The following is a 58,546-nucleotide window of genomic DNA, read 5'->3' as shown; positions in this document are numbered from 1 at the left end:
AATAGATTTGGGGCAATATATGGGAATAACCCAATAAAATTTTGGTCTGTAATAGAACAGGCACTCAGCTAAAATATTACACCATCTGCAAATTACTCCAAGAATACTGCTCAGATTTGACCCTACCATAACCTTGCTGTGTCAAAAGTGCAAGATAGTCATGGGAGACCACCTGCATTGTTTCTGGTCCTGTATCAAAATTAAATCCTACTGGTCTGACATACTTAAAGAGCTTGAGAAGATTTGTGATATGGCCTTAGAATTTGATCCTTCGTTCTTAAATCTGGGCTTTCAGATAGAAAGATGATTGACGCTAAGGGCTGTATAATATCCTAACATTTGCAGCACGGAAACCCATTCTTTGCTCTTGGAATGATGATAAGTCTCCTTCTGTTTTGAATTGGCATAAAATTATCATGGAATGTATTCTAACGGAATTTCTAATCTGCCCACTCCAAACTAAATTGGATACATTTCGAAAAGTATGGGGCCCCTTTCTCAAATACATCAGTTCTGCAATGTTTGACTTGCACCTACAAGGTTTTCCATAAGTTACAAAGCATTGTCTCTATTATCCCGTAGTCAAGGGCATGCACCAGTATGGCATATTTTCATGGCTTTATCCTCTCCTCCCCCTGTGAAATGTCCTTTCAAATCTGTTTGAGTGGAAGTGCTGATAATAATGTGGTATTTTAACCAACTGTCTTTTTCTGTACTTATATGTGGAGAAATTATTATTCTGTTGCTGTTCCAGTTTTGAGGATATGTTGCATTATTTGTAGAGATGGAAGAAACTCTGATAAAAATATACTTTTGTTTTATTTACTTGTGTTAAAAGTGGGCTTACATTAACATTACAATGAAAATTGCCACATTCCGGTGCCTGTTCCATAAAACCATAAGACATAGGAGCAGAATTAGGCCATTTAGCCCATCAAGTTTGCTCCACCATTTGTTCATGGCTGATATCTTTCTCATTCCCATTCTCCTACCTTTTCCCCTCAACCCCTGAGCCCTTTATTAATCAAAAACCCATCTACCTCTGCCTTAAAGACACTCAATGACCTGGTCTCCCCAGCCTTCTGTGGCAAACAGTTCCACAGATTCACCACTCTCTCGCTGAAGAAATTCCTTCTCATCTCTGTTTTAAAGTATTGTCCTTTTAGCCTGAGGTTGTGCCCTCTGGTTCCAGTTTTTCTATTAGTGGAAACATCCTCTCCAGGTCCACTCTACCCAGGCCGTGCAATATCCTGTAAGTTTCAATAAGATTCCTCCTCATCCTTCTAAACTCCAACGAGTACAGACCCAGAGTCCTCAACCGTTCCTCATACGACAAACTCTTCATTCCAGGGATTGTTCTTGTGAACCTCCTCTGGAGACTTTCCAAGCCAGCACATCCTTCCTTAGATATGGGGCCCAAAACTGCTCACAACATTCTAAATGGGGTCTGACCAGAGACTTATACAGCCTCGGGAATACATCTCTGCTCTTCTAGCCCTCTCGACATGAATGCTGACATTGCATTTGCTTTCCTAACTGCCTGCTGAATCTGCACGTTAACCTTAAGAGAATCTTGAACAATGACTCCCAAGTCCCTCTGTGTTTCTGGTTTCCTTAGCATTTTCCCATTTAGAAAATAGTCTATGCCTCCATTCCTCCTTCCAAAGTGCATAACCTCACACTTTTCTACATTGTATTCCATCAGCCATTTCTTTGCCCACTCTCCTAACCTGTCCAAGTCCTTCTGCAGCCTCCCTGCTTCCTCAGTACTACCAGTACCTCTAAATATCCTTCGGGTACACTGAAGAAGAATTTAGCATAGCTAATGCCCTTAATCAGCACATCTTTCAGACTATGGGAGGAAACCAGAGCACCTGGAAGAAATCCATTCAGACACTGGGAGAATGTGTAAACCCCACACAGACAATGAACCAGGCCGGGCCCTGTGAGGCAGTAGTGCTAATCACTGTGACACATACTGCTCCAAAATCACTGGTGACTTTTAAAATCTCCGGTGATTTTGGTGGGACCATGAGATCCTGCTGGTGGGAGGGGCCAAAAAATCCTGCTGATGGTGGCATCAGTGTTCCCTATCTACAAAATGTGCTGCAGCAATTCACCAAGGATCCTTCATCAGAACCGTGAAATCTGCAATTTGTACTATCTAGAACAATGATGGGCAACCTGTGGCCCAAAGACCACTTGCAGTCCTTTGGGGTTCTGAGTGTGATCCACAAGACAGTTTGTTGACTATTGTCCACATGCACAGTTGCCATGTTCTGCTGATTTCCACCCGGCTATCTTTCTTTTTACCGCTGTGATTGAAATGATATGCCCATAAAACATGGGCGAGTGAAATGTGGTGCATGTTGATTGTTCACAACATTGACTGCAAGAGAGCCATGTGCTCCCTCTACTTGAAAAATGTAAGTATTTCTTTAGATTTTATCATTTGAAGTTAACGTTAACGTATAAGCGATTAAGCATTTGTGTAGCTTGTTATGAAATATTCTCCATGTAGTAAGTGTATTGAACCTTATTCAGGGGGTCATGGTTAGCAAACAAGCTTGATTTTAATCTTGCAGCCCAGAGAGATGAAGGAGGCACACATATATGGCCCACTCACTCGCCTAGTTTGTCTATCATTTACCTAGAATGCCCAGGACAGCAGATGGGGTGGGAACACCACCACGTGCAAGATCTCCCCTAAGCCACACATCATCCAGATTTGGAACTATATCACTTCAGTCACTGGGTCAAAATCCTGGAACTATCTCCCTAACAGAACTGTAAGTGCACCCTCACCACATGGACTGCAGTAGTACAAGGAGGTGACTCACCATCACCTACTCAAGGACAATGATGGTGGGCAGTAAAAATGTTGGCCTAGCCACAAACACTCACATTATGTGAAAGAATATTTTTAAAATGTCAATGGAATTAGCAGGCTCCATTACTCCTAGTGTTTAGGCAACAATTACAGTTTTAATTATATATGACCAAAAGATGGAATAGAACACGGGTCTCCTCATTTATTTCTCTTCCATCTGTCCTTCTCTATTCCATCAGCTCTGAGGAAGGGTCATCTAGACTCAAACGTTGGTTCGACTCTCCACAGATGCCATCAGACTTGCTGAGATTTTCCAGCATTTTCTATTTTTGTTTCAGATCCGCAGCATTTTGCGTTTACCCTTATTTAGACAGCAGGCCAAGCAATTTTCCTTTCTCTGAACACACTGGCTTGTGAAGTCTTTCTGTAGTTAGCATATTTTTTTAATCGCCCAAGTAATTGTATTTCTGAAATGAGATAGATCGTCTTGTCAGTACAGGCAAATAAAAGATGACACCAGGACAGTGTTACAGAAAGGTCCTATATTGCCTTAGTAAAGGCGGGGGGAGTTGCTTGTAGCTGATTGGTCTCTGCGTGTGCGCTAACGGATACTTTCTGCATTGCAACAGAGACCCACACCCTGAGCAGACAGACGATCACTCTGTTGTAACGGAATCAGGATGGCTGCTCAAAATCCTCGCGTTTTCATGGATATTTCTGCGGGCAGCGACTCCCTGGGTCGGATTGTGATGGAGGTGAGTCGGGTTCCTTGGACATTGGACTCAGTTTCAATGCTCATTCCTGTCTCGCACCAAACGTGCTACCAAAGGGAGTGGACAACTTTTAATATAATTAATCTGAAACCTTCTCCCGCGAGCAATATATATCTGATCCGGTTGATAGCGAGTGGAGGGGGGGACTTTTAGTGAAATCCTAGCAGCGATGGGAACATGTTTCAAAGATTAAAACTGGAAACACTCAGCAGGTCAGACAACGCCATGTGGAGAGAGAAGCTGAGTCAGCCTTTCCGGCCCATTGTCTTTCAAATTCATTTCAAGATGATAAATCAATTTTTTTTTAATAGGGAGGTGGGAAAAGAACTAACGATCGTGTATATTTTCTTAGGAAAAACATTGCAAGTTGCTTCCCAGGTGTCTTAATTTCTCCAGCCCGAATTTAACTGGGGGGGGGAGTGGGCCTGAAACACCGGCGGCACGCAGACTGTGACAGCGGACAAACAGCATTGGTGCTGCCTTTTTTATTCCCAACAGTCCTTTCTGCCTGAAATCCGCTTCGAGCTTTCTGGAATCTCAAGCACGTTGCAGAGAAAAAAACTGGTGGCTTTCAGCGGCCATCTTTATTGATTTAATGTCCATTTTAAGAAAAAAAGATGAGCTTACTCTACACATTCTAATATCTCAAACTGCAAGTTTATGACACATTGGACATCCAGATTGTGGATGAAACACCTTTGGGGAATGGGGGGGGAAGATACAGATACTGCTGCTGTGCGAACAGAAGGCTAACACAATGTTACCTTCAATAATACTACTTGTTTGCATTGGATAGTGGCACTCTTCCTGAAATTGGCGTTCTGTGTATTATCAGTGGAGGCCTTGTGGTGCTGTGAGTACCCATCCTGCCTCTAAATAAGAAGATTTCAACTTTCATCTTGCCCCAGGACTTGATGGCCACGGAAAGTGTGTTCATTATGTGATCAAACAAGTTGAATATCCTGTAAATCCTTCCAATGTGTTCCCATGGCTAGTGGTAAGAGCTATAGAGGTTCCTGGTTGGCCATGTGGAGAGAATAGCGGAACCTCTATCACTGATTTGCTCCAGATTACTAAATGTGTGCAAAAGTGCTTGTTGCCACAATAGCTCAGACTGTGAGTGAACTGGAACATGCACCGCAGATTGCTGGTATTGTCATGGAATGATGTGGAGATGCTGGTGTTGGAGTGGGGTAAACCTGGTGTTGTCAGACTTCTTACTGTGTTGGCATGGAAGCCAGAGAGTGTTGGGATTTCCCTACAAAACATTTTAAAATCTCTATTAGGTTAGATATTTTATTGATCAGAAATACAATAAAATAATTAATGGGATTCCACAATCAACAATTTTGTATCTTCTGTTTTACACTGCTGCTCTGTTTGAAGCTTGTTTTTTTGTGATTACCTTGAGATATGATTGTGATATTTTTCTTATTGTCTGTGATGGATATACTGAAGTTGTACACTGCTTTTCTCTTTCAGCTCAGGGCTGATATCGTCCCAAAAACTGCAGGTAAGTCCCAGAAATTGTGCTGAGATGAGGAACTTTTCTGTTGTTTTAAAGGTGTTTTCTTACTCTGAATGACTTTGTTGCAGAAAATTTCCGTGCATTGTGCACTGGTGAGAAGGGATTTGGTTACAAGGGTTCGATATTCCACAGAATCATTCCCCAATTCATGTGCCAGGTAAAGGAGCAATATTATTTTGTATCTCGTTGGAATCTCTTTTTACCTGTTTGAGTAAATGACTGAAGATCTGTTCAACTTTCATTTGTTCAGGGTGGTGATTTCACAAGGCATAATGGCACTGGTGGGAAGTCCATCTATGGTGAAAAGTTTAAGGATGAGAATTTCGCGCTGAAGCACATAGGACCTGGTAAGTTGGGATGGGAAAGGAGTATTTCAAGGGAGTTGAGTTTGACAGAGAACATGGTGCTCAGATGGATCAAGTGGAGCATACAAGGGCAGGGAGATTGGCTGTGGTGTGATTGCTTGACTTGTTGGATAGTATTTGAAGTGGTGCAGTTTAGAGCTGTCAAGTAAAGTAATATGCTACCGGTCCTCCTTGTTTTACAAGAGAAGTACTGTTTGAAATGATTTTTATGGAGGATTATCAAAACTTCGAACTGTTTGAGTTTGTATCAAGTTCTTTGGGGGTTGGTTGCAGAAGATAGCGAGGATACAAAGGAATATGGTTGAGGTGGGGAGTTGAGGATGAGGGACATATTCTTCTACTAACTGTATGAAGTTCATACTGATGATACCATGCTAAGTGAGGAGGGGGATTGGTTGTGGAGGGTCTGAATTCTGATTTCTTAAGAGTCAAGCTGGAGAGGGTTGGAAATGTACTTGGTTGAAGAGCCAGGATTAATCAATACTCATGATAAAGGAACCAAATTGCGCATTCCATTTTAAATTTATTAGTGTCATATGTAGGCTTACATTAACACTGCAAAGAAGTTCCTGTGAAAATCCCCTAGTCTCCACACTCCAGCACCTGTTTGGGTACGGCGAGGGAGAATTTAGCATGGCCAATGCACCTAATGTTTTTCAGACTGTGGGAGGAAACTGGAGCAAATTGAGGAAACCCATGCAGCCATGGGGAGAATGGGCACACTCCACACAGACAGTGACACAAGCCGTGAATCAAACCCGGGTCCCTTCTGCTGAGAGACAGCTGTGCTAACCATTGTGTCCCTGTACCTTGAAGGGGAAAAGTGGGGTCTATATCTAGTGTTTTTAAACCTGAATCAGGCAGTTTATATCAGTTTGAAAGCAGAGCTATCTTGTGTGAACTGGGAAACTAGATTAAAAATAAGACCATCGAGATGGCTGTGTTTTAAAGGAGGTATTTAGTAACCATCAGCAAAGATTTACCCCAGTGAGACAGACTCCAGAAGAGCATGTGCCATAGTACCAAATTGAAATGAACGCTGTTCAAATGGGAAAGATTAGAGGTTGGTGTGATGATTGGGTCCAATAGAAAAGAATAACTAAAAATACATGAGAAAGTCAATAGGTGACAAGAGTTTCTGTAGCTACTTAAACAGAAAAAAATATATAGAGCAAGCTGTGGTGGGTCATCCAGACTCAACATTAGCTCTATATTCTCTCAACAGATGTTGTCAAATTGCTGAGTTTTTCCATTTTCTAGGTTTTGTTTCCAATTCCAGCATCAGCAGTAATTTGTTTTTCTAAATAAAACCGGTATTGGTTCTGAAGTGAGTCTGGGGAACTGATGATGGGGAAACTCAGGAAATGGCTGAAGCATTTCTGCTTGCCTTCATTGTGGAAGGCTTTTACAGCATTCTTGTCCAGTGTGATATAACAGTCCCATTGAAGTAAATTGCTATTTAAATGGCTGCTGGAGGGGTGTAGGAGAGAGAGATGCTGTGGCATGGCAGTAAAATCCTGGCCTTGAAATACTTAAACTATGAGATGGGTGGGAGAAAGGAACTTAATATCACTATCATCAAGGAAAAGGTGCTGGGGAATTACTGGAACTAAAGGCTGACAAGTCCCCAGTGGCCTTCCTCCTGAGATTTTTTAAAGTGGTTGCACTGGTTATAATAAATTAATTTGATATTGCAAGGGTCCCAGTGGATTGGAAAATAGCTAATGTAACACGAAGGCAGGTCATTAAAGACCACCAGAGTTTGCTGATCATTCACGTTGCAGAGCATAACAGTAAAACACTACAGTACTTCGCCAAGCATATTTCCTCTAGTCTGGGAATTTGGAAGAACACATCTATAGTATTCTCTCCAATAGTAACATAAGCTGATTGTTTATATTTCGTGGGTTACATAGCAGTAATCAATAGTTTAGATATTTGACATTTGTTATATAATGGTAGGGTTATGTGCTAGGCTGCTCAAATCATAGAGATACTTGAACACACTACAACAATTAATTAAATCTGAGCTAAACATCCCATTAAGCAACAGTCTTCACTGATTTGAATCTATAAAAATTCTAGTAATAAGACAGTAATGTTGCTTTTGGCAGATCTTACGCCAGTCTTTGTCTGTCTCTCATCCAAAATGTGTCTCAACTTTGTGGGCACAAACATTTTCATCTGAGGGTGGCAGCAGCTGCCCCACTGATCTGGTTCTTGCATATATTGCTTCAGGATCACATAATTACACTTCTACAGTCTTCAACCTCTCTTTAAATGTAGTTTTTCTCTTTCACCTTTACTCTATACTATATTCGTCTGGAAGTTCACTTTTAGAATTTACAGGTCTTTCATCTAGTGGTGCCCACGATATAACATGAAAATAAAGTTACCACTGCTCCATCGATTTGCAATGCATGTCAACTTTTTATTAACAGACCCCAGATGAGATTCCCAAAGTTGTTGGTCTGGGTGAGACATCTCCATTTGTCCTCAAATTGTTACGATCCTGGATGAGGAGAAATAATCTGGCTCCCTGTCTTTAAACTACCCCTTCTGTTGGTCACAAGATTTAATCTAAAAGCCTTTCCGTATATAACTTTATCAGACCCAACAGTTATGTTTTAAGAGGCCAATGTAACCATGCTTTCTTGAGTTAAAGATAGTGAGTTTATTAATTACTAGAAGCAAGAAAATTGTAAAACACGTACATTCAAATGGATTAGGAGGATTGAATTCAAAGTAAGTAAATATTTTACAAAGACATACCAAACAAGCCTTGAGTCATGATGAGGAGTAGTAGATGCTTGAAAATTGCCATTTGAGGTTCCTGTAGAGTTATCAGGTGAATAGTTGATTTTGTGATTCCAGTGTTGTTGGCGGAGAAGTTACCCAGTTCGCTTCTCAGCGGCAGTCTTGACTGACTTCCACTGTCAGAGAGAGAGGTACCTGTAAAATGGCTATTTGCAGCAGCACTGAATGAATGTGCTTACTGGCTTTTACTTGAGTCAAACCTCCAGCACTTGTTCTCACAATACTGACAAACAACCGGGGCAGCTTTTCAGCTGGCTTTTAACATGTTCCTTTGTATATTCCAATTGGGTAAGACAAATCCACAAAATCTGAGAGAGCATTACACTAACAAATCTGTTTGAAATTGCCATAATGTCCTTTTGTCTCCACTGGAGATAGTAATTTGTTTCTGGGTGCTTTTTGAAGCATCTTGTCTGGTAACAGGATTCCATTGTCTCTAAATTACCCTGCAGCAATTCGTGTAGTTGCTTGTTTGTCCATTTAAAACAAAAATACTCAAGTTTTATTTTAAGTTTGAAATTTCTGGATGCAGTTTGGTCTTCCTAATATAAATTTCCATTCACATTTCCCACTGGTATACTAGCTCTGCTCTGCTCTGCTGTACTCATATTTACTTTAAACTATTTGCCTTTGCACCTAACTACCCTTTGGTGTCTGAACCCTACTGTCTTCTGTTTAATTTACAGCCACTGTCCCTCACACAGCATGTTCCACTGTATAACCCAGTGATATTGGGAAAATACTAAAATATAATATTTTGTCCCATCCTGAATGATTTTAATCTTGATTGATATTCTAGTCTGGAGAGAAAATACAACTACACTGTATAAGGCAGTAAAGAGATTAGATTGAACTGCTCCTTAGATTTCTTGTACAGCCAATAAAAGTTGTTGCCCTGTGCAGAGTCTCCTGTCTTTCCTATCACCAGGTGCCCTGCCCACTAATCTTTACTTGACTCTATTTGGCTCCTTTAGTGTCTTCAGCTGAAATTGAAAATTGTGGAAAGAGAAATTGTAGCTGTTAACTGAGAGAAGGTACAAAAAGTAGAACAAATTGGGAAACTTTATTCTGAAATGAAATTATTGATTGCACATGCTGGGATCCTTCATGTTTGAATTGTTCCAGTTAACAGCTATTATATCCTGTTCACTGTCAGGAACAATATGTTCAGCCATTAACCCCCTAGCACTTGCAATTTCCTATTGAAATCCATCCTTCTTGTGAATCTATCCTCTTTCAGAATACTTGTATAAACCTACTACCCTTACTAGACCTTGGTGCTTCACCATTGCCTGGTTTGTCTTGCCCTGTTCTTCCAGGCCCAGAAATGCATTTTAACATTTAACTCAAAGACAATATAAGCGAAACTTCTACAGGAAAGAAAACTGAGCATCTTTCATGGTACACTTATTTCCTGTTATCTTGCTGTTATAGGTATCCTGTCTATGGCTAATGCTGGGCCAAACACAAATGGATCCCAGTTCTTTCTCTGCACCGTGAAAACTGAATGGCAAGTGCAAGTGTAATTTTAATATTATCTTAACTGTATATTTTCACTGCGGGCTTCATTGGTCACTAATTCCTGTTGTTGAATTTTGCAGGTTGGATGGAAAACATGTTGTGTTTGGTTCTGTGGTAGAGGGGATGGATATTGTGAAGAAGATGGAAAGCCTGGGCAGCCAAAGTGGAAAAACCTCCAAGAAAATTACCATCACTGATTGTGGGCAGCTGAACTAATTGTATTTGCAAATAAAATTGTACAATTTAAATAAAATGTGATCATTTACACTTCTGCTTGTGTTGCTTTTTCTAAAAAAAATAGTTTTGTTTTGTAAGGGTTTGAAAGCAGAAGAATATTGGGTGGAATTCTCCTGTTTTCAGGCTGATTGCCTACGCTGGCAGGAAAAGTGTCCTGCTGATGTTTGCATCACCACCTGAAGTATACTAGTGAGGTTTTGAGCAACCCCCCCCCCCCTCCCGCTCTACAGATGCTAAGGAACCCTGAGTTCACCTTTAGGGTCCACCCTCCTCCACACAAAAAATGAAATGGTCCTCCACTCCAGAGGAGCACCACCAACTTCTAACCAAAAAGGAGTCTCCTTTTTTTCCGCACACCAAGTGAGGATGACCTGATACAGCACCCTTTCCCTTGGACCCCCCACCCCCCAAGCCATATGTCTTGGCAGTGAATGCAATATACTGTCCCCTGACACTGACAGCCTTGGGCTTGTCTGGTGACTGTTTGCCACTATGCTGTTACCAGGGGTATCATGGTTCGACTAGCCTTGGCAGATCTGAAGATCGTAAGAAGTCTGACAACACCAGGTTTAAGTCCAACTGATTTATTTGATAGTAAACTCACAAGCTTTTGTGGTTTCCCTCTTCAGGTGAATGGAGAGTTCTGGCCTCAGAGCATATTAAGCACAGACAGTTTACAGATTACTGATTAGAATGTGAATCTTTACACTTGTTATTCAAGTCTTAAAGTGGCTAACAATGTGAGTGGAAGGAGCACTGAGCACAGGTTAAAGGGATGTGTATTGTCAGCAAACACTCTTGACACTCCAGACATTTTGTAGTGAGACAATACATATCTCTATAACCTGTGCTCAGTGCTCCTTCCACTCGCATTGTTAGCCAGTTTAAGACTTGAATAGCAGGTTAGGTGTAAAGATTCGCATTCTAATCTGTAAACTGTCTGTGCTTTGTATTGTCTGAGGCCAGAACTCTCCCTTCGCCTGACAAAGAGGGAAACCTTGAAAGATGTTGAGTTTACTATCAAATAAATTGGTTGGACTTAAACCTGGTGTTGTCAGACTTCTTACTGTGTTTACCCCAGTGCAATGTCGGCATCTCTACATCAGATCTGAAGTTCACCCTTGGCATAATGATTTCAGGTAGCCTTTGTGATCAACATCTGTATTCCTGCCTGTCAGCTGAAAATTCTGAAGTGACCATGTCATTTTAATGTCTGTCACCTGGCAGGCTATTAAATCACTGCAGCATTCTGTTCTGCTGCAGAGATTTTCCTTTCTTCCTGTTGGAAGCTGTAGGTGTGAGTATACCCTTTTTGAAGTCCTCTGACAAAGAGGAGATGTCAATTTCAGGCAGGGGTGGAATAGGTTTGCAATCTGCACAGCTGTGCACTGAACCTTAGTGTATGCACAGCTTCAACTTGAAATTTCTAAGGTTCCTAACAAGCGTAAATCTTTGAAACCCTTTCCATTCCTCTGGTAAACTTTGATCTGAAATCAATTAATTTCTATTGTGCTCCAGCCACCTACGTTTGTTTTTGTTTACCTTCATGCTCCAATGCACCTCAAATACCCCCATTGCTCCTGCAATGTTGACAAAAGACTGTTTTTTCTTCCAACTGGGAGTGGGATTCCCTTTCTCTGAGGGGTTGATGCACTCTCGGACCATGAAGGTCCAGCACAACATGTCCCTGCTTGTGGTTTGCAACAGTAAAGTCTGCCCATTGATATTCCCACTGACAGACTGGAAGAATGGCCTGCTAATGATATTCAAATCAGTGGGTTTACGTTTACATACTGCCTGTTATGGGATGGATAGGATAGAGGTGGAAAGACTCTTCCCGCTCAAAAAAGACAGTAGGACTAGGGGGCACAGCCTAAAGATAAAAGGGGGGCGGTTTAGAACGGAGTTGAGGAGGAACTTCTTCACTCAAAGGGTGGTAAATCTCTGGAATTCTCTGCCCGTTGAAGTGGTGGAGGCTGCCTCGCTAAATATTTTTAAGACGCGGGTTGATGGGTTTTTGATAAGAGAGGGGATTAAGGGTTATGGGGAGAGGGCGGGAAAGTGGAACTGAGCAGCGACAGATCAGCCATGATCTTATTGAATGACGGGGCAGGCTCGAAGGGCTAGATGGCCTACTCCTGCTCCTATTTCTTATGTTCTTATGTTCTTATGAATGCAATCAGGGCAGAGTGGGTGAATCCAGGGGTTCAAAGCCTTGGGGTTCTGTAGGTAAGATCCAATGATTTGAAACTCAAGGTTGCTGTTGGAAATATCCAGCAGTTGTGTAGTAGGCCAGGCTGAAATATAATTTGAAAAATGCTGTGAAGCTGCATGTCTAATCAGGCTGGGTTCCCCACAATCCAGCCTGATTGGACAAGCTGTAAATGGGCTTCAAATTTCTAGTTCAGGGTGAGAGCTTCCAACAGTGCGAAATACGTGGACAACTGAGTGGTTAGGAGAGCAGCCTTTGGGCATGTGGGGGAGAGCAGCTGTTGAGCAAGTAGTTGTGGAGATGGACAGATACCATGAAACATGCCTTGGACCAGAGATTAATATGGCAATGGGGTGGGAGAAATGGGATCACAGGGAAAGGAGTGTGTTTGTGTCTTTGCATATATGTAAAAGGATTCAAAGAGCTTAGGGATACGATGACTGAAAGCACTGCCACTAAGGATGGAGTGAGAGTGGATGAGTAAGAAGCCAAGGTTGAAAGAATTTTCAAGGGCTTGTAGCTCTAAGGAGATTTCAGAAAAAGGGAGCACTGAGCCATATAAAGCTTGGATCTGGTGACGTGTAAGAAAGGTTTACTAAATGGTCTCAAGGTTAAGGATCCCTTTGGAATTGGTGATCAGGGTATGATAGAATCTAGCATTCAGTTTGACTGTGAAAAGATTGGGACTGAAATATCAGTACTAAATTTAAAGAAGGGTAACTATAAAGGCAAGAAGATGGAATTGGTCAAAGTGGACTGATCATATAGATTAGTGGATAAGAGTAGACGAGCAATGGCAGACATTTTGAGAACTGATACATGACTCCCAGCAAAACTACATCCCCGAGAGGAAAAACTCTTTAAGAAGGTGAAGAATGTGAATAACTAAGGAAGTTAAGGAGGGTTTTATGTTGAAAATAGAAACTTAAGAGATGGCAAAGGCTTGTGGTAGGCCAGAAGAGTGGGATAGATTCAGAATGCTGCAAAGATGGACTAAAATATAATAGGGGAAGTAGAAAATAAAATGTGAAAGCAAGCTAGCAAGAAAGATAAAAACAGACAATAAAAGCTATATTAAGTACATTAAAAAGAGTGATTAAAAGAAAACGTTGGCCCCCTTAGAGAATAAAACTGGGGAAGTAATCATGGGGAACAAGGAAATGGAAGAGGAGTTAAGAGGAGGCGGCATGGTGGCATAGTGGTTAGCATGCTGCCTCACAGTGCCAGGGACTTGGGTTTGATTCAGCCTTGGGTCACTGTCTATGTAGAGTCTGCATGTTTGCTCTGTATCTGTGTGGGTTTCCTCTGGGTACTCCAGTTTCCTCCTACAGTCCAAAGATGTGTGGGTTAGGTGGATTGGCCATGCTAAATTGCCCCTCAGTGTCAGAGGGACTTGGGAATAGGGCCTGAGTGGGATTGTGTTTGGTGAGACTCGATGGGCTGAATGGCCTTCTTCTGCAGTGTCAGATTCTATGTGATGTAAATATATATTCTGCATCATTCTTTACAGTAGGGAATACAACAAGCATCCCAGAAGTAGTAAAAAATACGGGGAAGGAACTAAATACAGTCACCATCACTAGAGAATTTGTTTTAGACAAACTAATGGGGATTAAAGGTTGACAAATCCTGGGATCTGATGGTTTGCATTCCAGGATCTTAAAGCAGGCAGTTACAGAGATTGAGAATGCATTGGTAGGCATTTTCCAAAAACCCTTGGATTCTGGAACTGTGCCAAAGGATTGGAAAATTGCCAAAGTGGTACAAAGTTCAAAGGGTACTCTGTCTGCTATGGACAAGCCCTCTGTATACACAGGATCTGCTTAGATGAGGAGGATCGCAACAGAGCTCTACAGACGCTGAAAGACGCCCTCGTAAGGATATGGTGCTCGACTCATCGATTGACAATTCTGATGTGCCACAGCGAATAACCACATTGACCTCCTCAGAATTCAACATGGGACACTGCGGACAGAGTACCCTTCGTCAGCCAGTACTTCCCCGGAGCGGAGAAACTACAACAGCTTCTCCGGAGCCTTCAACATGTTATCGATGAAGATGAACATCTCATCAAGGCCATCTCCATGCCCCTACTACTTGTCTTCAAATAACTGTGCAACATCAAACAAACCATTATCCACAGCAAACTACCCAGCCTTCAGGAGAACAGTGACCACAACTCCACACAACCCTGCCACAGCAACCTCTGCAAGACATGATGGATCATCGACAAGGATACCATAATCTCACATGAGAACATAAGAACATAAGAAATAGGAGCAGGAGTAGGCCATCTAGCCCTTCGAGCCTGCCCCGCCATTCAATAAGATCATGGCTGATCTGTTGTGGCTCAGTTCCACTTTCCCGCCCTCTCCCCATAACCCTTAATCCCCTCTCTTATCAAGAACCCATCAACCCACTTCTTAAAAATATTTAGCGAGGCAGCCTCCACCACTTCAACGGGCAGAGAATTCCAGAGATTCACCACCCTTTGAGTGAAGAAGTTCCTCCTCAACTCCGTTCTAAACTGCCTCCCCTTTATCTTGAGGCTGTGCCCCCTAGCCCTACTGTCTTTTTTGAGCGGGAAGAGTCTCTCCACCTCTATCCTATCCATCCCATTCATCATCTTATACGTCTCAATGAGATCTCCCCTCATTCTTCTAAACTCTAACGAGTACAAGCCTAGTTTATTCAGCCTCTCCTCATAGCTCAATCCCCTCAACTCCGGTATCAGCCTAGTAAACCTCACCATCCACCAGGTACATGGTACATATGGTTGCAACTCAGCCAATGTTGTCTACCTGATACATTGCAGGAAAGGATGTCCCAAGGCATGGTACATTGGGGAGACCATGCAAATGCTATGGACACCAAAGGCAGGCAGGATTGTTCTCTTCCTGTCGGGAACACTTCAGCAATCAAGGGAATTCAGCCTCTGATCTTTGGGTAAGCGTTCTTCAAGGTGGCCTTCAAGACACACAATGCAGAATCGCTGAGCAGAAACTGATAGCCAAGTTCCGCACACATAAGGACAGCCTCAACCGGGATTTTGGGTTCATGTCACGCTATCTGTAACCCCCATGACTTGCCAGGGCTTGCAAAATCTTACGAACTGTCCTGGCTTGAGACAATTCACAACTCTTTAACCTGTATTTAACTGTCCCTCCACTTGCATTGTCTGCACCTGTAAAGATTTAATTACCTTTTAAGACTTGCATTTCAACCATTATCTTGTAAATTGAGTCTGTGTCTATATATGCCATTTGTGAACCCAATCCTGCACATCCTGTGCTCTGAAAGCTTGTGCTACCAAATAAACCTGTTGGACTTTAACCTGGTGTTGTGAGATTTTTTTCCTCTGCCTATCCCAGTCCAACACCAGCATCTTCACATCAAGTCTTTGACATGTTCCTGTCTGGAAAAAGGATGGGATATTCCAATGTCTCTCAGGACTTGACGTCTCCCACACTGAAGCAATTCAGCGACTGAATTTACATTCCCAGAATTTATATCCTCAGCCATCTTGGCTAGTGTGTCCATCATCATTATCATGATTGTATTGAATCTAGGAAGGAGGTGGATGTGGTGATCGTGACTCTGCTCAATGATAGAGGGGCAAAAATTGGAGGCAAAATTGATAAGGTTCAGATCCAGACGAGAGCATCAAGCAGCACCAAAATAGTTAATGTATGCTTTTTCCTCGAACAGAGGTCTGAACAATCCCCATCCAGCACCACTCTGCTCCGTCTGGCTGAACTGGTCCTCTCACACAACAATTTCTCCTTTAACTCGTCTCACATCCTCCAAATAAAAGCTGTGGCTATGGGCACCCACATGGGTCCAAGTTACGTCTGTCTTTTTATGGGTTATGTGGGACATTTCCTGCTCTAGACCTACTCCGCCCCCTCCCACAACTCCTTTATTGGTACAACGACATACATCACAAGCCCCACTCTGGCCTCAGGAATGGCAATCTCTTCAAATTTGCTTCAGAGGAAGACAATGGGCAGAGATTCACTGAGATCTGTTTTTCCTGGGCTCATTTCTTGACCACCTGAGCATTCCATTTCTGTTCACCTATTCCAATGCCACTCTGAGCAGTCAGACTCCAGAGGGTGCAGCCATCAGTGTCTCCCAGTTGCCAGTGTCAATGTCCACCATCTTCTTTGCAGGTGCCCTTGAAGTGGACATATATATATCCAGAAGGTAGTGACCTGGTGGCCAGTTCACCTTACAGCAGTCCATTGGGTATACAGCTGTCATCCACCCGAAGAACATGGCCAAATTAACACAGACGTTATTGAATAGTAATGAGTGTATGATTGTCCCCCTGTGATAAGATGAAAAAGTACATTTGTTCACATATGTTCTGGCAATGATAATCTCCAACCATCTATCCCTGACATCAATGGCATTACCATCCCTGAATCCTGCACTATTCACTGAGTGTTGCTATTGATCAGACACTGAACTGTGCTAATCATATATGTGGATATAAGAGCCAGTAAGAGGCTGGGAAATCTGTGGAGAGTAACTCACCCCCTGACTCCTGAATGTCTGTCCACTATCTAAAAGGCACAAGTCAGGAGTGTAAAATTCTCCACCTGCCTCGATGAGTGCAGCCTTAACACTTAAGAAGCTTAACACCATTCAGGATAAATCAGCCTATTTGACTGGCACCTTAAGCATTCAACCTCTCCACCGTTGGCACATGGACCAGGATTTTACAGGTCTGCTATAGTGGGCCTCCTCGCAGCAGATGTAGCAACCAACATCATATTATGTGTAGGAACATACCAGTTGCAAGTTCCCCTCTAAGCCACACACTATCCGGACTTGTAACTCTATCATCATTTCTTCACTGTCATTGGGTCAAAATCCTGGAACTCCCTCCCAAACAGTACTGTAGGTGTTCCTACACCACACTGTCTTTAGCAGTACTACAAGGTGGTTCCCCATCATCTTCTCAAGGGCAATGAATGATGGGCAATATAAATGCTTGCCAGGGATGCTCACATTCTATGACATATTTTTTAAAATGTCAATGGAATTAGCAGGCTCCATTACTGTGAATGTTTAAGCAATGATCAACAGTTCCGAGCAGATCATATATGATCAACAATGGTCGTAATGATTAATTTCTCTTCCACTGTATTTCCTTGTTCAACGGGCAAGGTAAGCAAATTTCCTTTTTCTCGACAGACTGGTTTGTGAAGTCACCTTTATGTAGTTGGCACATTTTAAAGAAAATCGCTCCAGTACTTGTATTTCTGAAATGAAATAGATCGTCCTATTACTAGGGGCAAATGAAAAGGACACTAGTTAAATTAACTAGTCCAGGATAGTGTCACAGAAAGCTCCTACATTGTCTTAGCCAAAGGCGGGGGGAGTGGCTTGTAGCTGATTGGTCTCTGCGTGTGCGCTAACGGATACTTTCTGCATTGCAACAGAGACCCACGCCCTGAGCAGACAGAAGATCACTCTGTTGTAACGGAATCAGGATGGCTGCTCGAAATCCTCGAGTTTTCATGGATATTTCTGCGGGCAGCGACTCCCTGGGTCGGATTGTGATGGAGGTGAGTCGGGTTCCTTGGACATTGGACTCAGTTTCAATGCTCATTCCTGTCTCGCACAAAACGTGCTACCAAAGGGAGTGGACAACTTCCCAATTAATCTGAAATGTTCTCCGGCGAGGAATATATATCTGATCCGGTTGGTAGTAAGTGGATGGGGGAACTTTTAGTGAAATCCTAGCAGCGATGGGAACATTTTTCAAAAATTAAAACTGGAAATATTCAGCAGGTCAGACAACGCCATGTGGAGAGAGCAGCTGAGTCAGCCTTTCCGGCCCATTGTCTTTCAAATTGTTAGATTTTTGTTTAAACAGGGAGACACGAAAGGAACCAGCGTTCATATAGCTTATTTTAGGGAAAACATTGCAAATTATTTCACAGATGTCTTAAATTCTCAAACAGGGCCCCAAGATTTAACTGGGGGAAGTGGGCCTGAAACATGCACTGAATGCAGACTGTAATTACCGCGCGGCAATTTCCGGCCGCGCTCGCCTCGAAATGGTAAAATCCCGCCTGAAGTCAATGGATCTTTCCATGGTACGCCTCTTGCCAACTACCAATCCCATGGGCAAACAGCAATGGTGCTGCTGCTCTTTTTATTCCTGTTGATATATGGCCAAACTGAAGTGGTGGCAAAAGAAAGCAAAATAAAAGTATTGGATTTTATCAGTGATGGTGCCAGAATTGGAGATGAATTGCTGTTTAGATGGTGAAAATGGCAGTGTGCAGGTACAACGTCTGTCGTAGGTAAAATGTTAGAATCAGTCATCAAGGAGGAAATAGCGAGGCATCTTGAGGGGAATTGCTTGATAGAGCAGACGCAGCACGGTTTCGTTAAAGGGAAGTCGTGTCTGACAAATTTACTGGAGTTCTATGAGGATGTGTCTAGGGCGGTGGACAGAGGAGAGCCGGTGGATGTGGTCTTTCTGGATTTTCAGAAGGCGTTTGACAAGGTACCTCACAAGAGGTTATTGCAGAAGGTCAGGGGACATGGAGTTGGGGGTAGGGTGTTAGCGTGGATAGAGGATTGGTTGTCAAATAGGAGGCAGAGAGTGGGGGTCAATGGGTGCTATTCGGATTGGCGGAGGGTGACTAGTGGAGTGCCCCAGGGGTTGGTGCTGGGGCCTCAGCTATTTACCATTTATATAGATGATCTGGAGGAGGGAACCGAGTGTATGGTGTCGAAATTTGCTGATGACACCAAGATTGGTGGAACAGCAAATTGTGTGGAGGGTGTGGAGAGTCTACAGAAGGATCTAAATAGGCTGGGCGAATGGGCCAGGAACTGGCAAATGGAATTTAACATTGGCAAGTGCGAGGTGGTCCACTTTGGTAGGAATAATGGTAGGGAGGATTGTTACTTACGTGGCGAAAAACTGCAGCAGGCGACGGTGCAGAGGGACCTCGGGGTCCTTGTGCATGAGTCGCAAAAACCCAGCTTGCAGGTGCAGCAGGTGGTCAGGAAGGCGAATGGGATGCTGGCCTTCATAGCGAGGGGGATTGAATATAAAAGTAGGGAGGTCTTGCTGCAGCTGTATAGGGCATTGGTGAGGTCGCAGCTGGAGTACTGTGTGCAGTTTTGGGCGCTGCACCTGCGCAAGGATATTTTGGCCTTGGAGGGAGTGCAGAGGAGGTTTACTAGGCTGATGCCGGAGTTGAGGGGGTTGAGCTATGAGGAGAGGCTGAATAAACTAGGCTTGTAGTCGTTAGAGTTTAGAAGAATGAGGGGAGATCTCATTGAGACGTATAAGATGATGAATGGGATGGATAGGATAGAGGTGGAGAGACTCTTCCCACTCAGAAAGGATAGTAGGACTAGGGGGCACAGCCTCAAGATAAAGGGGGGGCGGTTTAGAACGGAGCTGAGGAGGAACTTCTTCACTCAAAGGGTGGTGAATCTCTGGAATTCTCTGCCCGTTGAAGTGGTGGAGGCTACCTCGCTAAATATTTTGAAGACGCGGGTTGATGGGTTTTTGATAAGAGAGGGGATTAAGGGTTATGGGGAGAGGGCGGGAATGTGGAACTGAGCCACGACAGATCAGCCATGATCTTATTGAATGGCGGGGCAGGCTCGAAGGGCTAGATGGCCTACTCCTGCTCCTATTTCTTATGTTCTTAAGTAATACTGTATTTCGGGTTAACTTAGTTAAATGCCTGGGACAGTTTACGTTTCCATTCATTTGGAGGCAGTGATGCTTTGGAAAACATAAGAAATAGGAGCAGGAGTAGGCCATCTAGCCCCTCGAGCCTGCCCCGCCATTCAATAAGATCATTGCTGATCTGTCGTGTCTCAGCTCCACATTCCCGCCCTCTCCCCATAACCCTTAATCCCCTTGCCTATCAAAAACCTATCAACCCGCGTCTTAAAAATATTTAGCGAGGCAGCCTCCTCCACTTCAATGGGCAGAGAATTCCAGAGATTCACCACCCTTTGAGTGAAGAAGTTCCTCCTCAACTCCGTTCTGAACCGCCCCCCCCTTTATCTTGAGGCTGTGCCCTCTAGTCCTACTGTCCTTTCTGAGCGGCAAGAGCCTCTCCACCTCTATCCTATCCATCCCATTCAACATCTTATACGTCTCAATGAGATCTCCCCTCATTCTTCTAAACTCTAACGACTACAAGCCTAGTTTATTCAGCCTCTCCTCATAGTTCAACCCCCTCAACTCCGGTTTCAGCCTAGTAAACCTCCTCTGCACTCCCTCCAAGGCCAAAATATCCTTGCGTAAGTGCGGCAACCAAAACTGCACACAGTACTCCAGCTGCGGCCTCACCAGTGCCCTGTACAGCTGCAGCAAGACCTCCCTACTTTTATATTCAATCCCCCTTGCTATGAAGGTCAGCATCCCATTTGCCTTCCTGACCACCTGCTGCACCTGCAGACTGGGTTTTTGCGACTCATGCACAAGGACCCTGAGGTCCCTCTGCACCGTCGCATGCTGCAGTTTCGCCATGTAAGTAATAGTCCTTCCTACCATTATTCCTACCAAAGTGGACAACCTCACATTTGCCAACATTAAATTCCATTTGCCAGTTCCTGGCCCATTCACCCAGCCTATCTAGATCCTTCTGTAGACTCTCCACACCCTCCGCACAATTTGCCGTTCCACCAATCTTGGTGTCGTCAGCAAATTTTGACACCATACACTCGGTTCCCTCCTCCAGATCATCTATATAAATGGTAAATAGCTGAGGCCCCAGCACCAACCCCTGGGGCACTCCACTAGTCACCCTCCGCCAATCCGAATAGCACCCATTGACCCCCACTCTCTGCCTCCTATTTGACAACCAATCCTCTATCCACGCTAACACCCTACCCCCAACTCCATGCCCCCTGACCTTCTGTAATAACCTCTTGTGAGGCACCCTATCAAACGCCTTCTGAAAATCCAGAAAGACCACATCCACCGGCTCTCCTCTATCCACCACCCTAGACACATCCTCATAGAACTCCAATAAATTCATCAGACACGACTTCCCTTTAACAAAACCGTGCTGCGTCTGCTCTATCAAACAATTCTCCTCAAGATGCCTTGCTATTTTCTCCTTGATCACGGATTCTAACATTTTACCTACAACAGATGTTAAACTAACTAAAAGAGGTATGGAATGTAGCTGTGGGTTTAGTCAGGGATTCAAGCCTATAATAACACAAGCCACAGAAATACAAATGAATATTGAATGGTCAGGGTAAGATTGGTTAGTATGTCACATGCCCAAGGAGGCGACGTGAGATCATACAACTAGGTCGATTAAAAGCGGTAACAGAAACCAGTTCAAATTTCGTATCCAAGTCATTACCCAGTTCTGATGAAGGCTCTGTTGCTGAAAGATTAACTGTCACTTCACTCTGGCTGTTTTTGATTGACTTTAAGCATTTGTAGATTTCTATTTATTGATTGCTAAAATGGTGGGGGAGGTGGGGTTAGTTGGCTAGATGATCAGCATTTGAAGGTCTGTAAGCTGAGAATTGGTGGGGGCGAGAGTTGCACATATGTAGTCTCCTTTTAATTTGAGTGATGATTAAAAATAACCTGGCATACAAGTTTTAATCTGAAGATAAAGATGAGGTTATTACAAAATAACTGCTGCAATTTATTTAAATTCTAATATAGTAAAAATACCGACTTAAGATTTGAAAATCAGTCTGCAAGATACCATTGTGGGCTGGTTCCCCTCTTTTTGAAGTGAAGGAGTTGAAACCTGAAGTTTGGTCAGCAGCTATGATTGCTTCAGCTTTTGATCAGTCAGTAGTGCTATCTTTTTACAGACTCAGAAAGCAGAACAGATTCTGAAGTGAGTGATAGTTCAGTTCACTTTTTTCAGTACTGCAGGTGATGGCTGTGTAGCCTGGTTTTAGTACAGCGATTCCTCTTTTCTGGAAACCTTCCTTAGTTTCTGTTGAGATGTTTCACATGTTCAGGATGGCCCTACAGCAAAATGGCTGTCATGGTCTGTCTTTATGTGATATGACCAGATATGCTGCACCCTCATCCAAATATGGTAAGTGGAATCAAATTTGGCAATCCAAAGTTCCCTTCTCAACTGTGGAGTTCAAAGGGGCCAAGGTTTTCACAGCTTCAGAGATTGACATTGTCTTTTTGCAGACTCATTAAATTTAAAGTCTTTTCATATCTGGATGAGTCTGCCTGAAATTCATTTGGCATTTTCAGAAATCTCAAAACAGGTGACTTTCAGCAGCCATCTTTATGACTTCGTGACCAATTAATGTTAAAGGAGTGTGCAGGTGGATGGATGTGGACAAGCCTGCCTCCCTGCTGCTGTGCCCTGCCTATAACAAAAGATCATTGCACAGTTTGATCACCAAGGAACTGAAGACAAACACAATAGATTACCATCAATGATACTGGTTTACATTGAATATGGAACTAACTGAAATTTGGATTCCTTCTGATGTCAGTGGAGACCATGTGATGCACTGAGTAGCAACCCTGCCTCTGAGCCAAAATTGATTGATTATTGATCAGAAATCCAGTAATCTCACAATCAGCATTCTTGTATCTTCTGTTTACACTGCTGCTGTGTACGAAGTTGTTTTTGTGTAATTATCATTGAGATAATGTTTGAAAAATGATTGTGTCTGTAAAGCTGTGGTAGTTTTATTATTGTCCATGATGGATATACTGAAGTTATACACTGCTTTTCTCTTTCAGCTCAGGGCTGATATCGTCCCAAAAACTGCAGGTAAGTCCCAGAAACTAAGATGAGGAAATTCTCCGTTGTTTAAAGGTGTTCTCTTACTCTGAAATTACTTTGTTACAGAAAATTTCCGTGCATTGTGCACTGGTGAGAAGGGATTTGGTTACAAGGGCTCTTCATTCCACAGAATCATTCCCCAATTCATGTGCCAGGTAAAAGAGCAATGTTATTTTGTATCTAGTTGGGAATCTCTCTTTCTTACCTGTTTGAGTAAATGACTGAAGACCTGTTCAACTTTCTTATGTTCAGGGTGGTGATTTCACAAGGCATAATGGCACTGGTGGGAAGTCCATCTATGGTGAAAAGTTTGAGGATGAGAATTTCCAGCTGAAGCACACAGGACCTGGTAAGTAGGATGTTTTCATTGTTGGGGTGGGAAAGGTGTTTCAAGGCAGTTGAGTTTTTTGGGGAATATAGTGGTCAGTTGGATCTAGGGAAAGGATTGAGTATGGGGAGGGGGGTTGATGACATGCCATGGCAGGGCAGGGCAGTGAAATCCTGGCATAAGAAACCTCTCAAATATACTTGAAAATCAGGAATGAACAGGAGGATGGATTTTCACTATGCTGAAAAAGCTTGGCTAACAAGCTTGGCTTAGCTTGATCTAAAGGCTAACAAGTCCTCAGATCCTGGTGACTTGCATTCCAGGATCTTGGAAGTGGCTGGAGATACAGTAAACACACTGGTTATAATTGTAAATTCATTAGATCTGCAAGGGTCCCAATGGATTGCAAAATGATTAATGTAACACTTTTTTTAATCTAGGAAAGGAGGAATAAGTTGGCCAAATGCTGTACGTGGGGAAATTGCTAGAATCCATTATTTAAGGAAGTAATAGCAGGATACATAAGAACATAAGACATAGGAGCAGGAGTAGGCCATCTAGCCCTTCGAGCCTGCCCCTCCATTCAATGTCATGGCTGATCTGTCGTGGCTCAGTTCCACATTCCCGCCCTCTCCCCATAACCCTTAATCCCCTTGCCTATCAAAAACCTATCAACCCGCGTCTTAAATATACTTAGCGAGGCAGCCTCCACCACTTCAACGGGCAGAGAATTCCAGAGATTCACCACCCTTTGAGTGAAGAAGTTCCTCCTCAACTCCGTTCTAAACCGCCCCCCCTTTATCTTGAGGCTGTGCCCCCTAGTCCTACTATCCTTTCTGAGCGGGAAGAGTCTCTCCACCTCTATCCTATCCATCCCATTCATCATCTTATACGTCTCAATGAGATCTCCCCTCATTCTTCTAAACTCTAATGAGTACAAGCCTAATTTATTCAGCCTCTCCTCATAGCTCAACCCCCTCAATTCCGGCATCAGCCTAGTAAACCTCCTCTGCACTCCCTCCAAGGCCAAAATATCCTTGCGTAAGTACGGTGCCCAAAACTGCACACAGTACTCCAGCTGCGGCCTCACCAATGCCCTGTACAGCCGCAGCAAGACGTCCCTACTTTTATATTCAATCCCCCTCACTATGAAGTCCAGCATCCCATTCGCCTTCCTGACCACCTGCTGCACCTGCAAGCTGGGTTTTTGTGACTCATGCACAAGGACCCCGATGTCCCTCTGCACCGTCGCCTGCTGCAGTTTTTCACCACTTAAGTAATAGTCCTTCCTACCATTATTCCTACCAAAGTGGACCACCTCGCACTTGCCAACATTAAATTCCATTTGCCATTTCCTGGCCCATTCGCCCAGCCTATCTAGATCCTTCTGTGGACTCTCCCCACCCTCCGCACAATTTGCCGTTCCACCAATCTTGGTGTCATCAGCAAACTTCGACACCCTACACTCGGTTCCCTCCTCCAGATCATCTGTATAAATTGTAAATAGCTGAGGCCCCAGCACCGACCCCGGGGCACTCCACTAGTCACCATCCGCCAATCCGAATAGCACTCATTGACCTCCACTCTCTGCCTTCTATTTGACAACCAATCCTCTATCCACGCTAACACCCTACCCCCAACTCCATGTCCCCTGACCTTCTGCAATAACCTCTTGTGAGGTACCTTGTCAAATGCCTTCTGAAAATCAAGAAAGACCACATCCACCGGCTCTCCTCTATCCACCGCCCTAGACACATCCTCATAGAACTCCAGTAAATTTGTCAGACACGACTTCCCTTTAACAAAACCGTGCTGCGTCTGCTCTATCAAGCACTTTCAAGATGCCTCGCTATTTCCTCCTCGATGACGGATTCTAACATTTTACCGACAACAGACGTTAAACTAACCGGCCTATAATTCCCTGCCTTTTGCCTGGCACCCTTCTTAAACAACGGCGTAACATTAGCCGCTTTCCAATCTTCCGGCACTTCCCCAGAATCCAGCGACATCTAGAAAATAATCACCAAGGCATCCACTATCACCTCCGCCATTTCTTTCAGAACCCACGGATGCATTCCATCCGGTCCTGGCGACTTGTCCACAATCAGCCCCTCCAGTCTGTTGAGCACCGCCTCTCTAGTAACAGTAATGTCATTAAGACCCTCCAGTCCTACCACCTTTCCATCTCTAACACCTGGCAAATTATTCACGTCCTCCTCCGTGAAGACCGAAACAAAAAAGTTATTCAAGACCTCAGCAATGTCCCCATCCCCTACCACTAAGTCCCCCTTCTCATCCTCTAAGGGACCAACGTTCACCCTAGCCAGCCTCTTCCTTTTCATATATTTATAAAAACTCTTGCTATCCTTTTTTATATTAAGCGCTAGCCCAGCTTCATAGTTTCTCCTACCCTTCTTTATCAACTTCTTTGTCAATCTTTGTTGACGTTTAAACCTCTCCCAATCCTCTTCTCGCCCACTACTCTTAGCTACTCTAAACGCCTCCGCTTTTAATTTAACACTTTCCTTCACCTCCTTCGTTATCTACGGCTTATTATCTCTCCTCCTACGGTCCTTTTTGACCATCGGAATAAATTTCTGCTGAGCATCAAGAAAGATCTCCTTAAAGATCCTCCACTGCTCCTCAGCAGACCTACCTTCCAACGCGCTCCCCCAGTCCACATTCGCCAATTCTTCTTTCATCCTACCGTACTTCCCTCTGTTCAAATAAAGGACGCGCGTCCGGGAACCCACTTTCTCCTCCTCCATCTGCACCAGAAACTTATTGACAGTTTGATTAATAGTGTCAACGTGACTTTGTTAAAAGGAAATTATTTAATTAGTTTTTTTCTGGAGCAAGTAATAACCTGGGTGGATAAAGGGATTTTCAAAAGGCATTTGATAAGGTGCCATATCAAAGATTCCTACATAAGGTAAGATTACACAGTGTAGGGACAAACATGTTGGAGCGAGCTATCTTGGACCTGGTCCTGTGTAATGAGACAGGTAAAATTAAAGATCTTCTTTTGCGGGATCCTCTTGGAATGAGTGATGACAATATGATTGAATTTCTAATACAGATGGAGGATGAGAAAGCAGGGTCGCAAACCAGTGTCCTCTGCTTGAACGGAGGAGAGTACGAGAGGAGATTGGGGGCGCAGATTGGTTGGTAGGACGGCTGAGGAACAGTGGAGGATTTTTAAGGAGATCTTTTTCGGTACTCAGCAGAAATATATTCCGATGGTAAAGAAGGAATGTAGGAGAAGGGATAACCAGCCGTGGTTATCGAAGGAAATAAAGGAGAGTATTAAATTAAAAGCTGATGCGTTCAGAGTGGCTAAAAGTAGTGGGCGATTAGAAGATTGGGAAAGGTTTAAAAATCAACAAAGAATGACAAAGAAGTTGATAAAGAAAGGAAGGATGGATTATGAAGCTAAACTAGCACTAAATATAAAAAAGGACAGTAAGAGTTTTTACAAATATATAAAGAAGAGGAGGCTGGCTAGAGTGAATGTTGGACCCTTAGAGGATGAGAGAGGGGATTTAGTGGTGGGAGATGAGGAAATGGCTGAGGCCTTAATTAAGTTTTTTGCTTCGGTCTTCACGGAGGAGGACACGAATAGTTTTGCCGGATATTAAAGATAGAAGGATGGTAGGAGTTGAGGGCCTGAATGTGATTACTGTCACTAGAGAGGTAGTGCTTGATAGACTAACAGGACTGAAGGTGGACAAGTCCCCACGACCGGATGGAATGCATCCCAGGGTTCTGAAGGAAATGGCAGAGGTGAGAGTGGATGCCTCAGTGATTATTTACCAAAATTCACTGGATTCCGGGGAAGTGCCGGAAGATTGGAAAACGGCTAATGTTACGCCGCTGTTTAAAAAAGGTAGTAGACAAAAGGCAGGGAATTATAGGCCGGTTAGTTGAACGTCTGCAGTTGGAAAAATGCTTGAATCCGTTATCAAAGAAGAAATAGCGAGGCACCTAGAAAGGAATGGTTTGATAGAGCAGACGCAGCACGGATTCGTTAAGGGGAAGTCGTGTTTGACAAATTTATTGGATTTCTATGAGGATGTGACTAGTGCGGTAGACAGAGGGGAACCAGTGGATGTGGTGTTTCTCGATTTTCAAAAGGCGTTTGATAAGGTGCCCCATAAAAGGTTGCTACAGAAGGTTAGGGTGCATGGAGTTGGGGGTAAGGTGTTAGCGTGGATAGAGGATTGGTTGTCTAATAGGAAGCAGAGAGTTGGTATCAATGGTTGCTATTCTGATTGGCAGTTGGTGGAGTGCTGCACGGATCAGTGTTGGGGCCTCAGCTATTTACCATTTATATAGATGATCTGGAGGAGGGGGCTGAGTGTAGGGTGACGAAATTTGCTGATGACACGAAGATGAGTGGAAAAGCAAATTGCACGGAGGGTGTGGAAAGTCTGCAGAGAGATCTGGATAGGCTGAGCGAGTGGGCGAGGACCTGGCAGATGGAGTATAATGTTTCCAAGTGTGAGGTTATCCACTTTGGCAGAAATAATAGTAGGAGGGATTACTATTTTAAAGGGTGAAAAGCTGCAGCATGGTACGGTGCAGAGGGACCTGGGGGTCCTTGTGCATGAGTCGCAAAAACCCAGTTTGCAGGTGCAGCAGGTGATCAAGAAGGCGTATGGAATGCTGGCCTTTATAGCGAGGGGGATAGAATATAAAAGCAGGGAGGTCTTGCTGCAACTGTACAGGGTACTGGTGAGGCCGCAGCTGGAGCACTGTGTGCAGTTTTGGTCACCGCACTTGCGCAAGGATATATTGGCCTGGGAGGGAATGCAGAGGAGGTTCACTAGGCTGATACCGGAGATGAGGGGGTTGGACTATGAAGAGAGACTAAATAGACTGGGTCTGTACTCGTTGGAGGTTAGAAGGATGAGGGGGGAATCTTATAGATACGTATAAGATGATGAAGGGGATGGATAGGGTACAGGTAGAAAGATTCTTCCTGCTTAGAAAGGATAGCAGGACTAGAGGGCACAGCCTCAAGATAAGGGGGGCGGGGGCAGTTTAGATCGGAGTTGAGGAGGAACTTCTTCACTCAAAGGGTGGTGAATCTCTGGAATTCTCTGCCCATTGAAGTGGTGGAGGCTACCTCGCTAAATATATTTAAGTCACGGGCAGATAGGTTTTTGACAGACAAGGGAATTAAGGGTTATGGCGAGAAAGCGGGAAAGTGGAACTGATCCACTTCAGATCAGCCATGATCTTATTGAATGGCGGAGCAGGCTTGAAGGGCTAGGTGGCCTACTCCTGCTCCTATTTCTTATGTTCTTATGGATGAGGGCGGAATTGGCTAATGTAGACTGGGAGGGCAGACTAGTTGGTGGGAACAGTGGAGGATTTTAAAGGAGATTTTTCTCAGTACTCAGGAAAAATATATTCCGTTGGTAAAGAAGAAATGTAAGAAAAGGGATAACCAGCCGTGGATAACTAAGGAAATAAAGGAGAGTATTAAATTAAAAACCAATGCGTACAGAGTGGCCAAAACTAGTGGGGAATTAGAAGATTGGGAAAGCTTTAAAAAAAACAAAGAACTACTATGAAAGCGATAAAGATTATGAAACTAAACTAGCACAAAATGTAAAAACTGATAGTAAAAGATTTTACAAATATATAAAAAGGAAAAGAGTGGCTAAAGTAAATGTGGGACCCTTAGAAGACGAGAGGGGGATTTAATAATGGGAAACGAGGAAATGGCCGAGGCCTTAAACAAGTTTTTTTGTGTCCGTCTTCATGGTAGAGGACACAGCTTACTGAAAATTGATGGTTGTGGGACTGTAGGGGGTGAGGTCTTTAAAACAATTACTATTACTAAAGAGGTAGTGCTTGGTAGGCTAATGGGACTAAAGGTAGACAAGTCCCCAGGCCCGGATGGAATGCATCCCAGGGTACTGAAAGAAATGGCAGAAGTAATAGTAGATGTGTTAGTTGTGATTTATCAAAATTAGCTGGACTCTGGGGAAGTGCCGGCTGATTGGAAAATGGCTAATGTGACGCCACTGTTTAAAAAAGGAGGTAGACAAAAAGTGGGTAACTACAGGCTGGTTAGCTTAATGTCTGTAGTTGGAAAAATGCTGGAATCCATCATTAAAGAAGAAATAGCAGGACTCCTGAAAAAGAATAGTTCGATCAAGCAGATGCAGCATGGATTGATGAAGGGAAAGTCGTGTTTGATGAAGTTACTGGATTTTTATGAAGATGTAATGAGTGAGGTTGACAGAGGGGAACCTGTAGATGTGTTTTTGGATTTCCAGAAGGCGTTCGATAAGGTGCCTCACAAAAGGTTGCTGCAGAAGATTAAGGTACACGGAGTTGGGGGTAAAATGTTAGCGTGGATTGAGAATTGGCTATCTAACAGGAAGCAGAAAATTGGAATAAATGGATGCTTTTCTGGTTGGCAGTTGGTGACTAGTGGAGTGTCGCAGGGATCGGTGCTGGGGCCTCAACTATTTACCATATATATATAGACGATCTGGAGGACAGGACCAAGTGTAGGGTAACAAAGTTTGCTGATGACACAAAGATGAGTGGGAAAGCGAATTGCGTGGAGGATGCGGAAAGTGCAGAGATTTGGATAGGCTAAGTGAGCGGGTGAGGATCTGGCAGATGGAGTATAACGTTGGCAAGTGTGAGCTTATCCACTTTGGAAGGAATAATAGTAAAATGGACTATTATTTAAATGGTGAAAAATTACAACATGCTGCTGTCGAGAGGGACCTGGGGGTCCTTGTGCATGAATCGCAAAAACCCGGTTTGCTGGTGCAGCAGGTGATCAAGAAGGCAAATGGAATGTTGGCCTTTATCGTGAGGGGGATAGAGTATAAAGGCAGGGAGGTCATGCTGCAATTGTACAAGGTACTGGTGAGACAGCAACTAGAGTACTGTGTGCAGTTTTGGTCCCCTTATTTGCAAAAGGATATATTGGCTTTGGAGGGAGTACAGAGAAGGTTCACTAGATTAATACCAGAGATGAGGGGGTTAGCTTATGAGGAAAGATTGAGTAGATTGGGCCTGTACGCATTGGAGTTTAGAAGGCTGAGGGGAGATCTTACAGAGACATACAAGATAATGAAGGGGCTAGACTGGGTGGAGGCAGAGAGATTCTTTCCCCTTAGAAAGGAAACAAGAACTAGAGGACACAGCCTCAAAATAAGGGGAGTCAGTTTAGAACAGAATTGAGGAGGAACTTCTCTCAGAGGGTAATGAATCTCTGGAATTCTCTGCCCATTGAAGCAGTGGAACCTACCTCGTTAAATATGTTTAAATCACAGGTAGAAAGATTTCTGATCAATAGGGAATTAAGGGTTATGGGGAGCAGGTGTGTAAGTGGAACTAAACCACTATCACATCAGCCATGATCTTACTGAATGGCAGGGCAGGCTTGAGGGGCTAGGCGGCCTACTCCTGTTCCTATCTCTTATGTTCTTATGAGGATTGTATAGCTAACAGGAAACTGAGTGCAGTTGGGTTGGAAAGCTGTAACTAGTGGAGCACCACAGGTATTCAGTGCTGAGGCCTCCTCTTTTTACAGTCTACATCACTGCACTTAGGTGAAGGAACAATGTTGCCAAGATACATAGAAAAGTAAGTTGTCAAGACAAGGTAAAGTGTCTGCAAAAGGATATAGATAGATTAAGTGAGTGAGCAAAAAATTGGCAGATGGAGCATAATATGGGGGAAATGTGAACTTGTCCACTTTGGCAAGAAGAATACAAAAGTAACATACTATGTAAATAGAGATGAGATTACAAATCTCTGTACCACAGAGGGATTTGTTGTCTTGGTACAAAAAGTTAATATGCTGGTACAGCAAGTGATTAGGATGGCAAATTGAGTGTTGGTGTTTATTGAGGGGGAATATAAAAGTAGCAGGTTTTACTTAGGCTGTTCAGGGGCCTTGGTGAGACCACGTCTGGAATATTGTACCATGTATAGCTTTGGTTTCTTAATTATATATTTTTCCAAATAATGTTAGAAGCAGTTCAGCATTTAACTCATTCTTGGGCTGAAGGTCGAATAAGGAGAGGTAGAAGGAATTTGGGCCTATATGTGTTGGAGTTCAGATGAGTGTATGGAATATCTGATGGTACATCTCTAGCAGTAACTAGTACATACTTAATAAATGCGGATGTAATTGTACATCTGTGCCCAATCAGACTGCAGTTGCATACAGGTGGGTTGAGTTTGGCTTTTCGTTCCATTCATGCGCAAAGGCTCCATCCTGAATTGCCAATCTCTAGTAGATGTGTGAATCTTCTGGTTTCTATAGCACAGCGAGTCAAGCTGTTCCACAGGAACCACCTGGTATCGTCTCTGAGGGCACAAGGGATGGTATTTGTTGACTGGTTGAGAAACAAATAGCAGGAGCAATTCATGCCGCGCTATGACCACTATCACCCAACTGCCAGCTTGATACGGGTGGTATTGCTGGAGTAGTACGTGGCTGAAGCTGCATTACTGTGGTTTGTCTTGGCGTTTTAGACCACAGTGAGTTGAAACCTAGCCGATGGTCCTGCAGGGTATGCAGAATCTTAGCCTGGCAGAAGATTGTTCTGCAGGGAATTCAACTAGCAGAGAATTGCCAACACGCTTCTGTATCTGTAAACCCGGTAACCTAAAGAAACTTTGACTTAGATGGGTTCTGCCCTGTCCCGGGGATAGTTGATGATGTGCATTCGACCCAAAGGATGCGATCGCACCTATCAAGGTAGCAGAAGCCTTACCGAGACCTCTAGCCCAGACAATCGACTACGAGGAAAGACGAATTTACTCGTACCTGGTGTGAGGCAGCAAATGGTCATTGGTGCCCCGTCTCGTTTGTGATGATCACTTGCCAGATGACGACATAATGGAGAAGGTTTGCAGGAACCTCTCAAAACTGTTTAAAGAGACGTTAGTCTTCCGTGCCCCGAGGGGTTGGGTGTGGTTAGACAACGATCGGTTTGCAGCTCCTGGGTTGTGTGAGTGTGTTTCATGTTACGGTTGTGTTGTCTGAGTCGTTGTGTGTTGCTCGTTGTACTGACGTTTGTGTTACTTAATAAAATGATGCTTTGTAACTCAAATGATGATTATGGGTAAATGGCTCCAAACAAGCGAGCACAAACTAACTTTCACAACAAACGTTCCCAACGGTGTGACTCAGTCTGCTTGTCTGCAATTATGGTGGTTGTGGCCGTATCGTACAGAGATCAGTTTCCCGTTTCTGCCAATCACCTAAGGGCTGTGGTAACATCTGGTGGATGACGTTCTGATTCCTTCAGAAGTGCACGACGCTGTCGACGAGCGACAATAAAACTCGGATAAGACGCTCTCCGGGGTGTCTCTCGAAAATAGCCCCTTTCATTGCCTCATAGTCAGTGACGTTTGTCTTGGGCAAGAAAATAAACCTTGAGCTTTTCCTGAAAGCCTGCAGTAATGAGGACCAATACTGGACTGAAGGAGACAAAGAAGGCTTCCATCTCTGGTTCATCAAACTTGGTGATTTTAAATGAGCGAACTGGGATGTCTCAACCATTCAGTCTACCACAAGATTTCTGCTGCTGTTTATATTTGAACTCCCTTTCCCTTTCTTTTCTTTCCTTAAATTCTCTCTTCCATTCACGCCTTTCCTTTTCTCTCCACTGAAATTCTAATTTACACTTCCCTAATTTCAATCTCTTCTGTCATGGAGTCGCTTTCACCTGTAGACACCTTTGGTGACACCTTTGGTCACACCTTTGTAAAATTTTTAGTTTTCTGGCTTTCAATTAATGCTAAGTGCCTTGCTAATGCTTTTAACTGTTTGATGTACGGAACTTCTAAAACCTGAAAAGCAACTTCCTCTGGTTTTGCTGGAAAAGTACTGGCAGCAAAAGTGATCATTTTTCTAGTTTAATAGTGCAGACTCTAACCTTTTTTTTTGCAATCTCTTCAAATTGGTTTCAGAGGAATAATTTACATTCTCCACTCGTAATTTGTTGTTCATCTGGGGGAAACAAATTCCAGACTACAAGCCACTAATTTATTATCCCTTTGTGGGAACAATCCTGGATGACCAGCCTAGGTGAGATTCCCCAAAGTTGCTGATCCAAGCATTTGATATCATCTGGCTGGGACACTCCCAAATAGTTAACTTCCAAACCATTGCATATAGTTCTTACTTCCATCCCCTTTTGGTTTGTCTTACCCTGTTCTTTCTTCCAGATCTCGTAATGTGTTATAACTCTAAGACAATAAAAGTGAAAATCATACAGGAGGAAAGTAAACACTTAGGGAATGTTTTTATTTCTTGTTCTTATAGGTGTCCTGTCGATGGCTAATGCTGGGCCAAATACAAATGGATCCCAGTTCTTTCTCTGCACTGTGAAAACCAGTTGGTAAGTGCAATCTTAATATTCTCTCTGTATGTTTTCATTGCAGGCTTCATTGGTCACTAATGTCTTGTTGAATTTTGCAGGTTGGATGGAAAACATGTTGTGTTTGGTTCTGTGGTAGAGGGGTTGGATGTTGTGAAGAAGATGGAAAGCCTGGGCAGCCAAAGTGGAAAAACCTCCAAGAAAATTACCATCACTGATTGTGGGCAGCTGAACTAATTGTATTTGCAAATGGAATTGTACAATTTAAATAAAATGTGATCATTTACACTTCTACTTGTGTTATGTCACTACTATTTTGGAAAAAAAAAGAAGGATTTGCAAGCATAACTATTTAAATGAAGTGGAAAACTCGGTTAAAAGGTATGGTGGAGGGAATTTTCTTCTCAAGATGTTTATAAGCACTTGGCGTAGATTTAATCCAGTAACAAAAACAAACACGGTGCATTGTCTGTGGTTAAGTAAGGAAGTGAAGAATATTATTTCTGATTGAAAGGAACACTGCAAATCTGCAAATGATTAGTGGTAGGTCAGATACTGGTAAAATTTTTACAGTAAAGGATAAAAAGAGAGGTACAGTCCAATGGAAGAGGGAGCAGAATGAATGCACCCAAGTACCTCCAGCTAGTAATATAAAGGTAACTAAAACCAGTGCTAAGCCTCTAAGACCAGGGTTTCTCAAACTGCATTTTGTGGAACTCCCAGGTTCTGTTGGCCACGAATCCTGTGATTTGTTTGAAACATCGAGGAATTCAAACCCCTGGGAGTTTTCTTGGAAATATCTAGGGGTTTCATGGTAGTCATGATGTGGAGATGCTGGCGTTGGACTGGGGTAAACACAGTAAGAAGTCTCACAACACCAGGTTAAAGTCCAACAGGTTTATTTGGTAGCAAAAGCCACTAGCTTTTGGAGTGCTGCTCCTTTGTCAGGTAATTGGGAGTTCTGTTCACAAACAGGGCATATAAAGACACAAACTCAAGTTACAAAATAATGGTTGGAATGTGAATCTTACGGCAATGGTTGGAAAGACTTGCATTCCAACCATTATTTTGTAAACTGAGTTTGTGTCTTTATATGCTCTGTTTGTGAACAGAACTCCCACTTACCTGACGAAGGAGCAGCACTCCAAAAGCTAGTGGCTTTTGCTACCAAATAAACCTGTTGCACTTTAACCTCGTTGTGAGATTTCTTACTGTGTTTCATGGTAGGCCAGGCTGACATATAAAGTGTGAAAAATAATCCAAAGCTGCTCTTACAGGCTGACTTAGACAACTCAGAAACAATACACATGTACTAAAGTGCAAGAGACTTGTGTGCATGTATGAATTGAAGAGGGGTAAGTACATGAAAGAGGAGGGGCATGGAAGAGGCATACATGAGGGTGAGGGTTATATGCAGGCCTGTGTTTGGAAGAGAGGCACACAGGTGCCATGTAGAAGAGGGGTGTATCCTCAGGATTACATGCGGGAGAGATGGATGGAGGAGAGAGATATGTGGATGAAGGCATAAGAAAGATGCATTGCTGGTGTGCATGGGGAAGAGGTATGGACATGTGGAAATGATAGAGGCACGTGAACATGAATGGAAGAGGGAGTAGAAGTGGGCACAGGCTGCTGTGTGGAAGAGAGTGGCATGTGGGCCAGAACACAGGAGAGCGAGGTCTCCTTACCTGAGGAAGTATTAACTAGAACTTTTACTGATGAAGCCCTCTTTCCCCAAAACCAGCAACTGAATCTGGGCTTCAATGCCAAGAGCCAGTTGCTAATTCTGGACAAAAACATGGATGTTGGCTTGGAACCTCTTTCCCACTGACTTCTGAACATACAATCACTGTCAAGGTTTTCTGTCTTGCTGCAAGAGGCTGACCGCATTCTCTCTCAAAGGCAGCTATCACTACGTTCATGTCTCTGCTACCAGCCTCTGACCTTCCAGCACTAAGAAGTGGCTGCTGCTGCTCTGGCAATGACATGCAGCAGAGAACAGAAATCATAGCAAGAGCAGGCAGCAGGATAGACTGATCACATTTACTTGTCAAACCCCAAAAGGAATCATGCTTCTGAATGCCTCAGATCTTGGAGTACTCTCACGACATTGAGAGTGTAGGCTTAATTGAACGTTTAAAAATTGCATCTAGAAATTGCATTTCTAGTGACAAATTTGAGAGAGATCAAGACTTGTCTTTACCTTAAAATTGTCATCTTTGTTTTCAGGTCCCTCTATGGCCTTACTTCTCCCTATTTCTGTAATCTTCTGCAGCCCTTCTGTGATATCTGTGTTGCTCTATTTTCATTCTCTTGAGAATCCCGATATTCATCACTCCACCACTGGTGACCGTATCTTTAGCTGCCTAGGCTTCGAGACTCCAGAACACCCTCTGAGCATCTCCTTGCCTCTCCCCCTTGTTTTCTTGTTTTCTTCCTTTAAGACACTCCTTGAAACCTACCTCATTGACTGAAGTTTTGCTCATTTGACCTAATATCTCCCAATGTGTTTTGGTGTCATGCTGTTTTATAATGCTCCTGCAAAACACCTTGGGATGTTTATGTTAAAAGTGTCACATAAAATAAAAATTGTTAAGAATAGGTATTGTCTGCTAATGAAAAGATGTTTTGCTGTAACCATTCACATCTCCTAGGGACCCTTTTTTCTTTATTGTGCGATCCCCATTTGCCTTGTGTCACGTAACCACTCCTGCCCTCCATTCTATCACAGAATTTTCTGTTTGTTCTTACCTAACCACTCACCGCGCCCCCCCCCCCCTCACCCCAAATGTGCTTAATTATAGATTCTGAAATCCAAATCATGGAGTGCCTTGTTGGAGAGTCTGTTCTCTCTAGGCTGGCTTCTCGATTAAATTATCCAATTTATTAGGGACCAGATCAGAAACCCCAAAGAATGTTATGAACCCATCTGGACCCCAACTATTTAAAAAAATATTTTTGGCATTAGTGTGAAGATAATGTGTTTCACTCCAGGTGTGATTCTGTTGACATTTTGAAATACAAACATGATGATACAATTCTTAACTGCTAACCTATCTACTGGTTCCAATTTATGCAATATTCCTCATAGACTTAAACCGCCTCTAAAAAAAATCAGTAAGCAAACACAACCCTATGCGTTGTATTTATAATTTTCACTTTGAAAAGTTACAGTTGATTTGGATTCCAAGGCCCTGTGTATTTGTGATTATAATAACTCATTATGTAAAACAAATGTTTCCTTTTGGTAATTACCTTAAATAACTGTCGTTTGGATATCGAATCTTCTGAAAGTAGAAAACATTTCTCCTTGTTTACTCTTATCAAAACTGTTCATCGTTTTGAACATATCTATCAAGTCTCTTCTTAGACTCCTAGGCTTGGAGGAGCTTCCCCGATCTCTCCAAATAACTGAAATCGCATGTCTCATCTGCGCTTTTGCTAATATCCATCTTGAATCTCACGACCACAATTTTAGGATAGACTAATGTGTTGGTATGACTAGCCCACTCTTGTTCTTGAGTAAAGCCAAACGTTTGGAATGATCGCATACAAGGACACGTAGCATAGTAAACAAAGCTGACGGGTTGCAGGGACAGGTTGCCACATGGGACTGCCTGCCACATGGGACCGCCAAACAGTGTCAATAACAAGGTTTTTTTTATAGTTTGAAAAACAATAACATGTTGCCAGGTTTATCTCACCACCATCTCCCTCACAATCCACTCCAATGCCTACAGGCTGCTTCTCCCACCTCCTGCACTGGGTGAGAGGACATTTCCTTCATTTGGTCCTTGGAAAGACCCAACGTCATCAGTGGATGGGCCAAATGGCCTGGTCCACTTGCTTTCTATCCCATGTCAGTTGTTGCTGCTGTTGTTGACAATTGCTGCACATTTAGAGAGGCACAGTAGCACAGTGGTTAGCACTGCTGCTTCACAGCTCCAGGGAACTGGGTTCGATTCCTGGTTTGGGTCACTGTCTGTGTGGTGTTTGCGTCTTCTCCTTGCGTGGGTTTCCTACAGGTGCTCTGGTTTCCTTTCACCGTAAAAAGTCTGACAACACCAGGTTTTAGTCCAACCTATTTATTTGATAATATTCTCACTAGCTTTCGAGGGGACAGCCTCTTCGTCAGGTGAATGGAGAGTTCTGGCCTCAGACAGAGCATATAAAGCACAGACAGTTTAGAGATTACTGGTGTTGTCAGACTTTTTACTGTGTTTACGCCAGTCCAACGCCGGCATACCCACATCATTCCTTTCACCGTCCAAAGATGTGCGGGTTATGGGGATTGGCCATGAAAAGTTGCCCTTTAGTGTTCTGCGATGTCTAGGTTAGAGGGATTAGCGGGTAAAAATGTAGGGATATGGGGGTAGGGAATGGTGGGATTGTGGTCAGTGCAGGCTCAATGGGCTGAATGGCCTCATTCTGCATTGTAGGGTTTCTATGATTCTGATTCGACCACGCCCTCATCACGATGGCCAGCCAATGACTGCAGGTGGCCGCGTCCTCTCAATTAAGGGACAGCCAATGGGTGATCCCCAGCCCGCTGACTGACAGTTACGGTCCGTCTGACCCCGCCCCCACTGCCGACTCAGCCAAAGCAGCCACACGCCTTCTGTTTGACCGCCATTGGGTTCACGTAGCCACGCCCTCTTAGTGAGAGACAGCAATGTGTAATCCCCATCCTGCTGACTGACAGTTAACGGTCTGTCTCCCTCCGCCCTCTCTGAACTAACCGTCGCACTGGCCCTGCCCATTTACTGGCCGAACGGCGCGAGCAGGAATACCCTCCCTCTGGCGGGCAGCCAATGCGTGCTGTTAGCCACGCCCTTTCAGTGACGGGCAGCCAATTGGTGATCATTGCCCCGCTGATTTTCAGATAATATCCAGTGCCGGTCCCGCCCTCCCGTCCAGTCAGAAATAACGGCCCATCTGGCCCCGCCCATTTGACGGCTGGTGACCGCGTCGGCCACGCCCTCTCCCTGAGTTGCAGCCAATGAGATGCTAGCGGCCCGCCCTCTCGGTGACAGCCAACCAATGGCGTTAGCGGCCACGCATCCTCGGGCTGAGTGAGGCAGCCGGCTTGCCCTGACCCGCCCCCCACACCTTCCCATCACCTCAGAGCCCGCTGGTCTGGAGTTCACTCTGGCAGCAGCATCTATGGCCAAGAGCGCGAATCCCCGAGTTTACATGGACATCGCCTCCCGGGGCAACACGCTGGGCCGTATCGTGATTGAGGTGAGCCGGGTGTAGGGGGAGAGGGGATGTTGTTTGTGTCTTCAGGTTTGAGGAGCGGGTGGGATCATCCATCTGAGGATGCCGGAGCTGCTGGATTTCACTGGGGATTTTTTTTGGGGGGGGAGGTGATGCGAGCCCCCTTCCCTATTGATGGGAATTCAATTCCTCACCGACAGCGGTTATCCCGCCCGTTGGTCGCGTATTCATGTTCCCTGCCATCAATGGTCCTTATCCACCTGTGCGGTGAGGTGGAGCAAGGCAGCCGGCGTCCTCCTTCACTTGTTGATTGACAGTTACCAAGGCTCCCGCTCCTTCAGGCCGAGGGGAGGGTATTTCCGCTCCCCTGGCTGATTGACAGCTACTGGATTGCAGCTGCTTCCGGTCTGTGGGAGACTATTTCCGCCCCGCTAGTTGACTGACAGCTCAGCAGTGGCGGCTTCCGGTCCGGGAGAGGGTGTTTCTGCCCCGCTGGCTGATTGACTGCCACTGTTTTGTTGCTCCTTCCGGTCTGTGGGAGACTATTTCCGCCCTGCCAGTTGACATGATGTGGCGATGGACTTGGGTAAACACAGTAAGAAGTCTCACAACACCAGGTTAAAGTCCAACAGATTTATTTGGTAGCAAACGCCACTAGCTTTTGGAGCAGTGCTCCTTCGTCAGATGAGTGGGCAGTCTGATCACGAACAGTGCATATAAAGACACACACTCAGTTTACAGAATACTGATTAGAATGCAAGTCTTTATAGCTATTCAAGTCTTAAACAGACAGTGTGAGTGGAGATAGCATTAAGCATAGGTCAAAGAGATGTGTATTATCTCCAGACAGGACAGTAAGTGAGATGTTGTAAGCCTAGGCAGGTCATGGGGGTTACAAATAGTGTGACATGAACCCAAGATCCCAGTTGAGGCTGCCCTCACGCGTGTGGAACTTGGCTATCGGTTTCTGCTCAGCGACTCTGCGCTGTGGTGAAGGTCGTCACAGGCATTTGGCCTCTGATCTCCAGGTAAACATTCTCTAAGGAGGCCTTTATGACATACGACAGCACAGAGTCGCTGAGCAGAGACTGATAGCCAAGTTCTGCACACATGAGAACGGCCTCAACCAGGATCTTGGGTTCATGTCACACTATTTGTAACCCCCATGATTTGCCTGGGCTTGCAAAATCTCACTTACTCTCCTGCCTGGAGACAATACACATCTCTTTAACCTATGCTTAACGCTCTCTCCGCTCACACTGTCTGCACTTTTAAGACTTGAATAGCTGTAAAGACTCGGATTCTAATCAGTATTCTGTAAACTAAGTGTGTGCCTTTATATGCCCTGTTTGTGATCAGAACTGCCCACTCACCTGATGAAGGGGCAGAACCCCGAAAGCTAGTGGCGTTTGCTACCAAATAAACCTGTTGTACTTTAACCTGGTGTTGTGAGACTTATTACTGGAAAGGTATTTCCGGCCCGCTATGCCATTGCCCACTAGCTTCCAGCTGCTTCCGTTCCGAGGCGATACTTCCGCCCCGCACTGCTCGTTCGCTGTCCCAGACCTATTTCCTTTCCGATCCGGGAGGAAGATATTTCCGCCCCGCTCTGTGATTGACAGCTCTCCTCCCCAGGGCGAGCGCGTGCGCAGTTTGCCCTCCCCTTGCCTGGTGGTTAACATGTTGCCCGCTGCACGCTATCTCCCGCACTGGGGCAGAGTCGCCGGCGCCCTGTGCAGGCAGCAGCTGGCGGCTATCCCTGGGCCGCGGTGGTGCAGCTCGAAGGCTGGCGGCAAGCCTCGCGTTTACATGGACATCACTGCGGATGACAAGCCCCAAGGTCGGATCGTGATGGAGGTGAGTCGGGTTCCTTGGACATTGGGTGGCAGTTTCGGTGCTCACTCCTGTCTCGCACCAAACGTGCTGCCAAAGGGAGTGGACAATTTTAATACACCTAGGAGGTGAGTAGAAGCAAGTGATGGTTCTGAACACGTGGTCAGCAGTGGAGCAAGTTCAATTTCTGCCCTATTGTCCCACAGTGGTATTGATAGCAGCAATGGAAATTCACAGCAGAGAACCAATTGGGGCTCTCCCTACATTACTCCTCCCCACCACTAAAACCACCCAAAAAACACCAGTTAAAGCAGTTTGTAGTTTGGAACGTATACAATTACTGTTTTAATAAAAACTCTGAGCAAGGTTCATTCCAAATAGCAACCTGAAAAACCAGCAAATTAAAATTCTGTGCACAGTAAGAAGTCTCAGACCACCAAGTTAAAATCCCAACAGGTTTAGTTGGTAGCATGAGTTGCTGGAGTGCCGCTCCCTCATCAGGTGAGTGAAGGAGCAATGCTCTGAAAGCTTGTCCTACCAAATAAACCTGTTGGATTTTAACCTGGTGTTGTGAGACTTCTTACTGTTCCCACCCCAGTCCCAACGCTGGCATGTCCACATTAATATTCTGGCTCATTGATGTCAGACAGAGCTTGTTTGGAATTGTCCAGCTGAACTTGCCAGTTGCAAAATTTTCAGAGAGGTGGTGATCACGATTCTGACCACTTCCATTCCATTTTCTTTGTGTTTGCAAAATCCAATGAAATGTGTCTGGAACCAGTTGACAATGAGCACATGAATTAGGGGTAAACCACTGCAGCAACAGTGATCTGTTGGGAGGATGGAAACTTTGGGGCCTAAGAGGATCATTCAAATCATCGTATCAAGTATTAAACTATCAAGTCTAATCCCACTTTCCAGCTCTTAATCTGTAGCCCTGTAGATTACAAGTGCACATCGGTTGAAACACTGCAGCTGCTGAAAATCTGAAAAAGGAGATCTTGCAGCATCTGTGGAGAGAAAGTTGATCTTTCAGATCAGGTTAATTATGGCAAGATGACACAGTGGTTAGCAGTGCTGCTTCACAGTGCCAGGGACCCAAGTTCAATTCTGGTCCTTGTCTGGAGTTTGCACATTTTGTCTGTGTCTGCATAGGTTTCCTCCAGGTGCTCCGGTTTCCTCCCACTGTCCAAAGATGTGTGGGTTAGGTTGATTGGCCATGCTAAATTGATCTTAATGTCAGGTGATTAAGAGGGTAACTATGTGTGTTTGTGGGAATAGGGCCTGGGTGGGATTTGGTTGGTTGAATGGCCTCCTTCTGCACTGTGATTCTTATGAGAGCTTTTCTTGCCACAAGTCTTGTCTTCCCCCATTCTGTTGCATGATGCAATTAAATTATTGTTTAATGTTTGATTTGTTTTATTGTTGTCAGATGTATTGGATACAGTAAAAAAAATTGTTTCTGTGTGCTATATAGACAAAGCATACCATTCACTAGAGTGCATGTGGAGAAAGAAAGGAAAGGGTGCAGAATCTTGTGCTGCAGTTATAGAGACGGTGTAGGGAAAGATCACCTTAATGTATGGTAGGTTCATTCAAAAGTCTGACAGCAGCAGGGAAGAAGCTGTTCTTGAATCAATTGGTACGTGACATCAGACTTTTGTAAATTTTTCCGGGTGAAAGAGTATGTCCGGGGTGTGTGGGATCCTTGATTATGCTGGCTGCTTTTCTGGACAGCGAGAAGTGTCATTGATGGGAGACTGGGTTACATTCACAACCTTTTTAAGTTTCTTTGCTTGTTTGATGGCCAGCAATTCTTTCATCCAAAGCTTGGGAAACATTTGTAAACATTGGATGTGGAGCAAAACAAACCTCTTTCCCAGCCCCTCACTGATTTGGGTAATTTAGTCTTTCCAAGGTATGGTTCATTTATATTTTGAAAAGCCCACGTCATGCGCTTTGGTTCTAGATCAACCTTTTTTGCATGCAGACTCTACTTGTTTTACAGTTTGTAAGTTCAGTTTTGTAGTGATTGCTGCACGCTGGGGCCAATAGAGATTGTAAAAAGTCTCACAGCATTAGGTTAAAGTCCAACAGGTTTATTTGGTAGCAAAAACCATTAGCTTTCGGAGCGCTACCCCTCGTCACTTACCAGGATATGTTTTGTTTCCATACAAAGTGATGCGAATGTTACTGTTTGATGTTTACTATGCACAGTACTTTGCAAAGAAGTAACCATTTCCCAGGTGGCAGCACGGAGCCAAAAGGCCTGGAGCCATTGAAATGGTAAATACTGATGTGAAAGACTGTAGCAATCTTTATGGATGAGTTACTCTAGATTGACTGGCCTTTCTCATTCATATTGATCAAGTGACTGTAAAGCATTTGATTCATACAGAATTGGGTAGGTTGGTATGTAGCAGGGATTTCTTTAGACACCATATAAATGAGGCACAAAAACAGAAAATGTTGGAAAACCTCAACAGATCTGACAGCATCTGAGGAGAGAGAATAAAGTCAACGTTTCAAACATTAAAGTTAATTTATTGGTCACAAATAATGTTTACATTAACACTAAGTAGTCTCACAACACCAGATTAAAGTCCAACAGGTCTATTTGGTAGCATGTGCTTTCAGAGCGTTGCCCCCTCATCAGGTATCGAACTTTAACCTGGTATTGTGAGACTTCTTACTGTATCCACCCCAATCCAACGCTGGCATCTCCACATCGTTACATTAACACTGCAATGATGTTTCTGTGAAATCCCCCTAGTCGCCACACTGCGCCACCTGTTTGGGTCAACACACCTAACCAGCACATCTCTCAGACTGTGGGAGGAAACCATAGCACCTGGAGGAGAACACGGGGAGAATGTGCAAACTCCACACAGAGTGACCCAAGCTAGGAATCAAACCCTGGTCCCTGATGCTGTGAAGCAGCAGTGCCAACCACCACGCTGCTCCTTTGTCCTGTGCCACCATTGGCTCTATTTTCTCTCCACAGATGTTATCAGACCTGCTGAGATTTTCCAGCATTTACTGTTTTTGTTTCAGATTGGGTGATTTGAATGTCACATTTTCAGCGATGCATCAGGTGAGAAGATATGGTGGGTTTCATTAGTTTGCAGATGACCCCATGTTTACAAATGACGCCAGTGGGGCAAGACTGAAAAAAATAGTGTAGGGTAACAGGAAGGGAATCTGTTGCTGCAATTATTAGATACAGAAGTGATTATTCCCACTGAGCTGGGTAATGGTTTCCGTTAACCAGCTGATATTTTTTCTAAAATATATATTCCCTAGACTCAATATTTGCAAGAGACCCCAGGACTATATTGAGATTTGCAGGAATTTTCCCATCAAGAAGGTTGGAAAATAATAAGCATGGATCCCATTACTAATTACTACAATATTTAGTCTGTATGAAACTTGCTCTTATATACGTGCAAAGGTTTCAATAATTTTTCAATGCAGTGTGAGAATAGTGATTGCAGCTGTTTCTAATTGTTGTTATTGCATTAATACTGAAGTTGTGCACTGCTTTTCTCTTTCAGCTGAGGCCTGATGTTGTCCCAAAAACTGCAGGTAAGTCACAGAAACTAACTGTGCTGAGATGAGGAAATTCTCTGTTGTTTAAGAGTGCTCTCTTACTCTGAATGACTTTGTTGCAGAAAATTTCCGTGCATTGTGCACTGGTGAGAAGGGATTTGGTTATAAGGGTTCAATATTCCACAGAATTATTCCTGACTTCATGTGCCAGGTAAAGGAGCAATGTTTTTTTTTTGTATCTAGTTGGAAATATCTCACTTTACCTGTTTGAATATTTAATTAAAACCTGTTTAACTTTCAATTGTTCAGGGTGGTGATTTCACAAAGCATAATGGCACTGGTGGGAAGTCCATCTATGGTGAAAAGTTTCAGGATGAGAACTTCCAGCTGAAACACACTGGACCTGGTAAGTCGGGTGTTTGCGTGGCTGGGACGGGAAAGGAGTGTTCCGAGGGAATTGAGTTTGACGGGGAACATGGTGGTCAGATGGATCAAGTGGAGGATACAAGGGCAGGAAAATTGGCTTCAGATGGCTGTGATGCCCAGTGTGGGGGGACTGCTCTATATGGCTTGGCTTATTGGAGAGTATCTGAGGAGGTGCAGTTTGGAGCTGTCACATAAGGTTATGTGCTGCAGGTCCTCATTATCCTACAAGTCTGCAGGCTCTCCTCATCCCCACTCACCTGATGAAGGAACAGCACTCCGAAAGCTTGTGATATCAAATAAACCTATTGAACTTTAACCTGGTGCTGTGAGATCTCGTACTGTGCCCACCCTCGTCCAACATTGGCATCTCCACATTGTCCTACAAGAGCCATCCTGTTCAAAATCATAAATTATTTTGTGGGCTTTGGAGAATACAAACATGTAAAACCCTAACTTTGGATACATTTCTAACAGGGCGTAGTAAAATACACATGTCTTTTTCTGAACACTTTAGGAAATAAATTAATTTCAGCATTGCACAGTATTTGCTATAATTTAATGAATGATGGAAACTTTTCATGTCCACTCGCCCACAAATTTATTGTAGCATTTTGCGCTATCGATTGCCGCAATTCAAAAGCCATTTCAGCGCAACGTCTTGCACGTGAACTATGGATCTCTTTATAAGATATGTCAGGTCTGAACCAGGCAGAATACTTAATTCCAGACCAAAGCATTTCTTATGAATCTTCATAACAAAATTGAAGCTCTTTGAGTAAAGGAGAAGAATATAGGAAGGACTGTGAAGAAATACTGGCAGTGTCATTAATTGTGGACAGTTGTGAATGCAATTCTATGATTAAATAAAACTTGATTGCTTGCAATTCCAAATTTGCTTTGCATTATTGCTTTATATCATCTGTCCTCCCAATTCAGTTCAGTGAAAGTATTGAAAATTGTTAGTTAGCTAGAAACATTCTCTGTCCGTGTTGTTGAAATTCATTTTCAGTATATGGATGTCACCGGCAATGCCTCAAACTTCTGCAGTTGTTGTGGTCAGGATACCTGCATGTTCCTTACTCAGGGTGTTGATTTCAAAACCTCTATTACACTTGTGAAATTTGCCTATAAACTGACCATGCTGGCCTTCAGTCATCCTTCCTAATTAATTTATCTTCACAGGGTCAGACAACGCAGGTGTGCTTTCTCCAAGTCACGGATACGCATTTCAACACTTGACCGTACTTTAAGATAGCACCTAATGCAAGTTATGCAGGAGAGGAAGCTGAACAAGTTTTGGAAATAATTCTTGTCATCTTGCTGTTGCAGGTACCTTGTCTATGGCTAATGCTGGACCAAATACAAATGGATCCCAGTTCTTTATCTGCACTGCAGAAACTCCATGGTAAGTGTAGGGTAACTTACTATTTTGCAATTATTTTTGCAAGATTTGGTGGATACTAATATTTTGTTGATTGTTGCAGGTTGGATGGAAAGCATGTTGTTTTTGGTAAGGTTGTGGAGGGCTATGAAGTGGTGAAGAAGATGGAGAAATTGGGCAGCCCTGATGGCAAAACTAGCAGTACTGTCAGCATCATTAACTGTGGACAGTTGTGAATACAATTCTGTGATTGAATAAAATTAATTGTTCCAAATTTGCTTTGTGTTATTGCTTTATACCATCGATCCTACCAATTCAGTTCAACAAAAGTGTTGGAAATTGTTAGTTAGCCTAGAAACGTTCCCTCTCTAAGTTGTTGAAATTCATTTTTCAGGATATGGGTGTCACCAGCAATGCCTCAAATTTCTGCATTTGTTGTGGTCAAGGTACTTGCATGTTCCTTGTGCAGAGTGTTCCAGGATTTTCACCCTGCAATGAGGAAGGAACTGCAACATATTTCCAAGTTAGGATGGTCCGTAACTTGCAGGAAAAAATTATGAGCCTTCTGATTGCAGAGATGGGAGTTTTGAAAGAGCCTCAGTGATTGCTGCATGCACACACGACAGCCATTGTGCATTGGTGACTTAAGGTGGCAATGGAGGAAACCAATTCCTTTTATCCTGGTCAATGCCAAGCTTCACATGTTGGAGCTGCACCCCTGAAGAAGAGAATTCATGGCAAGAAAATGGTCTACTGCTTGGCCAGAATAGGAGGAATAACAATGTACTTTAATTGGCAGGATATGACTTGGTACCCCATGAGGTCTGTGTTAGGGGCTCAATTCACCACATCAACAAGAAAGATGGAAAACATTTCCAAGCTTACTAGTGATACTCAAAGGGGAGTAGGGATCCATATTGTTTTGTCTCTGACAACTCCAACATGTAATGGGATGCTGAGCCTTACATTGAATCCCTACAGCACAGAAGGAGGCCATTCAACCCATTGAGTCTGCACCAACCACAATCCCATCCAGGCCCTATTCCCGTAACTTCACATATTTATCCTGTTCATTCCCTGACACTAATTTAACATTGGCAATCAACCTAACCCACTCATCTTTGGACTGTGGGAGGAAGCCGGAGCACCAGAAGGAAGCACGGGAAGAAAAATGCAAACTCCCCATGGACAGTGACCCGAGGCTGGAATTGAATCTGGGTCCCTGGCACTGTGAGGCAGCAATGCTAATTGCTGTGCCATCATGCTGCCCATCTAGAGAACTAGACTAGAAGCTGTGCTACAGCTTTGCAAAATCCTGGCTGGGTCACACTTGGAGTAATGTTCAGTTTAAGAAGGGTACATTAGCCTTGGTGCAGTGTACTTTTCCCAGGACGAAACCTGGATGCCAAGGGCTTGTATTACAAAGTTTGCAAACGTGTTAGGGTTATCTTCCCCTTGAATTTAGAAGATATAAGGGGTGATCTGAGGGGAGCGAGAATGCCCAATAGATATTGCTTCTGGCTGAGTACAAGAAGATGGTGTTCTATACTATTTACCAGTCTGCCACCATCAGAATCTGATGACTCCAGAGCCACAACATTGTGGTACACTCGTAAAATGGCCTAGCAAGCCATTCAGCTCAAGAACAATTGGAAATGGGTAATAAATGTTGGTCTGGCCAGTGATGCCCACATCCTGTGAAAGAATTAAAACTTTGGAACTAAACCACCTCCTTATTAACTTGGATGCCTTGTTGTAGAGTAGGATAAAAAGTAACTCCTTTTAGATTAGTCGTGTCTCACAAAACCCAGATTGTGGATGAGTGGGTTAAGGTCTTCAGAGATTCAAGAAATCTGACTTTGTTTTATCCAAATTGGATGGGTTTGATTGAGACCCTGCTGTATTGAAGTCTTAATTTGTAATCTGTGAGGGAACAAATACCCCTGTTACTTGCCTCAATAGAATACTGAGTCAAAGTTAATTTTAAGTGTGCTGCAAAATGCTACTGAAGTTTTTAGTTTTTTCCCCTTCATACTGCAATTAATGAGCGTATTTTGCTCAGGACTCATCCAGATGCTTCACTTGGGAACATATCCCCATTTAAATTGCATTGTACCTTATGGATTTGGAATTGGCTATAGAAAAAGATTTAACTCGCTGCTGGTGAGTAGCTGACTGGAGAAGTGATGGTCTCCACTGAAGATCACGTGTGACTTTAGAACAATCTTGCCTTGTTTGATCCTGCTTGAACAGTTTCCCATTGAGTAATGACAAGACCAACAATGCACCTAATTTACCTGTTCTTTCTTGCATTGGTAGAATATTATTTCGGGAGAGGGAAACTCCTCATTTGAAACTGATGCCAGAGTTCTGGTGCCCTGGGTTTGCTCAGTATCTTTCATAGGTAAGAGTATAACAGTGCAATTAGTCAACTATGGTGGTTAGCACTGCTGCCTTACAGTACCAGGGACCCAGATTCAATTCTGACCTTGGAGTTTGCATGTTCTCCCCATGTCTGCTTGGGTTTCCTCCCACGGTCCAAAAATGTGCAGGTTAGGAGTATTGGTCATGCTAATTGGCCCTTTAATGTTCAAGGATGTGTAGGTTAGGGGGATTAGTGGGGTAAATGTGTGTGGTTACAGGGATAGGGCCGGGTAAGATGTTGGAGAGACATTAGATGCAGACTTGATGGGCTGAATGGCCCCCTGCATTCTAAGGATTATAGAGCAGCTGTTCCTGATGCATTGGTGTGTGTGTGTGTGTGTATGCATTTTCTAATTGCTGGATTGCAGCAAAGACACAAAATCTTTAGGAATTGCTTATTTTCCTTAAGCTAGTCCACAATACCAATATCAGTTGTGATGCATCCCCATAGCATGGCTTGAATAATCTAACTTATTCTGTATTGCATTCTAGAAATGTCTTTGCATGTGGAGAAAATCAACAACTGTGAGCGATAATGAAATTGGGGCATCTTAAAATGCCAACTAATGATTTGTAGCTGATAAATTTAGAGTGCTGTGCACCCATGGGTGTAAAACGAAGTTCATATCTCACTTTGTGGGATTAGCAGTGATTAAAGGACTGCCACCAGGTGGCAGCAAAGTACAGTACATCAGAGGCACTAACAACCCAGTCTTGGAATCGTTCTGGAATTCCTATTTAGAAGTCAGGTAAAATGGCTTAATCAGCCCTCAGGCTCAGCGCCATTGACAACAACACTTTAGTAATAAAGACAGAAGTTTACACATGGAAACAGGCCCTTCAGCCCAACTTGTCCATGCCGCCCTTTTTTTAAAACCCGTAAGCTAATCTTAATTGCCTGCATTTGGCCCATCGTAACCATGTAACTATCTAAATGCTTTTCAAAAAACAAAATTGTACCTGCTTCTATTACTACCTCTGGCAGCTTGTTCCAGACACTCAACACCCTCTGTGTGGAAAAAATTGCCCCTCTGGACCCTTTTGTATCTCTCTCCTCTCACCTTAAACCTATGCCCTCTAGTTTTAGACTCCCCTACCTTTGGGAAAAAATATTGACTATCTACTTGTCTACCTCATTATTTTATAGACCTCCATACGGTTACCCCTCAGCCTTTTACGCTCCAGAGAAAAAAGTCTTAGTCTATTCAGCCTCTCCTTATAACTCAATCATCAAGTCCCGGTAGCATTCTAGTAAATCTTGTCTGCGCTTTTTCTAGTTTAATAATATCCTTTCTATAATAGGGTGACCAGAATTGCACACAGTACTCCAAGTGTAGCCTTACCAATGTTTTGTACAACTTCAACAAGACATCCCAACTCCTGTATTCGGTGGTCTGACTGATGAAACCAAGCATGCCAAATGCCTTCTTCACCACTTTGTCCACCTGTAACTCCACTTTCAAGGAGCTATGAACATGTACCCCTAGATCTCTTTGCTCTGTAACTCTGCCCAACACCCTACCGTTAACTGAGTAAGTCCTGCCCTGGTTCAATCTACCAAAATGCATTTTCAATCAGTTATTCCTCCTAGATTGCCTTGTTGGCCCTTGCACCTAAAGGGATCAAGGAGTGTGGCGAGAAAGTGGGAGCGGGATACAGTAATTGCACGATCAGCCAAGATCATATTGAACGGTGGTGCAGTCTTGGAGGGCCGAATGGTCTACTCCTGCACCTGTTTTCTCTGTATGTTTCTATATGAACACAATGTGGAAACCTATTTTAGGGGCTTTATGGGGGAGGGTAGAAGCAGTGCTTTCCCCTCATTGGAGAATCACTGGGTCGCGGTGTCAAAAAGGGAGTGATTACTAAGGACTGAGATGAGAAATTGGTCAATCTTGGGAACCCTGTGACCCAGAGGGCTGTAAAGTACTCAGCAGCAAGGGGTACTACCAAACATGCGGTTGGCATGTTTCACTTAGTGCAGTTTGTTAACATAGGGAATTGGATACATCAACGTGGCCTCCCCGTTTATTGCATGATGGAGCAAAGGGAAGCAGGTGTGGTTCCAGGCTAGCTACTTGTGTCCAGTGGAAGTGGAGTCTGCAGAAACCTGGTACAAAGGGTAGGAATCCTTCCATGTTTGCACATTTGTTACTAACATCAGACCAGCTGCTAATGTATTGTGTGGTGTGCTTTTTTTTAGATACTCATTGGTTTACACTTGGCTTTAACTCACTAGAGCACTCGACCAGAGTCTTTCCACAAGTCACAGATATGCACGTGGGTCTGAGTGTGAATTGCATGTTGAAATTCCTATTGTCTACCTGAATAAAGTTATTTATTAGTGTCACAAGTACGCTTACGTTAACACTGCAATGAAGTTACTGTGAAAATCCCCTATTAGAGACTTTGTGACCTGATTAAAAAAGCATAGAAACGTTGAATATAAGAGCAGGAGGAGGCCATTCGGCCCTTTGAGCTGCTGTGACATTCATTATGATCATGGCTGATTGTCCAGCTCAGTATCCTGATCTTGCTTTCTTCTCATAATCTATTTTGTAGAGCGGGTGAGTTATTCCTGGTGTTCCAGCCAGTGTTTATCCCTCAAACATCATAAAACAGATGCTGTTTTGCATTTCCTCCATTATACTCCAGCAAGAGAGAATCTAACCATCTCCCCTTGATAGTCAATGGCATTATCATCACTGAATCCCTACTATCAACATCCTGGGGGTTGTCATTAACCAGAAACTGAACTGGACCGGTTATATAAATACTGTGGCTACAAAAGCAGGTCAGAGACTGGAAATTCTGTGGTAAATAACACTGCCTGACTCCCCTATATTTGTCCACCAACTACAATGCACAGTCAGGAGTGTAATGGAATATTCTCCATTTGCCTGGATCTGTGCAGCTCCAATAACATTTAAGAAGCTCAATGCCATCCAGAACAATCGGTAGGGATGGGGGTGTCCCGCAGCCACTCCACATGGGGATCAATGGGGGAAGGAGGGAAGCCAGTGATCGGGACAGACTGGGGGCAGAGTCAGTCTGGCGGGAGGGCCGGCACTGTTTGTGTGGGGTGGGTGGCAGCTACAGATCGGGGTGGACCGAGAGAGGTTTGGGGATGGGCCTGGGAATGGTCTGGGGGGGCCAGTGAGCAGGCTATTAAGGGGGGCAGGGGAGGGCAGCGAGCCAGGGTTGCAGGGGTCATAGGGTTGACCAGTGATTGAACTGGCCAGCAATCAGGAGGCCGGCAGTGCGGGACCACTGTGCATACGCTGATCTCAGCACTGACAGATCGGCACGTGCACAGTGGTCCGCTCGGCGTGCTGATTTCTGCCTCTCCAGTGAGAATAGGCCCTGCCCCCTGAAATCTAATGATATTCACGCTGGTGGCTTCTGCAGTGCACAGTGTGTGGGAGACTCTTCTCTGAACTCCCACTGAGAAAACCAGGGTGAATTACTCCAGTTTTCTTGCGAATTCGGCACTTAGAATTCTTTTGGGAGAATTCCGGACAATATATTTCATAAATATTTAACTGGTTGCAAAGCACTTGGAAAGGTTTGGTGGATATGAGAACATAACTTTTTTTTAAATCCTGCTGAAACTACTAGAAAAGCAAAACTGATATTTGTAATGGGTAATTTTCCCAATTTTGCACACACATGGGGAGTTCCTCCTGTCAAACAAGTATATCCAAAAACTAGGCATGTATTATACCTGATTCCCAGTCCCAGCTATAAAATTTAACGATCAGAAAATCATGCAATGGCTGAATTTCAAGAATCACTGCCTGGAAATACGTTTCTTGATCAGCAAATGATAATTGTTCTACCTTTAAACTAATTCCACTTTTTTTTAAAAGAACAGAATTGGGCTGTGACTCTGGGTACTTTGGCAGGGGGCGCTCGAAAGAGCTGGCAACACAGATAGCACTGGGAGATTTTCCAATGAACCAGTAGGTATTATAAGCTCTCCCGAGTTTTTGAGTTCTCTTTGAGTCCTGCTTATATTGTTGGAAATGATGATGAAAAGAGTCATAGAGGTTTACGGCATGGAAACAGGCCCTTAGGCCCAACTTGTCCATGCTGTCCTTTTTTTTAAACCTAGTCCCAATTGCCTGCATTTGGTCCATATCCCTCTATACCCATCTTACGCAGCTAAGTGCTACCCACTTAGCTGATGAAGGAGCAGTGCTCTGACAGCTAGTGGTGTTTGCTACCAAATAAACCTATTGGACTTTAACCTGGTGTTGTGAGACTTCTTACTGTTTACCCCAGTCCAATGCCGGCATCTCCACATCATAGCTTAGAGACAAGGCAGCAGAAGGCACAGCAATTAAAATTGCAAGAGCCTGGAACTCAAGCAGTGCAGAGATCTTTTTGAGAGTTTGAGGGGGTTATAGAGACAGGGCAGCTTGAGGACATGAAGAAATTTAAAAACAAGAATGACATTTCATGAATGGCCTTGACCACAGCACAGGAAGGAGTGAAAATTCTAGACAGAGACATTGCTATTTTTAATGCCTGTTAGTTACTATTTTACTCATTACATTTTAAAACATTCAACATGGTTACAAGAGGATAAAAAGTTTCCAAGGCCTGTGGCAAAGCCAAAAAAAACCAGTACTTAAAAGCCACAAGTGCATTAAATATTCATTTACCCTGCACACCTGGGTCAAAGCATAAAGAAATCTCTTTGTCAAGCTTTGACAAGGGGTCATCTGGACTCGAAATGTCAGCCCTTTTCTCTCCTCAAAGGTGCTGCCAGACCTGCTAAGATTTTCCAGCATTTTCTCTTTTGGATGAAGAAATCACTGGCCAGTGATAGGGCTACGACAGAGTATGACACTAATTCTCCAATTGATGGTTCATTTAGTCAAAGCTGCCGATTTGGTTGGTTGGTTGTACTCTTTGTTGTATTAACGCCGACCAAACAGACGCAAAGGCTGGTGGGCTTTGTGATAGCTATGTATTTGGCACCAGAAATGGAAAAGGGTTTTGTTTAGCTTTCATTTCTGCTTAGTATTGAGGAAGATTACAGCGCAGGCCTCTCATTAGAAACAATATTTCTCCCTTTCACACGGGCTTGCTGCCTGAAGTTGCGGGAGGGCAGTATAAACAAACCATCTGCTGCATCTCCTTTAAAAGGCACAGGGTTAACCATAAAACAGGCCAATGTAATCACTGGAGAAATGATTTATTGGGCCTATGATAGCACTCAAATAGCACTGACTTGAGCAGAAAGTTTGATTGAATTTCATCCATCCCTGCCCCCACCCTGTCAAACTCAGAACTTGCAGCTTGTACCCTATCCAAAGAACTTTCAGCTACAACCAATTGACACTTAAGACATTCTTTGTCATGATTTAACAAAGTGTTTACTGTGCACACACAGTTTTGGGGGAGGTGATGGCCTAGTGGTATTATCGCTAGATTATTAATCCAGACACACAGCTAATGCTATGTGGGCCTGGGTTCCAATCCCGCCACAGCAGATGGTGGAATTTGAATTCAATAAACAATATCTGGAATTAAGAACTACTGATGACCGTGAAACCATTATTGATTGTTGGAAAAAAACCCATCTGGCTCACTAATGGCCTTTAGGGAAGGAAATCTGCCATCCTTACCTGGTCTGGCCTACTTGTGACTCCTGAGCCACAGTAATGTGGTTGACTCTCAACCACCCTCGGAAATGGCCTCAGTTATATCAATCTCAAGAAGGTAGCACACCACCACCTTCTCAAGGGCGACCAGGGATAGACAATATATCTGGCCAATCAGTGACATCCATGTACCACAAATAAATTTTTAAAAATTCACATTGGCTCTCTGTGTAATCCATTCCATATCTGACCCTGGGTACAAAATGTGGAACCTATTTGCAGTGATTCAGAATCCTGGCCATGTTCTCTATAATTAAATTCTGATCAAATAAATCACTCCTTGACACAAGTTGTTAAGGACAGTACATTCAGAAACCTGGCTTTGTTGCAGATATAAAAGAATTCATCCTTTCACACTGATTACACATTAGTATTTGATTTATGTATTTAGGTTGGCATTAGATACAATTTAATCTTTCTCTTTTTCTAAGCTTAAATTTCAGGTTATCTGGTCCTTTTGACTAATTGGACCTAATTGACAGATCAAATGGGGGCAGTTATCTCTGTTAAGTGAACTGGCACAGTATTGGAAAATATTAAAGACATGGTAGCATACTGGTTAGCACTGCTGCCTCACGGTGCCAAGGACCTGCGTTCAATTCTGGCTTTGGGTCACCATCTAGCGGAGTCTGCACATCCTCCCTGTGTCTGTGTGGGTTTCCTCCAGGAGCTCCGGTTTCCTTCCAAAGTCCAAAGATGTGCAGTTTAGGTTGGTTGGCCATGCTAAATTAATTGACCCTAGCATCAGGCGGATTAGCAGAGTAAATATGTGGGGTTACGAGGATAGAGCCTGGGTGGGATTGTGACCGATGCAGATTCGATGGGCCAAATGGCCTCTTTCCGCACTGTAGGGATTCTATAAAATGTCAGAGCTAATGTCTGGGCATCTTTATTTGCTTGGGATACACTTACTTGCCAATTCATTATGGTATGTATTTGGCATCCCAGTGCCTGGGTCAGTGCACTCTACACTGTTGCAATTGGAAAGTACATCCAAGATTGGTAAACAGAAATGATACAAAGTACAGGTTAACAACACGGACACGGACATGAGAAGCGCTTGTGTGGATGTGAACACGGTCTAACTTTTAGAATATGATAGTGTGAGATAGTAGTATAACAGACAGTAATTTTGATTTGATTTGATTTATTACTGTCACATGTATTAGTATACAGTGAAAAGTGTTGTTCCTTGCATGCTACACAGACAAAGCATACCATTCATAGAGAAGGAAAGGGGACGGTGCAGAACGTAGTGTTACAGTCACAGCTAGGGTGTAGCGAAAGATCAACTTAATGCGAGGCAGGTCCATTCAGAAGTCTGATGGCAGCAGATAATTTGGTAATATGTGTCCAACAGGAAACAGTCACATTGAATTGATTGCCGACTGTTATTTATTGTAACAAAAATGTTATAAGAGACATAAAGGAGGGTAATAGAAGCCAAAAACAACAGCTCAGAGGAAAGGGTTCCTAGAAATTGTTCCTAGCTCCCTCTAATCCCAAGATTAAGCTGAGGAACCACGTCAGGGCATATCTGCTTTATGTATAGTACATATTGTATTGTACAAGTCCATAACAGGAGAAAAAAAACAACCAATTATGAATAGGAAATTTGCAAAGAGGCTGTATGAAAGAGAGGAAGACTGAAGCAAAAGTCGGCAATCAAATAAAAGGACTGTACAGATGTTACTTAATGTTACTCAGAAACAATATATCCCAATAAGGAGGAAAGATTTGAAGAGAGGGATAAACAAACCATGGCTAACCAAGGAGGTTAAGGAGAGTAATCACAGATCAATCATAGAATCATACAGTGCAGAAGGAGGCCATTCGACCCATTAAATCTGCATTGACCACAATCCCAGGCCCTATCCCCATAACCCCCATACATTTACCCAGCTCGTCTCCCCTGGCACTAAGGGGGCAATTCAGCTTGGCCAATCCACCTAACCCACACATCTTTGGGTTTGGGAGGAAACCGGAAGACCCGGAGGAAACCCACGCAGACACGGGGAGAACATGCAAACTCCACACAGACAGTCACCCAAGGCTGGGATGGAACCCAGGCCCCTGGCACTGTGAGGCAGCAGTGCTTGCCACTGTGCTGCCCCTTAACTTTAAAGATGAAGTGTATAAGGAGGCAAAAGTCAGTGTTAGTCCTGAAGACTGAGATAAATTTAGGATCCAGCAAAAGAGGACTGAAAAGATAATAAAGAGAGAGAAAATAAACTACGAGGGCAAATGAGTCAGGAATATAAAAACAGATTATAAGATCTTCCTTAAATATATGAAAAGGAAGAGGTCACAGTGAACATAGGCCCCTTAGAAAATGAATCAAGGATACAATTATGGGGAATAAGGAAATGGCAGAGGAGCTAAACAGTTATTTTGCAACAGTTGTTACAATAGAAGAGACTTCAAACATCCCATTAATACTAAAAAGTAATACTAAATACTGGGGAGAAATTAAGTACCATCACCATCACTAGAGAAGAAGTATTAGACAAACAAATGGGGCTAAGGGCAGATATGTCCCCTGGCCCCGATGGCTTGCATCCTCAGGTCCTAAAAGAAATAGCTACAGAGATAGTGGATGCATTGGTTGTAATTTTCCAAAATTTCTTGGACTCTGGAGAAGTACCAGAGGTTTGGAAAACTGGCATTTGACACTCCTATTCAAAAAGGGAGAAAGGCAAAAAAGTGGATAACTTTAGGCTGTTTAGCCTAAGATCTATTGTTGGAAAAACATTGGAATCAATAATTAAGGAAGTAATAGCAGCACATTTGGAAAATCATAATCTAATCAAGCAGATTGAACATGGCTTCATGAAAGGGAAATCGGATCTGACTAATTTATTAGAGTTTTTTGAGGAAGTCTCAACCAGAATGGATAGAGGGGAACGGGTAGATGTGCAGTATTTGAACTCCCAGAAGGCGTTCGACAAGGTACCTCACAAAAGGTTAAGTCATAAGATAAGAACCCATGGTATTGTAGATAGTATATTGGCATGGATAGAGAATTGGCTAATGGGCAGGAAACACTGAGTGGGGATAAGGGGATCTTTTTCAGTTTGGTGACCTGTAACCAGTGGGACCCGTGCTCGGACTGCAACTGTTTATGATATATGTTATTGACTTGAAGGAAAGAAACAAATACCTGTAGCCAAATTTTCAAGTTGTGAGAGGGACACAAACAATTTACAAAGAGATATTGAAAGGTTAAGTAAATGGGCAAAAAGCTGGCTAATGGAGTATAATGTGGGAAAATGTGAAATTGTTCATTTTGGAAGGGAGAACAAAAGAACAGAGTATTATTTAAATAGAGAAAAGCTGCAGAAAGTTGCAACACAAAGAACATAAGAAATAGGAGCAGGAGTAGGCCATCTAGCCCCTCGAGCCTGTCCCGCCATTCAATAAGATCATGGCTGACCTGAAGTGGATCAGTTCCACTTACCCACCTGTTCCCCATAACCCTTAATTCCCTTGTCTATCAGAAATCTATCTACCCGTGACTTAAACATATTCAATGAGGTAGTCTCCACCACTTCAATGGGCAGAGAATTCCAGAGATTCACTACCCTCTGAGAGAAGAAGTTCCTCCTCAACTCTTTTCTAAACTGACCCCTCCTTATTTTGAGGCTGTGCCCTCTAATTCTGGTTTCCTTTCTAAGTGGAAAGGAAAAAGGGACTGGGGTACTTGTGCAAAAAACACTGGAAGCTAGCACATAGATGCAGCAGGTAATCAGGAAGGCTAATGGAACACATGCTGTTCTTTCAAGGGGCGGGGGGTTGGAGTATAAGAGTAGGGAAATCTTGCTGCAACTGTACAAGGTACTGGTGAGGCCACACCTGAATATTGTGAGCAGTTTTGGTCCCTTATTATTTAATTGGAGGCAGTTCAGAGAAGGTTCACTGGGATGATCCCTGGTATGGAGGGATTGTCTTGTGAGCAAAGATTGAACTGTTGGGACTCTAGTCAGTGGAATTTCAAAGAATGAGAGGTGATCATTGAAACATATATGGCGAAGAGGATGTTTCTCCTCATGGGAGAGTCTAGGGCCAGAGGGCACAGTCTCAGAATAAAGGGGCGCCAATTTAAGACTGAGATGAGGAGAAATTTCTTCTCTCAGAGAGTTGTGAGTCTTTGGAACTCCTTGCCACAGAGAGCTGTGGGGGCAGAGTCCTTGTGTATATTTAAGGCTGAGATAGATAGATTTTTAACCAGTAAGGGAATCTAGGGTTACGGGAAAAGGGTACGAAAATGGATGTGAGG

The 58,546-nt window shown here is 43.6% G+C and overlaps 3 protein-coding genes across 4 annotated transcripts; all 3 read left to right on the top strand.

The window, feature by feature from the left end:
* The first annotated feature begins 3,431 nt into the window (after nt 1-3,431).
* On the top strand, nt 3,432-10,104 carry LOC145360577 (peptidyl-prolyl cis-trans isomerase-like). The gene is made up of 6 exons (XM_080215905.1): nt 3,432-3,585; nt 5,086-5,116; nt 5,200-5,288; nt 5,382-5,478; nt 9,748-9,823; nt 9,915-10,104. Exons 1-6 carry the CDS (start codon nt 3,511-3,513, stop codon nt 10,048-10,050), a joined length of 504 nt encoding a protein of 167 aa, XP_080072031.1. The 5' UTR covers nt 3,432-3,510; the 3' UTR covers nt 10,051-10,104.
* A 7,615-nt stretch (nt 10,105-17,719) lies between these two features.
* LOC145360579 (peptidyl-prolyl cis-trans isomerase-like) lies at nt 17,720-34,059 on the top strand. The gene is made up of 6 exons (XM_080215907.1): nt 17,720-17,859; nt 23,028-23,058; nt 23,137-23,225; nt 23,323-23,419; nt 33,714-33,789; nt 33,870-34,059. The coding sequence occupies exons 1-6, from the start codon at nt 17,785-17,787 to the stop codon at nt 34,003-34,005; spliced, it is 504 nt and encodes a 167-aa protein (XP_080072033.1). The 5' UTR covers nt 17,720-17,784; the 3' UTR covers nt 34,006-34,059.
* A 4,801-nt stretch (nt 34,060-38,860) lies between these two features.
* LOC145360377 (peptidyl-prolyl cis-trans isomerase-like) lies at nt 38,861-46,448 on the top strand. Of its 2 annotated transcripts, none has more exons than XM_080215563.1 (6): nt 38,861-39,009; nt 44,373-44,403; nt 44,490-44,578; nt 44,677-44,773; nt 46,123-46,198; nt 46,278-46,448. In XM_080215563.1, the coding sequence occupies exons 1-6, from the start codon at nt 38,932-38,934 to the stop codon at nt 46,408-46,410; spliced, it is 504 nt and encodes a 167-aa protein (XP_080071689.1). In that variant the 5' UTR covers nt 38,861-38,931; the 3' UTR covers nt 46,411-46,448. The 2 variants fall into 2 exon arrangements, with proteins under 2 accessions (XP_080071689.1, XP_080071688.1); XM_080215562.1 differs by lacking the exon at nt 38,861-39,009 and adding an exon at nt 40,636-40,842.
* Nucleotides 46,449-58,546: the final 12,098 nt, after the last annotated feature.

Source organism: Carcharhinus amblyrhynchos, chromosome 31 (genome assembly GCF_965287045.1).
Source record: "Carcharhinus amblyrhynchos chromosome 31, sCarAmb.v2.hapA, whole genome shotgun sequence".
In the NCBI taxonomy this organism is placed as follows: Eukaryota; Metazoa; Chordata; class Chondrichthyes; order Carcharhiniformes; family Carcharhinidae; genus Carcharhinus; species Carcharhinus amblyrhynchos.
This window is presented reverse-complemented; position numbering and strand designations above follow the sequence as displayed.

Coding starts and splice junctions, on each gene's coding strand:
- LOC145360577 (XM_080215905.1), top strand. CDS start 3,511: ATGGCTGCTCAAAATCCTCGCGTTTTCATGGATATTTCTGCGGGCAGC. Junction 5,117..5,199: donor TATCGTCCCAAAAACTGCAG/GTAAGTCCCAGA, acceptor ACTTTGTTGCAG/AAAATTTCCGTGCATTGTGC. Junction 5,289..5,381: donor TTCCCCAATTCATGTGCCAG/GTAAAGGAGCAA, acceptor TCATTTGTTCAG/GGTGGTGATTTCACAAGGCA.
- LOC145360579 (XM_080215907.1), top strand. CDS start 17,785: ATGGCTGCTCGAAATCCTCGAGTTTTCATGGATATTTCTGCGGGCAGC. Junction 23,059..23,136: donor TATCGTCCCAAAAACTGCAG/GTAAGTCCCAGA, acceptor ACTTTGTTACAG/AAAATTTCCGTGCATTGTGC. Junction 33,790..33,869: donor TGCACTGTGAAAACCAGTTG/GTAAGTGCAATC, acceptor TGAATTTTGCAG/GTTGGATGGAAAACATGTTG.
- LOC145360377 (XM_080215562.1), top strand. CDS start 40,666: ATGTTGCCCGCTGCACGCTATCTCCCGCACTGGGGCAGAGTCGCCGGC. Junction 40,843..44,372: donor AAGGTCGGATCGTGATGGAG/GTGAGTCGGGTT, acceptor TTTCTCTTTCAG/CTGAGGCCTGATGTTGTCCC. Junction 46,199..46,277: donor TGCACTGCAGAAACTCCATG/GTAAGTGTAGGG, acceptor TGATTGTTGCAG/GTTGGATGGAAAGCATGTTG.